A 72,089-nucleotide genomic window follows, 5' to 3' on the forward strand; every position below is an offset into this window, starting at 1 on the left:
CTTTGATTATAAAATGTCGTCGGAGACTCCGACTACCGTTTTGTCCAAAAAACGCAAGGACAAGGACCGACACGCGAGGTCCGCGGTCTCCACCGACACCACGCCAAAACCGGCTACACGTGGTCCGGTTCTCAGCGAGACGCCTATGCAGTTCCTGACTACCGATGACACTTCCTTGGCGGTGTCTTCTGTAACCGAGACCGCAGGTACCTCGGCCCATACCCAGACTACAACCACCGAAGCCACTGTGAGCGTTGAGCCTCCTAATGTGGACAGGTCCACTTCCACCCATGGTGTCTTTAGACCCTCATCTTCCTTTTCCATTATGGCCTTTACTAAGTCCAAATCAGCCAGGTATCCCAAGAGGCCTGTTGCACAGGGCCCATTTCCAGGCCCCATGCCTAAAAAGCAGATGCTAAAAATGGCTGAGGATTTAATTACTCTTATCAGGGGTTCCCAACCCCCTCCAGACAAGAGACCCAGAGTGGAGGAAGATTCTCCCTCTTCTGATCAGGGCTCCATTTTTTCAGAACATTCTGATGTAGAGGAACACTCTTACTCCCCTTTTGAAGATTCTGATGCAGAGCAGTCCATTCCTTTTGTATCTCCTCCAGAGGATTTTTCTTTTGGGGAAACCTTGCACACCTTGAGGGAACACTTCCATTGGGAAGGCCAAGACTTTTCTGATTCCAAGAAAAGACTTAGGGAATTTCTGTTACCTCAACACAGACCTCTGGTGATACCTCCTGTCTTGGACATACTTGATGATGTTTATTCGGAGGCTTGCCTTAATCCGGATTCCCTGCCTCCTGCCCCAGTCAAGCCTGATAGGTACTACAGAGTTCCTAACTCTCACCAATTTCTTTACAAAAGCCATAATGCTGACCCTGAAACCATTTCTCAAGGCCTCAAGGGAATGAAGGCCTCTACTGCTAAGAATCCACTACCTTCCGAAAGAGAGTCAAGATCCTTAGAAAGGTGGGGAAAAAAGGTATATACCTCGGCCACCCTAGCCATGAGGGCCTTAAATTGTCAGTTCCATATGCTTAAATATCAGCAGTTTCTGTTATCACAATTAAGAAATAAAATGTCTCAACCTGAACAACCAGATTTGAAGGAGTTGCAGGATATGATACATAGTGCAGAACAAGTGGGTAAACACACCTTACAATGTGGCTATGATGCCCTATAGGCCTCAAGTAGAGCTGCTGTTATAGGATCAGTCATTCGTAGACATGCCTGGCTTAGGGAACAAATCTTGCCTGATCATGTGAAAGCTAAACTACTAGATGCTCCTTTACAAAAGGATGTGCTATTTGGTACTAATGGATACTACGGAAAATGGAAGAAAAAGCCAAATCTATGCAAACTGTCAAAGCTTTTCTACAGGTTCAACCACCACGTTTTAGCAGAAATTGGCCTTCTAAAAACTGGTCCTTTCCAGCCACGGACAAGCCCCAAAGAGGTAGATACAGGCGCACAAGGGGCAGAGGACAATCACAAGGATCATATAGAGGCAGGCAATGGCAAACTCCAGCACCAAGAGGTGGCGAAGACAGTGCACAACAATACAGGAAACAAACCCAATGACTTCCTCCTTTCCATGCCAAGCAAGTCTCAGCTGGCAGCACCCTTGGGAGGAAAGCTGGCATTATTTACAAGAAATTGGCATATTGTCACAACAGACAAATGGATCCTGGACATTATAAACAGAGGCTACAGATTTCATTTTCACACTCTTCCAAAAATGAGTGGCATGCCAAACCTGCCACACAATCAAAGGGCAGAGGCACAACTACAAATTTCAAAGCTCATAGACATGAAAGCTATTCAAGAGGTACCTACTCACGAACAAGGCCAAGGTTTTTATTCCAGGCTATTTCTGGTACCAAGGAAAGGAACCGACTGGAGACCCATTTTGGACTTATCCATCCTAAACACATTTTTACTCATACCAAAATTCAAAATGCTCACATTACAGCAGCTTCTTCCCATGCTGGGCAAGGAGTTTTGGCTGGTAACATTGGACCTCAAGGAGGCATACCTGCATGTCCCAATCAGACAAAGCTGCAGAAGATACCTCAGATTTCTTGCAGGTTCAATCCACTATCAATTCTCTGCTTTGCCCTTTGGCTTATCTACTGCGCCCAGAGTATTCACGAAATGCCTGGCATCAGTAATTGCCTACTGCAGACATCAAGGGATACAAATTTACCCTTATTTGGATGACTGCCTGATCCAAGCGGACAGCAAGCACATACTTCTGGAACATCTGACTTGTGTAACACGGTTACTGAATTCTCTGGGATACACAGTCAACAAAGAGAAATCCAGGCTAACACCATCTCAGAAAATATCTTTTCTGGGTGTCAACTTGGACAAAAACACCCAGATGGCCTATCTTACGCCAGAAAAACAGGGGCAACTAACTCAGTACTTCAAAATACTAGCAAATTGTACCAGGCTTACTGCAAGGAAAATCCTGCAGGCTCTGGGCTTCACGGCATCTTGCATTCTTTTAATCCCATGTGCAAAGTTGCATATGAGGAAACTTCAGTGGTACCTAAAAAACCCATGGTCTCAACACAGCCACAGTTTGGAAACAATAATACCAATAATTCCATGTTTGCAAAAGGAATTTCTATGGTGGGCCCAAGCATGTCAAACAAACGCAGGTCTCCCATTCTACAAGCCTCAAGCAAATCAAGTCATCACAACAGACGCCTCAGATTATGCCTGGGGGGCGCACATGACAGACAGGTGCATTCAGGGCAAATGGTCCCAAAAGGAAAAGCACCTTCACATCAATCAAAAAGAAATGCTAGCAGTGATAAATGCAATTACAGCTTTCAAGGACCTCCTGCATCCAGGACAATTATTGATAAGAACAGACAGCACCACAGTAATGTGGTACATAAACAAACAAGGAGGAACACATTCATACCCCCTGTGCAGACTAGCCATGACACTTTGGAACTTGGCTCTGGAATGGCAAATCGAACTTCAAGCACAGTACTTGCCAAGTTTGAAAAACACGCTGGCAGACAATCTAAGCAGAAATATGACAGATCCACACGAATGGAAGTTGCATCCTCAAGTGTTTACAAAGATAATCCAAGCGTGGGGAAGGCCAGACATAGATCTCTTCGCCTCCCACAGGAATCATCAATTGGAAAAGTTCTGTTCAAGGACCATTCATCCAAAGGCCTGGAGAGTGGACGCCCTTTCATTCAGTTGGGCAGCATGGACAGTTTACGCTTTCCCACCTCTGCCTCTTCTGCCCAAGGTGCTCTTGAAAGCAAGAGCAGACAAGACCGAAGATGATACTGATTGCTCCAGACTAGCCAAGACAACACTGGTACCCACTCCTGAGGAGCCTAACGCATACTCCTCCCTGGTCCCTACCTCTAATGCCTCTTCTACTGACTCAGCACAGCTACAAAACTCTTCAGTCAGCTGAAAGCACTCATTCTCACTGCATGGAAAATTCCTTAACACCACAACAGATCCTACTCCCCAAAGAGGTGCAAGATGTCATTTTGGAGGCCAGAAGGCCATCTACTAGAAAGGCTTACTCCGCAAAATGGAAACGGTTTTGCTCTTGGAGTGAGAAAAAAGGCCAGGATCCTAGAAAACTGAGTTTGCCTCAGGTATTACAGTATCTAGTTGAGCTGCTGAACAGTGGACTTTCATTTTCCTCCATAAAAATCCATGCCTCAGCCATTTATGCAGAATTCAACACTGATCCACCCTTATTCTCTCACCCACTCTTAAGACAGTTCCTCAGAGGGGCTAAGAATATAAGACCACCAAGGAAACAACCAATGCCAGCCTGGGATCTTAATTGCATTCTAGAAAAATTAACATTGCCTCCCTTTGAACCAGCTGCCTCAACAGATTAGCAATATTTGTCCTGGAAAACAGCTTTCCTTCTGGCCATTACCTCAGCTCGTAGGGTTTCGGAACTACAAGCCCTCATGGCTGTGCAGCCCTTTCTCATCTTCCTTCAGGACAGGGTTTCCCTTCGAACCAACCCGTCATTTATGCCTAAAGTGGTATCCAGGGTATCTTTAAATCAAGCCATACACTTACCTACCTTTTACCCCAATCCTCAAAACAAAGGGGAAAGGCTGCTACACTCCTTAGACATCCATAGACAGCTACGTTATTATTTGGACAGAACAAAGCCTTTCAGGAAATCAGAACAACTTTTTGTGTCCTATGCTGTAGGAGCTCAAGGGAAGCCAGTTACCAAACAGACAATTTCAAAATGGATAGGCCACTGCATACGGTTTTGTTACTCCTATCATGGAAAATCTGTCCCTACAGGCATCAGATCCCACTCCACCAGGGCCACAGCTACCTCTACAGCCTTCCTCAGAGGAGTTCCTACCAAAGATATTTTGGAGGCAGCCACTTGGAGATCTGTGCATACCTTCACAAAACACTACCGCCTGCTTTTATATTCCAAAACTAGAGCAGGCTTTGCCACTGCTGTGTTGCAGGGCATTCTGGCTCATCCCAGTTCCACCTAGTGCCTACCACCCTGTGCGTAGCTTTGGGATTCTACCCATCTGTGATTACTGCAGCTATATGCACGATGAACATAGTACAGTTTTGTACCTACCATAAATGTAGATGTTCGAGTGCTAATACAGCTGCAGTACAGGTTTCCCTCCCTCCTTCCCCTCTTGGTAAAGGCCTAGCCCCTAACCCCTCTTCATACAACCTGATTGGGTTATCCTTCTATGGTATATTTGCTTGCAACTACTGATTTTTGATTGTATTGCATTGCATGTATATAAATATATTTTATTTATTTCCTTCCTTCTGAGGCACCTGACATCTGGGGCAAGAAAGACTGAAGAAAATGGCGTCGGCTGTGTCTTACATACCCCTGCCTCACTGACGTCAGGAAAGAAAGTTACAACAACCGACGCCGGGCCTAGACTTTGGAATTCGGCCGACCGAGGACCCGCCTGACGGCAGAAAACCCATCTGTGATTACTGCAGCTGTATTAGCACTCGAACATCTACGTTTGTGGTAGGTACAAAACTGTACTTTTTTGGCTTGTATGTGTGGCTCTGTGTGTATGTGGACTGGGTATGGCTGAGATGGTGTGAGCATGGACATATCATAGCATATATGTAAGCTATGAGGAACAAATTAAATTTTGCCTAATGCAAGGGCAACAAAGGTCCCAAGTTCAACCAAGTAAAGGCAGAGTATCAAATTCATGGTTGCATAATGAGAGATAAGTTCAGCAGTCATATTGGTTGGTGTAGAGAGATTTACTTTTGAATGAATGACTACATCCTACATATTGGCATATTTTCATAATTTTGTGTAACTGAGTCGCTAGAGTATTGTTGTCTTATAGGCAGCTCAGAGTGTAAAATTAGATAATTCAACATATAAAATAATCAGCTAACACAGCACTATATAAAATGCTTGTTTAATTTCACAAAAGTAAAAGCAATAAAAATATGTAACAGATGAGCGTTAATCTGTTATATATTTTTATTGCTTTTACCTTTGTGAAATTAAACTAGAGTTTTATATAGTGCTATGTCAGCTGTTCTTTATTCTGTTTGTTGCTTTTGATTTTGTTATTGAACCAGCTTTCACTTGCTCAGTTTGATTCTGTTTCCTCAAAATTAGATAATTACCTGCATGAAGCACAGATGCCCTGACTGATATCACTGTTGCAATATTCTAAACAAATGGATTTTCACCACTGAAGTCTGGCCGGGTTACTAAAGCTTTAACCTTCCCTGGAGCATGCATCCAACATATTACGTCAGCTTGCAAGCGTAAGGGTATATTAACAGATGTATGAGCAGAAATCCTTGGACTATCTCACCATCTCCCCAAATCACAGGTTTCACACCTGTTGGTCTGATTTTCATGTTTTTGTCTGTGCAGTTAAATTTCTCTGGTTCCCATTGTAAAACCTTCCTTTTTGCTTGAACTGTTTTGCTAGATGTCAGCTAGTAGGATAAGTGTTGGGCAGATTCCATACAAAGACCTTCATATCTAGTGTCTTTTCTGCCTAGGTGCTAAACAGTATTATAAAGCTTGTTAAATTTGCCATTCTTTTGTACCAAACACTTTGCTCTCTCGTTTGTCTTCATTAAAGACCTGTCTGCCCAGTCTGATTCCAGTGTATCCTCAGAGGTTGCAGAACTCCCAGTACATCTGACTCTACCCTAGATGCCATTTGTTGAGATCAGCTAGAGGCCGGTATGGCATCAGAGGATCACACATCTGAAGAGACTGTTCCTGCAATCATTTCAAAGGGATCAAAAGGTGTCCCACAAATTTTAGTTGGGGAAGAGATTCTTGGTAACATGAAGTATATTGGGGTCTCAGAACCCCCCGCTCTTGCTTTAAATGGACGTCTCCCCCACAAGCAAAGTGGCAGAACACCAACTATATTACCTTGTCTTCTCCTCCTAGGGGAGGCATGGATGTATTTATATCAGGGTTTGTTCAAGACCATTACAGCCTTTAAACTGTCTTCAGTTGCTGTTACTCCTCCCACTGGACTCAAGGTTACTGTGGAATCATCTTCTCTGAAGATGAGGAAGCCTCAGATTCTGATGACCATTCATTAGCATACTCCTCTTGAGTTCACTCCCTTGACTGTAAGTTCCCTCAGATGATGAGGGCTCCCTATCTCCTGACTTCCATATGAAAGGAGCATCCTTCAGATGGACCATTTTAAATATGACATATTTTGAGTGGAAGTCTAGGCAAATCTCTGATGTACAAAAGAGATTCTACAGCCTTTTAAGGGTGGGCACCCAGGCCCCCTCCCGTGTCCCTCCAGTCCTTGGGGGGCCTTTGTGGGATGTTTTTTGAATCAATGTCTTCAGCTCCTGACTAATAGATTCATAGGTAAGTACTGGGCTAGCTACCCTTGCTGGCCATTTTAAGCCTAGCTAATTTCCCTTTTTGTATTCCAATTACTCCATCCCATTTAGTTAAAGATTGGCCTACCCATCGCATGGTTGATTAATTATATATTACCCCTAATGTAAATCAACCCCTATATAAATCAGATTTGTAGGTCACATTTGGGTTACACGGCTAGGCTTATGTGGGCTATAGTGGTCATCAGCCTAGTGTACATCTATGAACCTATGAGAATAACTGGGATCATACCTTAGATGATTTGATGGGACCATGCATGGGATAAAGCATTTAGGAGCTGCCTCTGTCCATTAGTAGTATAGGGGGCAGTCTTGGGGTAAATTTTCTGATGTTCATCATGTTACCCTGCTGCAGTCCTCACACTTGGGTTATCCTGCCATCAGGCGGTCCCGCAGTCGGCACAAATTCCAAAGTCTTCGTCCGGCGTCGGTTGCTGTCGCTTCTTCCCTGACGTCAGAGCGCCAGGGGTATATCAGAGGCATCCGACGCCATTTTCTTCAGTCTTTATTGCCGTGCGGTGCCTGAAGCAGAAGCAATTCGCAAGTGCCGGTCGGCCGACACCTGAGATTTTCGAATCGAGTTTCAGTCCGAAGTCTTCAAAGCTAAGTACCCCATTGGGGAACCTTTTCTTGCCTCAGTCCGATGTCAGAAAAAGTTAACAATTGCATTTCTTGTGGGAAGCAAATACCTCATAAGGACTTTCATTCTTTTTGCATACCTTGGCTAGGCCCAGACCACGACGTCACTGGTTGTCGGTTTTGTGCTAGGTTCAATAAGCGAACTATAAAGCGTCGTTTTGATTTTGCACGACACTACTTCGGTAGAAAATTTAATTACACTATGCCGTCGGAGCAACCGACTACCGGCGTGCATAAAAAACACAAGGATAAGGACCGGCAGCCTAGATCCAAGCCAGACTCCGAGGCCTCGGCTGGCCCAGTCGCCGGTTCTCCGGTTTTCAGTGAGGCGCCTACGCAGCCCCTGGCTACTGCTGAATTGGATCCCCAGGCCGCATCGGGCCCCCCAGCAGAGATTTCTAGGCCGCCGCAGCCATTTTTCTTAGGCCCTTCCGACGACATTGCAGTAGGGGAAGCCGGTGCTGCAGAAACACCTTTGGTTTCTGAAGGTGTTTTCAGACCGACTACTCTCACCATTAAATCTTATGCAAAGCTTAAGACTCCTCTAAAACCAAAAAAGCCTACACTTCAGTCTCCAGGTCAAGGCCCTATGCCTAAGAAACAGATGCTTAAAATGGCTGAAGATTTGATTTCTTTGATCAGGGGTTCCCACCCCCCCCCCACAAACGGCCTAGACAAGAGGAGGATTATGCCTCCTCTGATCAGGTGTCTGTTTCCTCAGGCTCCTCTGAGGAACAGGATTACTCCTTTCCCCCTTATGAAGATTCTGATGCTGTGGACTCCATTCCCTCCGCTTCACCCCCTGAAGACTACTCCTTTGGGGAAACCTTACACACCATGAGGGAACATTTCCACTGGGAAGGTCAGGACTACTCTGACTCAAAGAAAAGGCTCCGAGAGTTTATTTTACTCCGCCAGCACAGACCACTTGCTATCCCCCCAGTTTTGGACATAGTGGATGATGTCTTCTTAGAATCTAGTCAAAATCCAGATTCTCTGCCTCCTGCTCCAGCCAAACCAGATAGATACTATAGAGTGCCTGACTCTCACAAATTCCTTTACAAAAGCCCTGCTGCTGATCCAGAAACAATCTCCCAGGGTCCCAAAGGGGCTAAGGCTTCTATGGCTAAAAATCCTGTACCCTCAGAAAGGGACTCCAGAGCACTAGATAGGTGGGGGAAGAAGGTTTACACCTCAACTACTCTACCTATGAGAGCACTAAATTGTCAATTTCACATGCTTAAATACCAGCAATTCCTAATGTCTCAAATAAAACAAAAGATGGGCACGCACCCTCAACAGTCTGAATTCAAGGAAATGCAAGATCTGCTGCATGCAGCTGAACAGGTGGGCAAACATACTTTACAATGTGGTTTTGATGCCTTGGAAGCTTCCTCTAGAGCAGCTGTTACTGGGTCTGTTATACGTAGGCATGCTTTGTTAAAGTAACAATCTCTGCCTGATCATGTTAAAGCAAAGTTACTGGATGCACCCTTACAGCAATATGTTTTATTTGGGGTTAAAGCAGAGGAGGTTTTAAAGAAAATGGAGGATAAGGCAAAATCTATGCAAACGGTCAAAGATTTCTTACAGGTACAGCCCCCACGCTTCAGCAGAAATTGGCCAACAAAAAATTGGTCCTTTCCAGCTTCTGACAGACCACAGAGGGGTAAATACAGGCACCCCCAAGGGGCAGAGGACAAGCACAAATCCCTTACGAACCTCGCCAATGGGGCACTACAACACAGAAGGGAGGAGAAGACGGGTCCCAAACCACTAGAAGGCAAACACAATGACTCAAACCTCAAACTGCCAAGCAAAACCCTCTTGGCAGCTCCCTTGGGAGGAAAATTAGCACTTTTTGCAGACAACTGGCGCATCATCACAAAGGACAAATGGGTCCTAGACATTATCTCTCACGGATACAGATTCCATTTCCACACCTTGCCAAGGATAAAAGGAATGCCAAACCTGCCACAAAATCAATGGGCAGATGCACAAAAACAAATTACAGCTCTCATGGACATGAGAGCCATTCAACTGGTACCTACACAGGAGCAAGGCCAAGGATTTTACTCGAGGCTCTTTCTAGTCCCCAGAAAGGACGATGCTTGGAGACCCATTCTGGACCTTTCAATCTTAAACACCTTCTTGCAAGTACCCAAATTCAAGATGCTAACACTACAGCAGCTTCTTCCCATGTTGAGCAAGAAAGCTTGGCTAGTAACGTTGGACCTCAAGGAGGCATACCTGCATGTCCCTATCAAACAAAATTGCAGAAGATACCTACGTTTCATTGCAGGTTCAACCCATTACCAATTCTCTGCACTGCCCTTTGGCTTATCTACTGCTCCCAGGGTCTTCACAAAATGCCTGGCACCAGTAATTGCATACTGCAGACAGAGAGGAATTCAAATATACCCATACCTGGGTGACTGTCTCATCCAAGCAGAAAGCAAGGACATTCTCTTACAACACCTGGCTTTTGTAAGACATCTTCTAAGTTGCCTAGGGTACACAGTAAACGAAAAGAAATCAAAACTAGTGCCCTCACAAATTATGACATTCCTGGGTTCCAGCTTGAATACAATGGCCCAGATGGCTTATCTGACGCCAGACAAACAACTACAATTAACTCAATACTACAGAACAATGGCAACAAAGACCCAATTTCCTGCAAGAAAAATTCTGCAGGCCTTGGGCTTCATGGCATCTTGCATACTACTAATACCATTTGCAAAACTGCATATGAGGAAATTACAATGGTACCTAAAAAGCGCATGGTCTCAACACAGCCACAGCTTGGAAACAATGCTAAATCTCATTCTCTGCTTTCAACAGGAGTTTCTATGGTGGTCACAGGCTTGTCACCTAAACAAGGGTCAGCCTTTCACCCTACCCCCAGCCAGGCAAACTATGACAACAGATGCATCGGACTATGTCTGGGGGGCACACATGGCAGGACGGTGCGTTCAAGGCTTATGGACAGCAGATCAAAGGAATCTGCACATCAATCAAAAAGAAATGCTAGCTGTACAAAATGCTCTGACAGGCTTCAAGGACTTCTTGCATCCAGGACAGCTTATCATAAGGACAGACAACACCACAGTAATGTGGTACATAAACAAACAAGGGGGTACACACTCCTACCCTCTATGCAGGCAAGCAATGACCTTGTGGAACACAACACTGGCTTACCAAGTTCAGTTACAAGCTCAAATCCTGCCAGGAAAAAAGAACACATTGGCAGACGACCTAAGCAGAAACATCATGGATCCCCACGAGTGGAAACTGGATCCACAAGTATTCGCAATGATAACTCAAAAATGGGGGCTCCCAGACATAGACCTGTTTGCCAGCCCTCAAAACTATCAGCTAACAAAGTTTTGCACAAGGACTTTTCACCAGCAAGCTTGGAAAGTGGACGCACTCTCATTCAGTTGGAAAATGCTAACAGTACATGCCTTTCCTCCACTACCCCTTCTCACAAAGGTGCTACTGAAAGTCAGGATGGAGAGACCCCGAATGATACTCATTGCTCCAGACTGGCCACACCAGCACTGGTACCTGCTATTAAGGAATATGGCCCAGGGCCCACCATGGGTCCTACCACAAATTACCCACCTGCTCACACAGCAAGAGAATCAGATTCTACACAGCCAGCTCAAAACCTTAAACTTGGCTGCATGGCAAATCACCTAAGCAACCAGCCAGCTCCTCTCTCACAAGCTGTTATGGAAGTTATTCTGGAGGCCAGGAGACCCAGCACCAGGAAAGCCTACTCAGACAAATGGAAAAGGTTTTGCGCCTGGAACCAAGCTATAGGCCAAAATACCCTTCAACCTGACATACCTCAGATTCTGCAATATCTAACTGAGATGTTACACAAAGGGCTTTCTTTTTCATCTATTAAAATCCACGCCTTAGCCATTATCTGCTCACTACAACACGGATCCTCCCTTATTTTCACATCCACTTTTAAGGCAGTTTCTCAGAGGGGCCAAGAACATTAGGCCTCCCAGGAGAGCACCAACACCTACTTGGGACCTCAACTTTGTTCTGGAAAAACTCATGCTACCTCCTTTTGAACCAGCTTTCTCAGCTGACTTAAAGTTTATGTCATGGAAGACTGCCGTGCTGCTAGCAATCACTTCAGCTAGAAGAGTTTCAGAACTTCAGGCACTAATGGCAGTAGAGCTTTTCCTCATTTTTCATCAAGACAGAGTTTCTCTACGAACTAACCCCTCCTTTATGCCTAAGGTGGTATCCAGTGTGGCCCTAAATCAAATCATCCATTTACCCACCTTCTTTCCAAATCCACAGAACAAAGGAGAAAGACTCCTGCATTCCTTGGACATTCACAGGCAGCTACGTTACTACTTGGATAAAACTAAGGTTTTCAGAAAATCTGACCAGCTTTTTGTATCATATGCTACCGCATCACAAGGAAAGGCTATCTCAAAACAAACCATTTCCAAATGGATAGGACATTGCATACGTTTTTGCTACACCCACCATGGAAAACCAGTTCCTGCTACCATAAGGCCCCACTCTACCAGGGCAGCAGCTACATCTACAGCCTTCCTCAGGGGGGTGCCAACCAAGGATATTCTGGAAGCTGCAACTTGGAGTTCAGTACACACCTTCACCAAACATTACCACTTACCACTTTACTCTAAGACTAGAGCTAGCTTCGCCACTGCAGTTTTGCAGGGCCTTTTAGCCTCCTCTAACCCTGTTTGACTCCACCGCCCATCCTTAGCTTTGGGATTCTACCCAAGTGTGATGACTGCAGCAGGGTAACACAGTACAGTTTTGTACCTACCACAAATGTAGATGTTCAAGTGTATACCCTGCTGCAGTCCAGGTTGCCCTCCCTCCATCCCCTCTAAACTAGCTGTACTTATCTCTACCACTCTATTCTATACTACCGCTGGGGTGTATTTGCTTGTGCCTAAGGGTTTTGTTTTATTTTTTCCCATATAGCTATATGCATAAGTATTTTATATATATATATATATATATATATATATATATATATATATATATATATCTTTTGCCTACCTATTATGGGCACCTGACATCTGGGGCAAGAAAAACTGAAGAAAATGGAGTTGGATGCCTCTGATAATACCCCTGGTGCTCTGACGTCAGGGAAGAAGTGACGGCAACTGACGCCGGACCAAGACTTTGGAATTCGTGCTGACTGCGGGACCGCCTGACGGCAGGATAACCCAAGTGTGATGACTGCAGCAGGGTATACACTCAAACATCTACATTTATGGTAGGTACAAAACTGTACTTTTCCCATCTGTATATCCAAGTTGCATGTGAATATGGATAGGGATGAACTTTGATTTATGTGGATGGGGAGTCTGTTCCAGATCAGCGATATCCTCTGCAAGACATACCTCTCCCTTCAAACAGTTCTGTTGATTTTTCAAAAGAGGTTTAGATCCTTAGACAGAGTATTTGATGCCATATGACTTGATGATGTGCAGTAAATTGGGACAAAGGAAGCCTTGTAAGCCGGACAAAGGTCACTTCTTAGCACTCTGTAGGATACCAAGTATAGTGACAAGGCTTTGAGTCAATCCATTTAGGACATGTTGTTTTGCCCTTGTATCCTTTTAGTAAGGTGTCTCTGTGGGTGTTTCAGTTGTTGCATGTGACTGGACAGATAATGCCAAAGGTGGCATTATATTCAATGATTGGCCTAATCGTTTTTATTTCAACTGTCCTTTGTAGACCAGGTTAGTCCCACTAGGCTAGTAGCCTATTTTCAGGGGAGACCTGAGGTGGTATTTATACCACTAGGGGAAATTTAGCTAGGGCACTGGGTAATTTCTACCTTTTTGTTTGATAGGTGCCTTGGCATCTTTTATATCCAACTGAGCTACCACTAACGCAAGCAGTTGAGGCCTCTGATTATTGTCTCATCTGAAAGACAGCACACTCAGGAGTGTAGCACCTCTCCTCCCCCCATGCTGAACTACACTGTCAGCAAAGGATCCACCTGGTGTTGGAATAGAACCCGCAGCCTTCTGCACCAGAGGTGTGTGTGCTACCTCTTTCACCACTGACACTGCTTAATGCTAATATTATCACTGCTAAAGAGGTAAACATTATAGGTTCATAGGTTTATACTAGGCTATCTGCCCTAAGGCATTTATAAGCCTAGCCCAAAGTTTTGTGGCTTACGCCACCTCTTATATGAAAAAGTACTGTGCCCATTAGTTTGTTGTGCCTCTGTCCAGCAGTGACACAGAGATGATTCCCAGGGTAAACCTACGATCTCCCATCCACAGGTCAAGATTTCTCTTGAACAGAGCCAGCGAGGTGCTCTGCCTCACATGGACCGGGATTTTATTCCACAGCATAGGGAGTCTCTGAGTGATAAATCTATCCCTCCAGCACGTCCTATTTATATCCGTGCTAAGGTTTAAGTCGCTTGCTCTAGTGGTTTTGGTGGATTTGGATTTTTTGAGGTGGAGCATGTCCATTAATTCCGGGTTGGACATGGCCTTGTATGTCAGGCACATGTCACCTCTGAGCAGACGGTATGCGACTGAATAGAGCTGGAGTTTCTTCAATCTGGCAGCATATGACAGATTTTGGAGTCCCTTTATCCTTTTGGTGAGGAACTTTTGGGGTCTCTCCAATTGCTGCAGATGTCAAGTGAGATACATCCCGAATGGGGCATTGTACTTGATCATTGGTCTGATAAGTGAAGAGTACAGGGGAACAATGACCTCACTAGATCTGGATGTGAATCCCTTCATGATCAGGTGGGCAATGTAGAAGGTCTTTCTAACCACTTTAGCTACGTGAGTGTCAAAAGAAAGGCCACTGTCAACCTGAGTCCCCAGGTCGCTGATAACCTCTTCTGTGCTTAGTGGATTGCCACCTATATGGTAGCTTGGGGTTACCTTGTTTTTCCCGAAGGGTATGACTATACATTTTTTGGCGTTTAACTTCAGGCCATGGCTCTGGCACCAGCTATCTGTTTCCATGAGTCCCTTCTGAAGGATATCCGTGTCCGATGCACTTTCCACTATGGCGCCCAGTTTGCAGTCGTCTGCAAACTTTGTCAGCCAAAGTCCTCCCACGTTGGCCTGTACTTCTGAGAAGTAGATGCCGAACAATAGGGGGCCAAGGACCGAGCCCTGTGGGACACCACTTGTGACCGGCTTGGAGTCTGACATAGCGCCAGCAACTCTAACCCTGTGGGTTCTGTCCTTAAGCCAGTTTGCAACCCATCTTGTGACATATGGGTTTACATTTAAGCTGGTAAGTTTTTCCACAATACCCGAGTCGGGTATTGGGGCGCAACCCTTTGAAAGGTCAAGGTAGGCTGTATGGACTGCCTTTCCCTCATCAATGGCCTTGGTGACTGTTTCGAAGAAGTCGACCAAGTTCAAAAGGCATGATCTGCCCTTTACGAAGCCAAACTGGGTTGGGTCCAATGTCTGCAAGTCCCCTATATCTTTGTTTATGAGCTCCATTATGATCCTCTCCATAGCTTTGCAGACTAGACTTGTTAAGCTTATGGGTCGGTAATTACCAGGGTCCGTAGGGGCACCGCCTTTGTGGAGTGGGACCACAGTTGCTGTACGCCACTCCTTGGGCACGTATCCTGTGGTAAGGCTGAGATTAAACAGCTGCCTTATGTGCGGGTTTAATTCCTCATTTAGCTCGTGTAGCACACAGCCGGGGACACCATCCGGTCCCATTGATGCTGTGTTTTTAGCTTTAGAGAGAGCAGCTTTCACCTGCGCATTTGAGATGTCTGGGAGGCTACACTCCGCTGGGATAGTTATCTCTCCTTTGGGGGGGGGGGGGGTGAAGTTTGCACTGAACCTGTCTGCCAGTATGTTGGCAATGTCTGTGGGTTCAGTGATTTTTGTATCATTTTGGACTAATTCTGAGCATATCTGGGAGTTTCCACCCAGGTTCCTAACATAGCTGAAAAAGGCCTTATGATTGTCCTTTGAATCCATGGGAATTTTTCTCTCAAAATTGGCCTTGGCTGATTTTATGAGTGCTCATATTTTTTTACTAATAATGATCAGGGGTGACTTCCCTTTTATGGATTTTGTTCTATCATGTAATAGCTTTCTCCTCTTATTGTAAAGTTTGTTAATGGCTGGGGTCCACCAGACTGGACGTTTGCCCTTTGTGGAAAGAGTCTTGGTTTTATTTGGGATTGCCTGATCCATGCAGTCCTGGAGGTGTTCATGGAAGGCATTTTTAAGGGTTTCCGCAGCTTGGGTTGTGGTTTCCACTGGCTCAGGGGCCTTGAAGGATACCACACCAGTCTTGAGTAGTGTGAAGTTTGCTTTAGAGAAGTTCTTCACTGTGGTCTTTTTTGTTTGGGGTGGGGGTGGGATGTGGATTTCCAGTGAGATTAGTTTATGATCAGATCTCACCAATGAGGGATATACTTCCGGTGTGGCGCATTTTGTCCCCATGTTTGTGATAATGAGATCTAGTATATTTTCTCCTCTCGTGGGAACAGTGACTAGCTGTTCCATGGCATTTGAATTTATCAACTCCAGGAACCGTTGGGCTAGAAAGTTAGGGCTTGAGTAATGTTCCCAGTCTATATTCGGGTAGTTGAAGTCACCCAATATGATGGTGTTTGGAGATACATTTATACCCTCCAGTGTCTTCAGGAAGGCTGTGTGGGGTTCCTGAGTTTGAGAGGGTGGCCTGTAGCATGCTACAATTTGTAGAGCAGTTTTGCCTGTGGTTAGTTGCACCTGGATGGTTTCCGAAGCTTCGTGCGTTGCCACCAACCTGGAGGTGTGGGTATCCTTTATGAATATGGATACACCCCCTCCTTTTGTGGTGTGGTCTGGGTTTTGGGGCCGGAACGCATGATATGAGGTAAAACCTAATAGTGCCGGGGTGCTCTCAGGAACCTTGAACCAGGTTTCAGTTACAGCACATACATCAATGTTCTCCATACTGAGAAGGGCCTCGAGTGTGTGCATTTTGAGATTTAGAAATTTATTATAATTATTATAATGAGACAAGCATTATAATTATAAAGAGAAGAGAGAGCGGCTTCTGCTCCCAAAAAGACCAGGCAGATTCTTCAAGGTCCCAGAGAACCTTAAGTTCTTTAAGAGTGCTGTAGCTTACCCTTCAGCTGTTTCCGACTTCTGACAAACTTGTGAAGCTACTACCAAATGCTTTACCTTCAGGCAAAGACAGCAGGGCTATGGATAGGTGGGGAAAATGTTTACTCTTCTACTCTGGCATTCATGGCATCTAATTGAAAGGCCAAAATTAGCCAAATACCTTTTATCCATCCTCAACAGTTTAAACAGGGCAATGGTGGACATGCAAAGCATAGAGCCTAAACAGTAAATTTTGTCTTCTGTAAGCCAGGCTATCCAGGTGGCTAGACATACTATTAAATGCAGCTATGATACTGTCATGGCCAACTCCAGAGCAACTACTACTGGTGCAGTCATGCACAGATATGCCTTGATTACACAGCTAACCCATGCCAGAAGATTTCAAGGCCAAGCTCTTTGATCTCTCCCTTAGAGGAAAAAAAATCTTTGTTTCAGATCATAGGCAGCTAGACTATTCAAAAACGTATAGGAACCAGTTAACACTATGAAAGTTTGTAGACAAATCTTTCTTATCTTGTTCCCAGATAACAAAGGAATTACCCAGCCAAGCCTACTTCATTTGTTAAAAGGGAACATAGGCCCCTCCAGAAATATAAGGCACCCAGAAAACGATTTCCAGAAAAACTTTAAATGGACACCAGATTGGGAAGGCCTTTGTACTCTGATAAGTCACTGTGATTATCTTGCTTACCTCCTCACCCTTACTACTACCCTACTCTTCTCAAAAAGGCTGTCTGTCCATCTCAGATTGGGAAAAGATCACCTCAGACAAGTGGGTACTTCCTGTCATAAAAAGGGCTACAGTATTTCCTGGAAAGGCATCCCACTACCTCCCCACTACCTCCCCACAATCCTTTAGATCTTCCTCCAATCCTTTGGCATGATTGAATAAGTGCCTCCTTAGTTTGTGGAATGAGGAGTTTACTCCAGACTGTTTTTGGTTCCAACATATTAAGGGAAGTGGAGAGCCATACTGGATATCTTCATGCTCAACACTTTCCTTGAAGTTCACATTTTCATGATTCTTTTTCTTCAGATCATACTCCCTTTCATCCTCCCACAAACATTCTGGTTTCCTTGGATCTGAAGGATGTCTATCTGCATATCCTCATATGCCTTTCCTGCAGGAAATTCCTGAGGGTCTCTACTGGTTCATCTCATTTTCGATTTACTCTTTTGCTTTTTGGGTCTTTCTACAGTCCCTCCAGAGTATTCACAAAGTTTCTAGCACCCGTTATAGCCTTATACAGCATTCCGGGTATTCAAATATTCCCCTTCCTAGATTATCTGCTTATCCAGGCCTCTTTGCCTCAGACCGTGCACCTTCAATTCACCTTCAACCTCTTGATGAAATTAGGTTCCAGAGTCAAATTCAAAAAATCCTCTCTCCAGCCCATTCAAGACTGTTTTTTCTGGGTTGCAGAGTGGACATCAAAAAGATGCAAGCCACCTTGCCTCAGGAAAAGGTGCAGAACCCCACTACATACTTCAGTCCCTAACCTCCTTCAAAACCTGTTCAGCAAGGGAGTTTCTAAGAGCAGCAACCAATAGCAGTGCTCCCTTTTGCCAAATTCAGTGGTACCCAAAAAACATATGGTCCCAACACTATCACCACCTGGCAACACATATCACCCTCATTGCCTTGTATCAAGAAGAAGATCCAGTGGTGTGTCACACAGGTGAACCTCAATGCTGGACTACCTTTCAAGGCACATATCCAATTCAAGAAATGTACATAGATGTCTTAGATGAGGCTTTTGGGGCTTGGATGGGCATCCACAAGGTAGAGGGCATTGACAGCCCACTTTTAACAAAGAACACATCAACCTAAAAGAGATGAGGGCTTTTATACAAGCTCTTCTAATCTTTGTTCACCTCTGGAAACCAGGATGCCTTTGAATTTTCACAGACAGCACTACAGTACGTAAGCATGGAGGGACCAAGACATACCAGCTGTGCCAGATGGCTCAGATTCCTTGGGACCTGGCTACCCAGGTGTAGATGTCCCTTCAGTTAGTGTACATTCCATCAGAGGACAATATCCTGGCAGGTCCATTGATGACCCACATGAATGAAACATCAGCATACGGGTCTTCCTAGACATAGTCCACGAATGAAGAACACCACAGTTAGACTTATTTGCCTTGGAGGGCAACAGTAGGCTTCCCCTCTTTTGCACAAGGACTCCTTGTCCCTTGACATGGAGTACCATTTCAATGGATGAGGATGTTTCTTGATGCCTTACCTCCATTTCCTCTTCCACCAAAAGTTTTAATAAAGATCCAGAAAGAAGAAAATCAAAGATTCTACTGGTGACTCCCTTTTGCGGCATTGGTTCCCCCTACTCTTTCACTTAGCCAGGCTATCACCACAAGTTACCCCACAAAATGGACTTAGCCACACAACAGAAGGGCTCATTGCTTTATCACAACCCATCATCCCTCAACCTAAGTCTTGGATGATATGATTTCAGTACCTTCCAATAACCAATTTTCTGAGGATATGCTTTTGGTCCTCAAGGAGAAAAGAAAGACCCATGGCACAAAAACCCTACTTAGCTAATTAGAAGGGGTTTTCTGTATGGTTTCATGCAAGCAATCAGGACCCCATTTGTGAGCTCTTAAAAAGCAATCTGGCATACTCCTTTGTTTAATTCTACCTTTCAGCCTGTCTTACCCTCAGTCTGCTGCTTATGTCCAGGCTGGAGATCAAGCAATTTCTGAAAGGGATTGTACACACACCCCTTGCCCCGAGGAAGCCTGTACTCCCACCAAAAGACCTCATCTTTGTGCAAGAAAAACTCTCTATGCCTTCCTTTTGAACCAGTTGCTTCTACTGTCAAATTCTGAACTTAGAATACTGTTCATCTGATGTCAGTTTTCATTCTCTCCTCAATTTATGGGTTCAGATCTGATCCCTCGGATCAGACTTGGCCTTTGCTAAAGCTGGTTGCAACCTAGAACTCTCGAGCTTCTCCCTTACCCACAGTGTACCAACCCCAATTACCTCAGATCTCATTTGCTGCTTCCAGTGACAGACATGGTTCTTGGTTCTCTCAAACGTGGGTTATAAGTGCTTAAAATTTTATTTATCTTCTAAAATTTTGTATTTTAATCTGTTATCTTGTTAGCCTTTTATCTTACTTGCCTTTTATCTTACTTTTCTGGTAGTTCGTTCTGTACTTAATACCATTTTTTTCTCTGTCCACTTTCTTACCTGTCTGGTAATTTTGGTTAGTAACTCTCTTCCTTCTACATTATTGTAGTCCTTTCATACCATTGTTGGTATGTCCTTCACTTTTCCTTTTTTTTCCAAAAAAAAAAACTTTTATACTTCTATTTTTAGACTTGCATTAGTTGTAGCTGTTTTTTGGCCTGTCATTATTACTGTTTTTGGACCCGTCATTGGCAGTTGTCTTTAAAGTTTTTGTCATGTCTGAGAAAGGGGCTGCTGGATTTAAGAAGAGTTCTAAATGCAGACACAGAATTCCTCTTTCAGATGCGCATAATTTATGCATTTGTTTAGGATCTCTGCATCTGCAAGAGGACAGTTCTATTTGCCATGCCTTTAACCCTAGGGCCCTTGTAGAACGTAAAAATAAATTGATACTAAAGGGTTTACTTCCTCCTGTTTTGGAAAGCCCATTTCTGGAGACAAGTTCCCCAAATCAAAAGAAAAAGTCTCAGCAGCATCTCCGAAGGCTTCTTCATGTTTATTGGCTTTGGTGTCATCAAGGAAATGGCAAAAGATGGATCCAACTTCAACCTCAGATCCGAGAAAATGAAAATTATCTGATCCAACCCCCTTTGATCCAAAGAAACAAAAAATAACTGATTTGACTTGATTGTAACAGGTTTGTGGATTTTTTTTCTCTCTCTTTGGATCAGATGCAGTCATCCTCTGATCCAAATTTAGCCAGTCCAGCTAAATCTGTCTCTCTGTTTAGGGCAAGGTATTTTTGGTCTCTGGATCTGGTACCCTCCCCTTTTTTGAAAAGAACAGTCTTCTTCAGTCCTGTTATATCGTTCCTCCAGAAGTCTTACTGAAGAAGATGCAGAATGAGTGGTAAGATAAATTCTCTTGGCGCAGGGACAGATAGGTGTCATTTCATCTTCTACCCCTCTAGGTCTGGAGGACCATTCCAGTACGACACCCCCTTTTGCAATTTCCTCTGCTGAATCCCTCAGTGGTTACGGAGTCCACAGATCTTAGCCATCTGGATGCATTTACTTTGGATCAGAGGGCCTTGGTACCCTCAGATCTGAAGCTCACTTTGAGCACTCCGACCTTGTTGGATCCAGAGAGCTGTCTTGAGCCGAAGCTTCCATTTTGGCTCCAAGGCTTTGCGGTCGAGTCAGAGATTTTCAGAGATGCCCCTGTGCCATCAGCATTGGATAGCTCTACTGTCCTCTAGCAGGGGGGTGGGGGGTGAGATCCAGAAGCTTGACTTCTCCTTCTCCAGGGCGATCTGCCTGCAAAGAGTGTTATCTGCTTTGACAGAACAGATGGATCTACCACCCTCAGATTCTAGATCAATAATCCTGATGTCTCAGCTTTCAGAGTCTCACCAGGTCTTTTCATGTGGACAGTCGGCACCAAGACCCCAGGCTTCACCAGTGGGAATTTTGATCTCTTCTTCTGATACCTCTCCAGAGCATCCCACTGAGGGAGATCCCTAAGAAGAAAACTTGCAGGAGGAAGCAGTTAGACTCTCCAGAGGAGTCCATCACTGAAGATACAGATTTCAATGTGGGTGAAGGGTCCCCATGGCCACCTCCTGAAGTTGTCTCCTTTGGAGACATCCTAGAAATCCTTAAACAGAGAGGTGGCTGGACGCCCAGCAGCCTAGCAGGCTACCCTCAGTCGGCCAGAATTCCAAAGTCTAGGTCCGGCATCTGTTACTGTTGCCTCTTTCCTGACGTCAGTGCGCCAGGGGTATAAAAGATGCAGCCAACGCCATTTTCTTCAGTCTTTCATGCAGCGTGGTGCCCGAAGCAAAAGCAGTTTGCAAGTGTCGGTCGGCCGACTCCTGAGATTTTCATATCCGAATTTCAGAACCGAAGTCTTCATTAAAGCTAAGTACCCCCTTGGGGAAACTTTTTTTCTTGCTCGAGACCTATGTCAGAAAAAGTTAACAGTTGTATTTCTTGCGGGAAGCAAATACCTCATAAGGATTTTCACAACTTACTGTATCCCTTGCCTAGGCCCTGATCACAACGTTGCTAGCTGTCGGTTTTGTGCTAGATTTAACTAATGCACTATTAAGTGTTGGTTTGATTTTGCTTTTCATTACTTTGACTGAAGATTTAATTATATAATGCCGTCGGACCTGCCGACAACTGGAGTTTACAAAAAACACAAGGACAAGGAAAAGGATAGGCATCTGAGGTCCAAAACCGACGAGGCCTCTGCTAGGCCAGTCGCCGGTTCTCAGTGAGGTGCTTTCGCAGCCCCTGGCGCCCGCTACCTCAGAGCCACAGGCCGCTTCCGACTCCCATGTGGAGCCGACTAGGCCTCTGGATACTCAAGGTATTGGACACTCGAAAATCATTCCCTCAGATGGGTCCGGAGCCGCTGAGCAGGTATCTGCTTCTGAGGGAGTCTTCACACCTACACAACTATATATTAAGCCATCTTTAGCTTCAAAGACTAAAGCAGCTCTAAAGACAAAGAAACAAGTACAGCATTCTCCTACTCAGTCTACCATGCCTAAAAAACAGATGCGCAAAATGACCGAAGACCTAATTACTTTGATCAGGGGCTCCCATCCCCCACCTGATAAGAGGCCTAGGCAAGAGACAGAGTGTTATTCTTCTGATCAGGTTTCTATTTCCTCTGATTCCTCTTCTGAACAGGATTATTCCATGCTTCCCTATGAGGATTCTGATGCTGAAGAATCCACTCCTTCAGCCTCTCCTCCTGAGGATTATTGTTTTGGGGAAACCTTGCATACCACGAGGGAGCATTTCCACTGGGAGAGTCAAGATTATTCTGAATCTAAGAAAAGGCTCAGAGACTTTCTGCTACTTCCTCAGCACAGACCCCTTGCTATTCCACCTGTTTTAGACATTGTAGATGATGTATTTTCAGAGTCCGGCCTGTCCCCTGACTCTTTACCCCCTGCACCTGCTAAGCCAGACCGATACTATAGGGTTCCGGATTCTCATAAATTCCTGTATAAAAACCCTGCTGCTGATCCAGAAACTATATCTCAGGGTCCCAAAGGGGTTAAAGCCTCCACTGCAAAAAACCCTGACCCTCTGATAGGGATTCTAGGGCTCAAGACAGATGGGGAGGGGGGGTATACACTTCTGCTACCTTGGCCGTAAGGGCTTTAAATTGTCAGTTTCATATGCTTAAATATCAGCAATATTTAATGTCACTGCTTAAACAGAAATTGTTGACAAATACTGAATGTTCAGAGAACAAGGAATTGCAGGATTTATTGCATGCAGCTGAACAAGTGGGAAAGCATACTTTGCAATGTGGTTATGATTCACTGGAGGCCTCGTGCAGGGCCGCTGTCACAGGTTCTGTTATTAGAAGGCATGCTTGGTTAAAGGAACAGAATCTGCCTGATCATGTTAAAGCAAAATTATTAGATGCGCCATTGCAGCATGATACTTTGTTTGGTACTGAAGCAGAACAGGTTTTGAAAAAAATGGAGGATAAAGCAAAATCTGTGTAGACAGTCAAGGATTTCTTACAGTTACAGCCACCAGGTTTAGCAGGAACTGGCCTTCTAAAAATTGGTCTTTTCCAGTGTCAGACAGACCACAAAGAGGCAGATACAGGCGTCCCAGAGGCAGAGCTCAGCCCCAAGACTCATACAGGCCTAAACAATGGGGTGCTCCTACCTCCAAAAGCGGAGAAGACAAATCACAACCTTACAGGAAACAGTCCCAATGACTTTTCTCTGCCAGATCCAAGCACTTTTCTTTTGGCAGCCCCCTTAGGGGGAAAACTAGCACTTTTTTCATCAAATTGGCAAATGATTACCCAAGGCAAATGGGTCCTGAACATAGTGTCCCAAGGCTACAGGTTCCATTTTCACACTCTACCAAGGTCAAAAGGTATGCCAGACCTGCCACACAATCAATGGGCAGAGGCGCAAAAACTAATTGCAGCCCTCATGGACATGAGGGCCATTCAGCAAATACCACAACAAGAGCAGGGGCAAAGATTTTACTCCAGACTTTTCCTATAGTACCCAGGAAGGACAGAACCTGGAGGCCAATACTGGACCTGTCTATACCAAATACGTTTCTGGAAGTTCCATAATTCAAGATGTTGACTCTACAGCAGCTACTGCCCATGCTGGGTGAGAAGGCTTGGCTCGTAACTTTGGACCTAAAAGAGGCATACCTGCATGTCCCAGACAATCTTGCAGAAGATACCTCAGATTCATAGCTGGCTCAATGCATTACCAATTCTCTGCACTGCCCTTTGGCTCATCTACTGCGCCCAGGGTCTTCACAAAGTGCTTGGCACCAGTAATTGCATTTTGCAGACAGAGGAATTCAAATATATCCCCTACTTGGACGATTGCCTAATTCAAGCAGAGAACAAAGACATTCTTCTAAAGCATCTGGCGTTTGTAAAAAGATTACTAACTGGCCTAGGGTACACAGTAAATGAAAAGAAATCAAAACTAGTGCCCTCTCAAGAGATAATATTTCTGGGTGCAAGCTTAAATACAACTGCCCAGATGGCTTATCTCACGCCAGACAAACAAAAGCAACTGACTTCTTACTTCAAGAAATTGGCAACAAAAACCCACTTATCTGCAAGGAAAATCCTGCAGGCCCTGGGTTTCATGGCATCCTCCATTCTACTAATTCCACATGCCAGACTGCATATGAGGAAACTACAATGGTATCTAAAAAGTGTTTGGACTCAGCATTGCCACAGCCTGGAGATAGTAATTGCACTCATTCCCTGCCTACAACAGGAGTTTCGATGGTGGGCAGAAGCCTGTCACCACAACAAGGGTCTGCCATTCAGTGTACCCACAGACAGACACTGACAACGGATGCATCAGATTATGCCTGGGGGGCCCATATGGCAGGAAAATGTATTCAGGGCACATGGCCTGCAAACCAGATGCATCTTAACATCAATCAAAAAGAGATGCTAGCTGTTCAAAATGCCCTGACAGCTTTCAAGGACCTGCTTCATCCAGGACAACTACTGATAAAGACAGACAATACTACGGTCATGTGTTACATAAACAAACAGGGAGGTACACATCCCTACCCTCTCTGCAGACAAGCAATGACCTTATGGGACACAGCATTGGCTTTTCAAATTCACCTGCAAGCACAATTCCTGCCAGGAAAAACAAATACGAACTAAGCAGAAACCTCATAGATCCCCACGAATGGAAACTGGATCCACAAGTCTTCAGAATAATAATAAGGAAATGGGGATGCCCAGACATAGATCTATTTGCCTCCCCTCACACCTGCCAATTGCAGAGATTTTGCACAAGGATTTATCACAAGCAAGCATGGAAAGTGGACGCCCTGTCCTTCAGCTGGAAAAATCTAACAGTATATGCCTTTCCTCCACTGCCTGTCCTTCCCAGGGTACTCCTAAAGGTCAGACAAGAGTAGCCAAAAATGATACTGATTGCACCAGACTGGCCACACCAGCACTGGTACCCAATCCTAAAGAGCTTGTCTCAAGGTCCAGCATGGATATTGCCTCAAACTTCTCACTTGCGGACCCATCAAAACAATCAGATCCTGCACAGCCAACTCAGGACCTTAAATCTGGCAGCATGGTGGATAATGTAATCATTCAGAACACTCCTCTTTCAAAAGCTGTTATGGATGACTTATTTCTGATGAAGTCAGGTATCAACGCTGACGAAAAAGCACTTTAAAATATTTGTCAATAAACTTGTCGGCTGCTTTTGCACTCGGTTTGTTGTTTTTTTCTTAGTTTATTTGCCTTTCCTAGTTTTCTGGTTTGTTCTGGATGTTATCTTGGAGGCCAGGAGACCCAGTACCAGAAAATCTTATGCAGAAAAATGGAAGAGATTCTGAGCTTGGAACCAGGGACAAGGCATTGACACGTGTGTACCAAATATACCTCAGATTTTACAATATCTAACTGAGATGCTAAACAAAGGCCTTTTTTTCTGATCAATTAAGATTCATGCCTCTGCCATTTCAGCCCATTACAATACGGAACCACCTATCTTTTCTCATCCGTTAATAAGGCAGTACCTCAGAGGGGCCAAAACATTAGGCCTCCAAGGAGAGCACCAATTCCGGCCTGGGACCTAAATTATGTTTTGGAAAAACTCACACTGCCTCCATGTCCTTCAAGGATGCATCTGCAGTCCTTACATATGGGTTGTCCTGCCTCAGGCAGCCCTTCAGTCGGCCGGATTCCAAAGTCTGGGTCCGGCATCGGCTGACATCGCCCTCTCCCCGACGTCAGAGCGCCTGGGGTATAAAAGCGTCAGCCGACGCCATCTTCCTCAGTCTTTCTTGCCGCGTGGTGCCTGAAGCAGAAGCAGTTCGCAAGTGCCAGTCGGCCAGCTCCTGTAACTTCAGCTACTGAAGACTTCAAAAGCTAAGTACCCCGTTGGGGACTCTTTCTTGCCTCAGCCGATGTCAGATCAAACGCTTAAAGTTAATAATTGCTTAACTTGTGGGAAACAAATATCTCATAAGGATTTCCATTCTTACTGCCTCTCCTGCTTAGGCCCAGACCACGACATCTCGGCCTGTTTAGCCTGTGCCTCCTTCAACCGACGCACTCTTAGGCGTCGGGCAGAGTTTGCAGAGGAATTTTTTGGGGCTAGTTACTGTTACAATATGCCGTCGGAGACTCCGACTTCTCATTTAACCAAAAAACAGAAGGACAAGGACCGACACGCGGACCGTGGTTTTGGCTGAAACCACACCTAGGCCTACCGCAAGTGACTCAGTCTCGGCTGAAACCGAGTCCTTGGTACTTCCGACCACCGATACTGCACAATCGACAACCTCGGCCCCGGAGGCCTCTTCTGAGTCGGTTATAGAATTTCCTTCAGAAACCGGTGTTCAGGAAACATCCGACACCATTTCCCTAGACAAAACTACACCAGCTCGTGGAGCAGCCAGGCCTCCTACATCCATGTCTATAAAGGCATTCACAAGGGCTAAAGCTGCAAAACAGCCAAAATCTCTGACTCCCAAGGCTATTCCTCAGGGATCCACTATAGGTTCACAGATTTTAAGTTTAGCTGAGGACCTTATTTCCTTAATTAGGGGCTCTCAGCCACATCCGGGCAGGGGCTCTCAACCTCCTCTAGACAAAAGGCCCAGGGTTGAGCCCACTGATCCCCAGTCCTCTGATGAGGCCTCAGATGGCTCTGTTCTTTCAGACTACCAGGAGGAGGCCTTTACGGCCTACGAGGATTCTGATGCAGAGGAATCTGTTCCCTCTGCCTCCCCACCTGAAGAGCTGTCCTTTGGGGAGACCCTTCACTCCATGAGAGAGCATTTCAAATGGCAGGGCCAGGATTTTTCTGATTCCAGGAAGAGATTAAGGACCTTTTTGCATTTACCTCAACATAGACCTTTGGCTAGTCCCCCTGTTTTGAATGTCATTGATGATGTGTACTCTGAGTCTAGCATTACCCCTGACTCCCTTCCTCCGGCTCCTGTCAAACCAGATAGGTACTACAGAGTCCCGGACTCGCATCATTTCCTTTACAAGGCCCACTCTGCTGACCCTGAAACTATTTCCCAGGGCCCTAAAGGGGTTGCAGCTGCCACTACTAAAAATCCACTCCCCTCCGAAAGGGAGTCCAGGGCTTTAGAGAGATGGGGTAAAAAAGTGTATACTTCTTCCACTCTTTCTATGAGGGCATTAAATTGTCAATTCCATATGATACAGTACCAAGAGTATTTGTTAGATGAATTGCATAAAAAACTGTCTTCACCTGAACTCCTAGATCGCAAGTCACTTCAGGATCTGGTACATAACTCCCAGCAGGTTAGCAACCATTTCTTGCAGTGTGGTTATGATGCATTGGAAGCTTCATGTAGGTCAGCAATGACAGGTGCAGTCATACGTAGGCATGCTTGGCTGAAGGAACAAACTCTGCCAGATCATGTTAAAGCAAAGCTTCTGGATGCACCATTGGAAAAGCAAAAGTTATTTGGTTCCACTGCTCAGGAGGTCTTAAAGAAATTTGAGGAAAAAGCTAAATCTGTGCAAACAGTCAAAGATTTTCTCCAGGTCCAACCACCAAGATTCAGCAGAAATTGGCCCTCTAAGAATTGGTCCTTTCCAGACACAGAGAGATTTCAAAGAGGAAGAACAGGCATGCCAGAGGTAGAGGGCAAGCTAGAGGCTCATACAGAGGACGGCAATGGCAGCCTCCTAACCAGAGAGGTAGTGCAGGACCTACAACTGCTGCACAGGGACAGACTCAATGACTTTACCTTGACCCCGCCAACCAGGGCTCAATTGAAAGCACCTTTGGGCGGAAAGCTATCTTTATTCTCAAAAAATTGGCATAGTATTACAAGGGACAAATGGACACTGCAAATAATAGACAAAGGATACAGGTTCCATTTTCATACATTACCAAAAAGAAAAGGCATGCCAAACCTGCCACCGAATCAAAGGGCAGAGGCTTTAAAACAAATTTCCAACCTATTGCAAATGAAAGCTATAGAAAAGGTTCCTCGCACAGAACAAGGCCAAGGATTTTATTCCAGACTATTCCTTGTCCCAAGAAAAGAAAAACAATGGAGGCCTATTCTTGACTTGTCCGCACTGAATACTTATCTCATTGTGCCAAAATTCAAAATGCTGACCCTCCAGCAACTCCTTCCCATGCTGGGTAAGGGGTCTTGGCTGGTAACTCTAGACCTCAAGGAGGCATACCTGCATGTCCCTATCAGACAAAGTTGCAGAAGACACCTCAGATTTCTTGCAGGTTCAGAGCATTATCAATTCTCAGCATTGCCCTTTGGCTTATCTACTGCGCCCAGAGTATTCACGAAATGCCTGGCATCAGTAATTGCAGACTTCAGGGGATTCAAATATACCCATATCTGGATGACTGCCTTATACAAGTGGACAGCCAACAAACTTTGGTAAAACACTTGAATTATGCCATCCACCTACTTCAGGCTCTGGGATATACAGTCAACATTCACAAATCGAGACTTGTTCCATCCCAAAGGATAACTTTTCTGGGTGCGAAACTAGATACAACCACCCAAATGGCTTTTCTCACGGAAGAAAAACATAGACAACCACTGGATTATTTAAAAAATCTGACAAGACAAACTCAGTTGACTGCAAGGAAAATCCTGCAGGCCCTGGGTTACATGGCATCTTGCATTCTTCTAATCCCACAAGCAAGGCTACATATGAGGAAACTACAATGGTACCTAAGGAGTTTATGGTGTCAGCACAGTCACAGCCTAGAAGCTTTGATACCACTCATCCCATGCCTTCAAAAGGAATTTCTGTGGTGGGCTCAAGCAAGCCAGTCAAACAAGGGTCTGCCCTTCAGCAAACCAATAATCAGCCAAACCATTACAACGGATGCTTCAGACCATGGATGGGGAGCACACATGGAGGGAAGATGCATTCAAGGACTATGGTCACAGAAAGAATTACGCATGCACATAAACCAAAAGGAAATGCTGGCGGCGATACATGCAATCGAGGCCTTCAAACATTTTCTGCATCAAGGACACCTGCTAATAAGGACAGACAATACCACAGTTATGTGGTACATAAACAAGCAAGGAGGTACCCATTCCTACCCTCTTTGCAGGCTGGCAATGAATCTTTGGGAACTTTCCCTAAAAATCAATATAGAGCTGCAATCCCAGTTTGTGCCAGGAAAAGACAATATACTGGCGGACAGCCTAAGCAGAAATATCATGGATCCACACGAATGGATGCTGCACCCAGACATCTTCCTGCAGATAACACAATCATGGGGAAGGCCGGACATAGAACTTTTTGCCTCCCACCACAACCATCAGCTGAAGAAATTCTGCTCAAGGACATACCACCCACAAGCATGGAAAGTGGACGCCCTCTCTTTCAGCTGGAATACTCTTAACAGTGTATGCATTCCCACCACTTCTATTAATGACCAAGGTCTTACTGAAGATCAGGACAGAGCAGCCCAAAGTGATTCTGATAGCTCCGGACTGGCCCAGACAGCACTGGTACCCACTGTTAAGGAGCATGACATGCACGAAACCGTGGCCTCTACCACAATGACCACTTCTTCTGACACAACACAATTACAAAACTCTGCACGCCCGCCTGAAAACCTTGCAGCTGACAGCCTGGAGAATACCTTAACTCCTCACCAGGATAAGCTATCCAAGACAGTGAAGGACATCATCATGAAAGCTCGCCGGCCTTCCACAAGAAAGGCATATGCAGCTAAATGGAAAAGATTTCGCACTTGGAGCACCACAAAGGGCCTAGATGCGACAGTGATGAACTTGGCACATATCCTAGAATACTTGGCAGAAATGCTACACAATGGCCTTTCTTACTCTTCCATAAAAATTCATGCTTCAGCAATTTCAGCAGAATACAATACTGATCCACCTGTCTTCTCTCATCCTCTCCTGAGGCAGTTCCTAAGGGGAATTAAAAACATCAATCCTCCAAGAAAACCACTAGTGCCTACATGGGACCTCAACTTCATGTTGGAAAAATTAACTCTACCTCCCTTTGAGCCAGCAGCATCTTCAGAACTACAGTTCCTGTCTTGGAAGACTGCCTTCCTTCTGGCCGTAACCTCAGCAAGAAGAGTATCTGAGTTGCAGGCCCTCATTGCAGTACAACCATTTCTTATTTTTCATCAGGACAGAGTCTCACTGAGAACAAATCCTTCATTCATGCCAAAGGTGGTATCCAGGGTCTCACTGAACCAAGCTATTCACCTCCCTACCTTCTTTCCAAATCCACAAAACAAAGGGGAGAAACTTCTGCATACTCTGGACATTCACAGACAGTTGCGCTACTACTTGGACAGAACTAAGACTTACAGAAAATCTGACCAGCTATTTGTAGCATATGCTGCTGGTGTACAAGGAAAAGCAATTTCCAAACAGACAATTTCAAAATGGATAGGGAATTGCATTCGATTCTGTTACTCTTTTCATGGCAAAACTGTGCCAGCTAACATTAGACCTCATTCCACCAGAGCCACAGCCACCTCCACAGCCTTCTTAAGAGGGGTGGCTACCCAAGGACATTTTAGAAGCTGCTACATGGAGCTCCGTGCATACATTTTCCAAGCATTATAACTTACCCTTATACTCCATATCCAGAGCAGGTTTTGCTACGGCAGTCCTGCAGGGCATTTTAGCTACACCATCCTTTTCTTAGATCCTACCTCCCCCAGTTTAGCTATGGTATTCTACCCATATGTAAGGACTGCAGATGCATCCTTGAAGGACATAGTACAGTTTTGTACCTACCATAAATGTAGATGTCCGATAGGTATGCATCTGCAGTCAGGTTTACCCTCCCTCCTTCCCCTCTGTGGTATTTCCTGGGTATTTATCCCTCTTACAGCTAGCTGGGGTTATCTATTATGGTGTATTTGTTTTATACTACTGTGCATGTTTGGAATTTTTTACATCTCTCCAAATTTAGCCTTCCTTAGAGGGCACCTGGCATCTGGGGCAAGAAAAACTGAGGAAGATGGCGTCGGCTGATGCTTTTATACCCCAGGCGCTCTGACGTCGGGGAGAGGGCGACGTCAGCCGACGCCGGACCCAGACTTTGGAATCCGGCCGACCGAAGGGCTGCCTGAGGCAGGACAACCCATATGTAAGGACTGCAGATGCATACCTATCGGACATCTACATTTATGGTAGGTACAAAACTGTACTTTTTGAGCCAGCTTAAACAGCAGATATAACATTTTTATCCTGGAAAACAGCTCTACTCCTAGCAATAACCTCTGCAAGGCGAGTCTCGGAGTTACAAGCACTCATGGCTGTGGAACCTTTTATCATTTTTCATCCAGACAGGGTTTCTCTGTGGACAAACCCTACATTCATGCCTAAGGTGGTATCCAGTGTGGCCCTCAACTAAACCATTCACTTGCCTACCTTTTATCCAAACCCACAGAACAAGGGTGAGAAAATTCTGCATTCTTTGGACATACACAGGCAGTTACGTTTCTACTCGGACAGAACTAAAGCTTTCAGAAAAACTGAGCAACTTTTAGTGTCATATGCTGCAGGATCACAAGGAAAGGCTATCTCAAAACAGACTATTTCTAAATGGATAGGCCATTGCATCCATTTCTGCTATTTTCAACATGGTAAATCAGTGCCTAAGGGCATTAGGCCTCTTTCCACCAGAGCAGCAGCCACTTCAGCAGCCTTCCTCAGCGGAGTACCAACCAAAGATATCTTAGAGGCTGCAACTTGGAGTTCAGTGCACACTTTCACAAAGCACTACCACTTACCTCTTTATTCTAAGTCCAGAGCAGGCTTTGCCACTGCAGTTCTGCAGGGCCTCATAGCCTTTCCTAATCCTATTTAGCCCAGCCACCCATCCTCAGCTTTGGGATTCAACCCAGGAGTAATGACTGCAACAGTGAAACATGATGAACATAGTACAGTTGTGTACCTACTATAAATGTAGATGTTCGAGTGTATTCACTGTTGCAGTCCAGGTTACCCACCCACCACCCCCTTCTCTTTGCTGGGACTTTTCTGCATTTCTCTATCCTATACAACCTATTTGGTGTATTTGCTTGTAGATAAAGGGAATGTTATTTTTGTGCATGTATTTTTATTGGCATATTTTTTCAGCCTACCATTTTGGGGGCACCTGACATCTGGGGCAAGAAAAACTGAAGAAAATGGCATCGGCTGCATCTTTTATACCCCTGGCGCACTGATGGGAGAGACAACAGCAACCGACGCCGGACCTAGACTTTGGAATTCTGGCCGACTGCCGGTAGCCTGCCAGCAGGATAACCCAAGAGTAATGACTGCGACAGTGAATACACTCGAACATCTACATTTTTGGTAGGTACACAACTGTACTTTCTCCTGGAAGCTTCTGGTACTGGACCCTGTACCTCCTGGGTGACTCCACCCACTGATGAGCTCATTGACTTGATCTCATGGCGAGTCTGGAAGGATCCAGACGTCTTAGAACCCATTCCTCAGAGATAGTACATGGTAATGGCACCACCCACGTACAGACAGTTCTGGAATAAAGGGGTTCCTGTTGTTGCAGCAGCCACCAAGAAGGAACTACCAAAGAAAGCTACAATGTCCATCCCCCCCAACAGGGAGTCACGAGCAATAGAAGACAGATTTGGGAAGTGTGTATATGCCTTATCTACGTTTGCAATGAGGTCTCTCAACTACTTCGCACATTTTACAAGATTACAGAGGGATTTGATTAAGAAGTTATCAAATACCCTCTCGGGTGCTGTTTCTGTGCAAGTTCAGGCCCCTTTAACCTCCCAGCTGACTACCCTTCAGTCCATATCCAATTCATCCATGAGGTTGATCTCAAACATAGCAGAGGAAACTTCAAGGACAGCAGGTTCAGGCATTTCCGTAAGGAGACGTGCTTGGATTTGCCTTTGTGACTTCACTGAGCTCTTCAAGTCCTCCTTTGTCAATGCTCCCTTTGATGGAACATCCTTATTTGCCCCCAAGGTAAAGGGCACAGTCTAGGTGTGAGAAGGATGGAAAGACCCTGTCTGCCATATGCATGTGTTTTTCGACCCATCAACGAACCTTTTCCAGAAATCAGCGTGGTGGTTGGAAAATGTGGTTTAAAAAAATCTCTGGGTCCTTTCCAGGACACATGGAGGAGGTTCCTCAAGAGGCAGAGGAGGGAACTTGAATGGATGTCACTGCCCACGTGGCAGAGGTGGCCTGCCGAATCAGGGTTTCAGAGATTCATTCTTTGACAAATCCTACCAACTCTCCTGAAAGGAAGCCCGATTGCCCACCTCTGGAGGCAGTGGGGGGAAAATTATCCCTGCACAAGACTGGCTAGATATAACAAAAGATACTTGGGTGTAGGGGATTATTTCCAGAGGATATATATACCCTTTTCCCTTCCACCTGCAATCTCAAGAAAAATCCACTGTGTTCCACCCAGTCAGAGGGAACAAGCAAAGATTCAAATACAAAAGCTGCTAGAAAAAAAAAAGTCATCCAAGAGGTCCGTCTAGACCTGATAGGATCTGGAACTTACTCGATGTTCTTTTTAGTGCCTTAGAAGACGGGATTGGAGACCAATTTGGGATCTCACCAAACTAAACAAGACTGTTCAAGGAGCCAAGTTTCAGATGGTCACTGTTTAGTCCAGTGACCTTCTATTCCTGTGTTGTAGGATTCATAAAGAATAGTTGTGTAAAATCTTACCTTAACCATAGATGTCCTTCTCTTCTATGTTACAGTATTCTTAACATGAGGGAGAATCCACCTAGGTGACTCAAGCATCCAGCCAGTATACCAAAGACTTCAGCTACTGCAAGGTACGTTCAATGCTGCACATAATGCAGCTGAGAATTGGCCATAAAAGTGACATCTGCACATACCATCCTCAGAACTGAATGCCCCATTCAGAACATCAGTCAAAGGACAAGAGGCAATAGAAAAATCCAAGGGAAAATCCAGGGACGAGCTTTTAACCAAGGGGGAAGGAGGGCGGGATTGAATACTGCAACATGGAAGAGAAGGACATCTAAGGTTATGGTAAGATTTTACACAACTGTTCTGCAGTGCAATGAAAAAGTATTTGCCCCCTTCCTGATTTCTTATTTTTTTGCATGTTTATCACACACACGTTTCAGATCATCAAACAAATTTAAATAGACAAAGATAACCCAAGTAAACACAAAATGCAGATGTTCTTCGTTTTCCATTGCTGCAGTCCTTACTATTGGGTATAGTCCGCGTCCAGTCGGCCCGAATATCAGAGTATAAGGCTGACGTCGGTCATGTCGCCTTAGACTGACGTCAGTACGTCAGGGTACTAATGCGCATGACCGACGTCATATCCTCAGTCTTTTTTGCCGCATGGTCCGATGCAGAAGCAGTTTTGCGAGTGCAGGTTGGCGTTCTGAGATATTTCCGAAACCGGAGTTTCAGACCGAATCAGAGTTGGCTAAGTACCCCGTTGGGGAACATTTTGGTTTTTTCTTGCCTCAGTATTTAACCGGATGTCAGAAAAAGTGAATAACTGTATTTCTTGTGGGAAACAGATACCGCATAAGGATTTCCATACTTTGTGTATACCTTGTTTAGGACCTGAGCACGACGTTGTTGGTTGCCGCTCTTGTGCTAGGTTTAACAAACGCACTATTAAGAGGAGGTTAGACTGTGCCAGGTTAGTGTTTGGGAAACGTTGCAATTATAAAATGCCGTCGGATGCTCCGACGCCCGCTTCGTCCAAGAAGCGCAAGGACAAAACAGCGAAGCCTAGGGTTGAAGAACCGGCAGTCCCAGACGTCGGTTCTTTAGGAGGCTCAGTGGAGCCAGAGGTTTTGCCAGGAGTTTCTATGGAGTCTCCGGCAGAAACTTTACTGTTACAGGATGTACCATCTCAGGAGGCAGGCCAGGCTGAAGGGGCTTCTCAGGTAACTATTCTTCCCTCTCTTCCCAAAGTAGTTAGAGCCTCTCCTTCTGTTGCTAAAACTTCTTTTAGAGGTAGGCCAAGTTCAGCTTCAGTGGGGGCTTCTCCTAGCTTTTCGGGTTCTGTACCTAAGAAACATATGCTTAATATGGCAGAAGATTTGATTACTATGATTAGAGGTTCTATGGGCCCTCCTGATAAGAGGCCTAGGGTGGAACCAGAGTTTGCCAGTTTTGAACAGGGTTCAGAGGCTTCTGAGTCTTCTGCGTAAGATTTGCAGGAGTATCCTCCTTATTCTGATTCTGATGTGGATGATGCCACTCCTTCGGCTTCTCCTCCTGAGGATTTTTCATTTTCAGAGACTCTGCATTCCATGAGGGAGCACTTTAAATGGGAAGGCCAGGATTACTCTGATTCCAGGAAGAGGCTTAGGGAATTCTTGTTTTTACCCCAGCATAGGCCCTTAGCTATACCTCCTGTGTTGACTGTGGTGGAAGATGTTTTTGCAGAAGCTTCCCTGAACCCTGATTCTTTGCCTCCTGCTCCTGTTAAACCTGATAGGTACTATAGGGTGCCCGAAGCTCATAAATATTTGTTTAAGAGTCCTAGGGCGGACCCAGAAACTGTTTCTCAGGGGCCTAAAGGTGTTAAAGCCTCTGTGGTTAAAAATCCTGTTCCCACTGACAAAGAGGCGAGGGCTTTGGATAGGTGGGGTAAGAAACTGTATACTTCTTCCACTCTAGCCATGAGGCGTTGAATTGTCAGTTTCACATGCTGAAATATCAAAATTATCTCCTTTCACAATTGAAATCTAAGGTGGATGCTTTGGCGGAAGGTATTGAGTGTAAAGAGTTGCTGGATTTGGTTTATGTGTCTGAACAAGTGGGCAAGCATTCTTTGCAATGTGGCTTTGATGCTGTGCAGGCCTCCTCGAGGGTGGCTGCCACTAGTTCTGTTCTTCGCAGGCATGCCTGGTTGAGGGATCAGAATTTAGCTGAGCATGTTAAGACACGGATTTTGGATGCACCTTTACAGTCTGATGTGTTGTTTGGTCCGCCTGTGGAAGCAGTTTTAAAGAAAATGGAGGACAAAGCTAAGTCTATGCAAACTGTTAAGGATTTTTTGCAGGTACAGCCACCGAAGTTTAGTAGAAATTGGCCTGCTAAGGGGTGGACATCTCCTGCTTATGACTCCCAGTCTAGGGGTAGGTCTAGATGTGGTAGGGGCAGGGCTCAAGGTTCTTTTAGGCCTAGAACAGGGAGTTCACCTGCTCAGACTTCTGGTGAGGGCAGGGGTCAGTCCTTTCGTAAACAGACCCAATGACCTGCCTTTTCAGCTGCCAGTAGATTCTCGTCTGGCAGCTCCTTTAGGAGGACGACTGTCTCTTTTCAAAGAAAATTGGGATTTAATTACTCAAGACAGATGGGTGTTGGACATCATTCACCACGGTTACAGGTTTTATTTCCATACAATGCCCCCTTTCAAAGGCATGCCAGACATTCCTCCTCCACAAAGAAAAGAGGCTCACAAGCAAGTTTCTCAGTTACTCCAAATGGGGCCATTCAGCCAGTCCCTGTATCAGAAAGGGGCCTAGGATTTTATTCCGCATGTTCCTAGTACCAAAGAAGGGGAACACGTGGAGACCAATTTTGGATTTATCTCTCCTCAACACTTATCTGGACATTCCCAAGTTCAAGATGTTGACGTTACAACAGCTTTTACCTCTGCTGGGCAAAGATCACTGGATGGTAACTTTAGATCTCAAGGAAGCTTACCTTCATGTGCCTATCAGGCTAAGTTGCAGGAAGTATCTGCGGTTTCGAGCTGGAGATTCTCATTATCAGTTCTCTGCATTGCCCTTTGGCTTATCTACTGCGCCCAGAGTATTCACAAAGGTTCTGGCTCCAGTGATAGCTTACTTCAGGCTACAAGGAATTCAAATCTATCCTTACTTAGACGACTGCCTGATTCTGGCTCAAGAAAAGGAAGACCTTCTACAGCATCTGGAATATGTTATAGCAGTGCTAAGATGCCTAGGGTATTCTGTGAACGAAATAAAGTCCAGTCTAGTACCCTCTCAAGACATGTGCTTTCTGGGTGTGAGACTGAATACAGCAGCCCAGATGGCCTTTTTAACCCCGGACAAACAAATGAGTCTATCACTTTACTTCCATCAACTATCTCATCAGTCCGTGCTGACTGCAGGGACAGTCCTTCAGGCATTAGGGTTCATGGCATCTTGTATTCTGGTGCTTCCCAATGCCAAACTGCATATGAGGAAGTTACAATGGTATCTCAAAAATGTATGGACACAGCACTGCCAGGATTTGGACACTGTCATTCACATAATACCTTGCCTTCAAAGAGAATTTTTGTGGTGGGCTCAGGAATGTCACCTAAACAAGGGACTCTCTGTGACCCGGCCAGAGGCGAGTCAGATTTTAACGACGGATGCCTCGGACATTGCTTGGGGAGCTCATCTAAATGGAAAGTGGATACAAGACAAGTGGCCTGCCAGACTACAGCATCTACATATCAACATGAAGGAGATGTTAGCAGTCCAGTTCGCATTACTGGCTTTCAAGGAGTTACTTCTTCCAGGACAGGTGTTGATTCTAACAGACAACACAACTGTCATGTGGTACATCAACAAGCAAGGGGGAACACATTCTTATCCTCTATGCAGGCAAGCAATGATTTTATGGGAGACTGCGCTAAGCTTGCAACTAACTCTTCAGGCAAGGTTTCTGCCAGGAGCACAGAACTCCTTAGCAGATGTGTTAAGCAGACAAATCATGGATCCCCACGAGTGGAAACTGGATCTTCATGTATTTCAGAAATTGACAGTGTCATGGGGAACTCCAGACATAGATCTGTTCGCTTCTCCACTAAACCACCAGCTGCCAAAGTATTGCACAAAGGGGTTTCATCACACAGCTTGGAAAGTGGATGCTCTGTCTTTCAGTTGGGAAAACCTTCATGTGTATGCCTTTCCACCTCTGCCTCTTCTTCCAAAGGTACTATTCAAGGTCAGACAAGACAGGCCAAGGATGATTTTGATAGCTCCAGGTTGGCCTCGGCAACACTGGTACCCACTACTACGGAGTCTGGTAAAGAAGCCTCCATGGCCTTTACCTCTGATTCCTCATCTGTTATCTCAGAAGGACGGTCATCTGCTCAATGTCAAGCTTCACTCTCTTCATCTAACAGCCTGGCATATTCTGTGTTGAAACGCAGCAGGTCTCAACTTCCTCAACAAGTTTTAAATGTGATTATGGAAGCAAGACGACCTAGTACAAGGAGAGTGTACGCAGCAAAATGGAAGAGATTTTTATTTTGGAGTACAGCAAAGAAGTTGGAGATTTCTGAGCCTAATTTGAGTGTGGCTCTTCAATATCTTACTGAGTTATTGGACAAAGGGTTGTCCTTCTCTTCTATTAAGATTCATGCTGCAGCAATTTCAGCTCACTATGATTGTGACCCACCTTTGTTTTCGCATCCTTTGTTCAAGCAGTTTCTTAGAGGGGCAAAGAATATAAGACCCCCACGTAGAGCTCCTACTCCTGCTTGGGATCTCAATTATGTGTTGGAAAAACTTACTCTACAACCTTTTGAGCCTGCAGCTACTGCTGAATTGAAATACTTGTCATGGAAGACTGCTTTTCTGTTGGCTATTACTTCTGCAAGGAGGGTGTCTGAGTTGCAGGCCCTTATGGCAGTAGAGCCCTTTTTGGTTTTCCATAAGGATAGGGTATCATTACGTACTAATCCTTCCTTTATGCCTAAGGTGGTTTCTAGTGTGGCTTTAAACCAAACTATTCATTTGCCTACGTTTTATGCAGACCCTCAAAATAAAGGGGAAAAGATTTTGCACACTTTAGATGTACACAGGCAATTGCGTTATTATTTAAGCAGGACTAAGGATTTTAGGCAGTCTCAGCAGTTGTTTGTTTCGTTTGCTTTGAATTCACAGGGCAAGCCTGTGTCAAAACAAACTATTTCTAGGTGGATTGGCTTTTGCATTGCATTTTGTTATTCCCATCATGGCAAGGAGATTCCAGCTGGGATTAGGCCTCATTCCACTAGGGCTACTGCCACTTCAACAGCATTTCTAAGGGGGGTGGCAACTAAGGATATTTTGGAAGCAGCTACTTGGAGTTCTGTGCATACTTTCTCTAAGCATTATCACCTTCCTATCTACTCTAAGTCTAGGGCTGGTTTTGCCACAGCTGTTTTGCAAGGCATGTTATCAGCTCCTCCTTCTTTATGATTTGCCAGCCTCCCTTACCTCTGCTTTGGGATTCTACCCAATAGTAAGGACTGCAGCAATGGAAAACGAAGAACATAGTACAGTTTTGTACCTACCATAAATGTAGATGTTCGAGGATTCCATTGCTGCAGTCCAATTTCCCCTCCTTCCTTCCCCTCTGTGTTTAGGGGTGGTTATGTAGGTGAGTTTACATGCTTCTATTTTTGTATATATTCTTGTATATATTGTACGTGTTTTTGGTGCAGGTATTTTGGGCCTTGTCTTTTTAGGGTCTTCTGACATCTGGGGCAAGAAAAGACTGAGGATATGACGTCGGTCATGCGCATTAGTACCCTGACGTACTGACGTCAGTCTAAGGCGACATGACCGACGTCAGCCTTATACTCTGGTATTCGGGCCGACTGACGGACTATACCCAATAGTAAGGACTGCAGCAATGGAATCCTCGAACATCTACATTTATGGTAGGTACAAAACTGTACTTTTTTCAGTGATGATTTTATTTGTTAAGGGGAAAAAAACTATTCAAACCTACATGGCCTTATGTGAAAAAGTAATTGCCCCCCTGTTAAATCATGAAGTAACTGTGGTTAATCACATTTTCTGGAAAGCTGAGTTCAGATGTTCATGTTGCACTGCTGCAGTCATCACACTTGGGTTATCCTGCCGTCAGGTGGTCCCGCAATTGGCCAGAGTTCCAAAGTCTTGGTCTGGCGTCGGTTGCTGTCGCTTCTTCCCTGATGTCAGTGCACCATGGGTATATAAGAGGCATTCGATGCCATTTTCTTAAGTCTTTCTTGCCGCGCGGTGCCCGAAGCAGAAGCAGTTCACAAGTGCCGGTCGGCCAAATCCTGAGATATTCAAATCGAATTTCAGACCGAAGTCTTCAGTAAAGCTAAGTACCCTGTTGGGGAACCTTTTCTTGCCTCAGTCCGATGGCAGAAAAAGTTAACAATTGCATTTCTTGTGGGAAGGAAATACCTCATAAGGACTTTCATTCTTATTGCATTCCTTGCCTAGGCCCAGTCCACGACGTCACAGGTTGTCTGTTTTGTGCTAGGTTTAACAAACGTACTATTAAACGTCAGTTTGATTTCGCCCAACATTATTTTGGTAGGAAATTTAATTATACCATGCTGTCAGAGCAACCGACGACCGGAATGCATAAAAAACGCAAAGATAAAGACAGGCAGCTGAGACACAAACCAGACTCCGAGGCATCTGCTAGGCCAGTCGCCGGTTCTCCGGTTTTCAGTGAGGTGCCTACGCAGCCCCTGACGACCACTGATTTAGAACGCCAGCCGGCATCCGATTCCCAAGCGGAGATTGCTAGGCCTCCACAACCTTTACCTTTAGGCCCTTCCGACTCCATGGCTGAAGGAGATTCCGGTACAGTTGAAATGCCTTCAGTTGCAGAAGGTGTCTTCAGACCGACTACACTCACTATTAAATCCTTTGCAAAGCTGAAAGCCCCTTTAAAAACAAAGAAGACTTACAGCAGTGTCCAGTACAAGGCCCTATGCCTAAGAAACAAATGCTTAAGATGGCTGAAGATTTAATTACCCTTATCAGGGATTCCCATCCCCCTCCTGATAAGAGGCCAAGACAGGAGGAGGACTATGCTTCCTCTGCCCAGGTTTCAATTTCTTCAGATTCTTCTGAGGAACAGGAATACTCTTTTCCCCCTTATGAAGACTCTGATGCAGAAGAGTCTATCCCTTCAGCATCTCCCCCAGAAGACTACTCTTTTGGGGAAACTTTACATACCATGAGGGAACATTTCCACTGGGAAAGCCAGGATTACTCTGATTCTAAGAAAAGGCTCCGAGCGTTCCTTTTACTACCCCAGCACAGACCACTTGCTATTCCACCCGTGTTAGACATTGTGGATGATGTTTATTCAGAATCTAGCCTTAACCCAGATTCACTACCTCCTGCACCAGCCAAACCAGACAGATACTACAGAGTCCCTGACTCTCACAAATTCCTTTATAAAAACCCTGTTGCTGACGCAGAAACCATTTCCCAGGGTCCCAAAGGGGTTAAGGCCTCTATTGCTAAAAGTCCTGTACCCTCTGAAGGGGATTCTAGAGCACTAGACAGATGGGGAAAGAAAGTATGTACCTCAGCTACTCTAGCTATGAGGACCTTAAATTGCCAGTTTCACATGCTGAAATATCAACAATATTTGATGTCTCAAAACAAAAAATGATCACACATACAGAACAGCCTGATTACAAGGAAATGCAAGATTTGTTGCATGCAGCTGAACAAGTGGGAAAACATACTTTGCAATGTGGATTTGATTCATTGGAAGCTTCTTGTAGAGCAGCAGTGACAGGGTCTGTCATACGTAGACATGCTTGGTTAAAAGAACAAACTTTACCTGATCATGTTAAAGCAAAGTTACTGGATGCACCTTTACAGCAGGATGTTTTATTTGGTGTAAAAGCAGAAGAGGTTTTAAAGAAAATGGAGGATAAGGCAAAAGCTATGCAGACTGTCAAGGATTTTTTTACAGGTTCAACCCCCTCGTTTCAGCAGAAATTGGCCAACCAAAAACTGGTCCTTTCCAGCTTCTGCCAGACCACAGAGGGGCAAATACAGATGCCCAAGGGGCAGAGGTCAGTCACAAGGCTCTTATCAGCCTCGACAATGGGGTGCTACAACCCAAAAAAGGAGGAGAAGACAGGTCTCAAACTTTCAGAAGACAAACAATGACTTGCCCCTCAGACTGCCAAGCAAATCCCTCTTGGCAGCTCTCTTGGGAGTAAAACTTGTACTTTTTGCAGACAACTGTCACAGCATCACAAAAGACAAATGGGTCCTAAATATTGTATCTCAAGGATACAGATTCCACTTCCACACTTTACCAAGGATAAAAGGAATGCCAAACCTGCCATCAAATCAGTGGGCAGAGGCTCAAAAGCGCTCTCATGGACATGAGAGCCATTCAAAAGGTCCCAACACAAGAGCAAGGACAAGGATTTTACTCAAGACTCTTTCTAGTTCCCCGAAAGGACAGAGACCCATTCTGGACCTCTCAATTTCAAACACATATCTGGAAGTACCCAAGTTCAAGATGCTAACACTACAGTAGCTTCTTCCCATGCTGGGCAAGTAACGTTGGACCTCAAGGAGGCATACCTGCATGTCCCTATCAGACAAAATTGCAGAAGATACCTCCGATTTATAGCAGGTTCAACCCATTACTAATTCTCTGCACTGCCCTTTGGCTTATCTACTGTGCCCAGGGTCTTCACAAAATGCCTGGCACCAGTAATTGCATGCTGCAGACAAAGAGGAATTCAAATATATCCATACCTGAACGACTGCCTTATTCAAGCAGAAAACAAGGACATTCTTTTAAAGCATCTGGCGTTTGTCAAAAACCTATTAAGTTACCTAGGGTACACAGTAAACGAAAAGAAGTCAAAACTAGTGCCCTCACAAGACATAATATTCCTGGGTGCCAAATACAATGGCCCAGATGGCTTCTCTCACGCCAGACAAGCAAGGACAACTGACTCAATACTTCAAACTGATGGCAACAAAGACCCAACTACCTGCAAGAAAAATTCTGCAGGCCTTGGGATTCATGGCGTCTTGCATACTACTAATACCATTTGCAAAACTGCATATGAGGAAATTACAATGGTACCTGAAAAGTGTATGGACTCAACACAGCCACAGCTTGGAAACAATAATTCCACTCATTCCCTGCCTTCAACAGGAGTTTCTATGGTGGGCTCAGGCATGTCACCTCAACAAGGGTCAGCCTTTTGCCTTACCCCCAGCCAGCCAAACTATAACAACAGATGCATCAGATTATGCCTGGGGAGCACACATGGCAGGACAATGTATTCAGGGCAAATGGTCTGCAGGTCAAAGGCATCTACATATCAATCAAAAAGAGATGCTAGCTGTACACAATGCCCTAACAGCTTTCAAGGACTTCCTACATCCAGGGCAACTCCTAATAAAGATGGACAACACCACAGTGATGTGGTACATAAACAAGCAAGGGAGCACACGTTCCTACCCCCTATGCAGGCAAGCAATGACCTTGTGGAACACAGCACTGACCTTCCAAGTTCCACTACAAGCACAATTCCTGCCAGGAAAGAAAAACACATTGGCAGACGATCTAAGCAGAAACATCATAGATCCTCACTAGTGGAAACTAGATCCACAAGTATTTGCAATGATAACTCAAAAATGTGGGAGCCCAGACATAGATCTGTTTGCTTCCCCCCAAAACTACCAACTATGGAAATTCTGCACAAGGACTACCACACACTAGCTTGGAAAGTGGACGCCCTCTCATTCAGTTGGAAAACATTGACAGTGTATGCCTTTTCCTCCACTGCCTCTTCTGGCAAAGGTGCTGCTGAAAGCCAGATTAGAGAGGCCACAAATGATACCCATTGCTCCAGACTGGCCACGCCAGCACTGGTATCCAATACTAAGGAACATGGCTCAAGGCCCACCATGGATTTTACCTCCAATTCCTCACCTGCTCACTCAGCAAAACAATCAGATTCTACACAGCCAGCTCAAGACTTTAAATCTGGCTGCATGGCAAATTACCTAAACAACCAGTCAACACCTCTCTAAAGCCTTGATGGATGTCATTCTGGAGGCCAGGAGGCCCAGCACCAGGAAAGCCTATTCAGACAAATGGAAAAAATCCCCTTGTCCCAAATATTCCGCAGATTCTTCAATATTTAACTGAGATGTTGCACAAAGGACTTTCTTTTTCATCTATTAAGATCCACGCCTCCGCTATTTCAGCTCAATACAACACAGATCCTCCATATATTTTCACATCCATTACTAAGACAGTTCCTCAGAGGGGCTAAGAACATAAGACCTCCCCAGAGAGCACCAACACCAACTTGGGATCTCAATTTTGTTTTGGAAAAACTTACACTACCGCCCTTTGAACCAGCTTTTACAGCTGATCTACAGTTTCTGTCATGGAAAACTGCCCTGCTGCTAGCAATAACTTCAGCACAAAGAGTCTCAGAGCTACAGACCCTAATGGCAGTGGAGCCTTTCATCATTTTTCATCAAGACAGAGTCGCTTTACGAACTAACCCTTCCTGTATGCCAAAGGTGGTATCCAGTGTGGCCCTAAACCAAACCATTAATTTGCCCACCTTTTATCCAAACCCCCAGAACAAAGGGGAAAGGCTCCTACACTCTTTGGACATTCACAGGCAATTACGTTACTACTTGGATAAAACTAAGGCTTTTAGAAAATCTGAGCAGCTCTTTGTATCCTATGCTGCAGGATCACAAGGAAAGGCGATCTCAAAACAGACCATTTCAAAATGTATAGGACATTGTATCTGTTTCTGCTACACACACCATGGGAAACCTGTACCTGGTAACATTAGGCCCCATTCCACCAGGGCTACAGCAACATTGACAGCCTTCCTCAGAGGGGTACCAACCAAGGATATTTTGGAGGCTGCAACTTGGAGTTCAGTGCACACCTTCACCAAGCACTATCACTTGCCTCTATACTCTAAAACCAGAGCTGGCTTTGTCACTGCAGTTCTGCAGGGTCTACTAGCCTCTCCAAACCCTGTTTAGTTCCACCACCCATCCTTAGCTTTGGGATTCAACCCAAGTGTGATGACTGCAGCAGTGTAACACGAACATAGTACAGTTTTGTACCTACCATAAATGTAGATGTTTGAGTGTTCACACTGCTGCAGTCCAGGTTGCCCTCCCTCCATCCCCTCTGACCTAGCTGAACTTTTCTATACCTTTTCTATCCTGTACAATCTTTGTGGTGTATTTGTTTGTAACCAAAGGTATTTCTTTTATTCCTTTTACATGTTTTATTAGCAATATGTATTGCCTACCTACTTAGGGGCACCTGACATCTGGGGCAAGAAAAACTGAAGAAAATGGCTTGAGATGCCTCTTATATACCCCTGGCGCACTGACATCAGGGAAGAAGCGACAACAACTGACGCCAGATCAAGACTTTGGAACTCTGGCCAACTGCGGGACCGCCTGACGGCAGGATAACCCAAGTGTGATGACTGCAGCAGTGTTAACACTTGAACATCTACATTTATGGTAGGTACAAAACTGTACTTTTCACTAGGTACACCCAGGCCTGATTACTGCCAGACCAGTTGGATCAAGAGATCACTTAAATAGAACCTGTCAGACAAAGTGAAGTAGGCCAAAAGATCCCAAAAAGGAAGACGACATGCTGCGATCTAAAGAAATTCTGGAACAGATGAGAAACAAAGTAATTGACATCTATCAGTCTGGAAAAGATTATAAAGCCATTTTTAAAGCTTTTGGAATCCAGTGAAACATGGTGAGGGCCATTATCCACAAATGGAGAAAACACTGAACAGTGGTGAACCTTCCCAGAAGTGGCCGGCCTACAAAAATTACCCCAAGATTGCAGCAACAACTCATCCAAGAGGTCACAAAAGAACCCAGAACAACATCTAAAGAACTGCAGGCCTCACTTGCCTCAGTTAAGGTCAGTGTTCATGACTCAACCATAAGAAAGAGACTGGGCAAAAATGGCATGCATGGCAGACTTCCAAGGCGAAAACCATTGCTGACCAAAAAGAACATAAAGGCTTGTCTCACTTTGCCAAAAAACATCTTGATGATCTCCAAGACCTTTGGAAAAATATTCTGCGGACTGACTAAACAAAAGTTGAACTTTTTGGGAGGTGTGTGTCCCATTACATCTGGCGTAAAAGTAACGCAGCATTTCAGAAAAAGAACATTATGCCAACAGTCAAACATGGTGGTAGTGTGATGGTCTGGCGTAAAAGTAACACAGCATTTCAGAAAAAGAACATTATACCAACAGTCAAACATGGTGGTAGTGTGATGGTCTGGGGCTGCTTCTGGACCTGGATGACTTGCTGTGATTGGTGGAACAATAAATTCTGCTCTCTACCAAAAAAATCCTGGAGAATGTCCGGCCGTCAGTTCTTGACCTCAGGCTGAAGCGCACTTGGGTTCTGCAGCAGGATAATGATCCAAAACACGCCAGCAAGTCCACCTCTGAATGGCTTAAAAAAACAAAATTAAGGTTTTGGAGTGGCCGAGTCCAAGTCCGGACTTCCATTTGAGATGCTGTGGCGTGACCAAAAGCGGGTCATCCTCTGAAACCCTCCAATATTGCTGAATTAAACAATTCTGCAAAGAAGAGTGGGCAAAATTCCTCAACAGCAATATGAAAGACTCATTGCCAGTTATCTTAAACACTTGATTGCAGTTGTTGCTGCTAAGGGTGGCACAACCAATTATTAGGTGTAGGGGCAATTACATTTTCAGATAGGGCCACGTAGGTTTGTATAGATTTTTTTCCTTAATAAATAAAATAATCACTTAAAAACTGCATTTTGTGTTTACTTGGGTTATCTTTATCTAATATTTACATTTGTTTGATAATCTTAAACATTTAAATGTGGCAAACATGCAAAAAAAAAAAAAAAAAAGAAATCAGGAAGGGGGCAAATACTTTCATTGCACTGGTTGTCCTCCTATTCCTATGTTGCAGTTTTCCTAACTTGAGGGAGAATACCAAAGCTCATGCATGAGAAGGCTGGGGTGGGGTAGGTGCACAAGACGTTTCCACAAAGCCATGCAGGATTGCTCTAGCAAACCCTGCTCTAGATCTGGAAATAGAATCCAGTTTGTAGTGTTTTGTAAAAGTATGGACATAGGACTAAGTAGCTGCTTCTAGGATAGAAGCAGTGTCCAGTCCTTTAAAGAAGGCTCCAGAAAAATCCACAGCTCTGGTCAAATGGGCCTTAACAGAGAAAGGCAGAGATGTTATGTAGTCCAATCTCGCCTACATTCTTACCCGTGGGTTCGGAGCCGAATGTCGGCTCCGACTCGGCCAAAACTTTTCTAGCTCAAAGTCTTTCTATTGGCTGGGCTAAGATGGTATCCCATGCTGCACTGCTGTATATCCCCAGATCTCGTTTACTGCTCGTGTAGCTCGGATGTGGTCTCGCTCTTGGCTGTGGCTATGTACTCTTTTTCTTCATTATTAGAGAATTGGTTGCAAACAAAAAGCTATTTTAATAGCTATTGTCTGTTCTGGTCTTGTTTGGTGAAAAGGTTTGTGTTTGATCGTTTTTTCTGTGGTATCCCACTAGCTGTTCCAATGGGCTAGGCCCGTTTCAGTTAGAGGACCTAGTCTGTCCCTTGCTTCCTTGTGTTATTTCTTTTTACAGGTCTAAAACCATTTAAATTAGAGGTTTTAGTCTTCCCCTCCTGTGTTGTGCCAAAGGATCATTTGTTAGACATCTTGAGGATGTTCATTGTGTTTCACTGTTGCAGTCATTACTCTTGAGTTATCCTGCTGGCAGGCTACCCACAGTTGCCCTGAATTCCAAAGTCCTGGTCCAGCGTTGGTCGCTGTCGCCTCTTCCCTGACGTCAGTGTGCCAGGGGTATAAAAGATGCAACCGACACCATTTTCTTCAGTCTTTCTTGCCGTGCGGTGCCTGAAGCAAAAGCAGTTAGCAAGTGCTGGTTGGCCAACTCCTGAGATTTTCAAATCTGAATTTCAGAACCGAAGTCTTCATTAAAGCTAAGTACTGCATTGGGGAAACTTTTTTTCTTGCTCCAGACCGATGTCAGAAAAAGTTAACAATTGTATTTCTTGTGGGAAGTAAATACCTCATAAGGATTTTCACTCTTACTGTATTCCTTGCCTAGGCCCCAACCACAACGTTGCTAGCTGTTGGTTTTGTGTTAGATTTAACCAACTCACTATTTAGCGTCGGTTCGATTTTGCATTTCATTATTTTGGCCGAAGGTTTAATTATATAATGCCGTCGGAACAGCCGACGACCGGAGTTTACAAAAAATGCAAGGAAAAGGATAGGCATCCGAGGTCCAAAACCGACGAGGCCTCCGCTAGGCCAGTCGCCGGTTCTCTGGTTCTCAGTGAGACACTTTCGCAGCCCCTGGCGTCCGTTACCTGAGAGCCACAGGCCACTTCCGACTCCCACGTGAAGCCGACTCGGCCTGTGGATACTCAAGGTATTGGACACTTGGAAATCATTCCCTCAGATGGGTCCGGAGCCGCTGAGCAGGCATCGGCTTCTGAGGGTGTCTTCAGACCTACACAGTTAAATATTAAACCATCTTCAGCTTCAAAGACTAAAGCGGCTCTAAAGACAAAGAAACAGGTACAGCATTCTCCTACTAAGACTACAATGCCTAAAAAACAGATGCTTAAAATGGCTGAAGACCTAATTACTTTGATCAGGGGTTCCCATCCCCCTCCTGATAAGAGGCCTAGGCAAGAGACAGAATATGATTCTTCTGATCAGGTTTCTATTTCCTCTGATTCCTCATCTGAACAGGATTATTTTATTCCTCCTTATGAGGATTCTAATGCTGAAGAATCCATTCCTTCAGCCTCTCCTCCTGAGGATTATTCTTTTGGGGAAACACTGCATACCATGAGGGAGCATTTCCACTGGGAAAGCCAAGATTACTCAGAATCTAAGAAAAGGCTCAGTGACTTTCTGCTATTACCTCAGCACAGACCCCTTGCTATTCCACCTGTTCTAGACATTGTAGGTGATGTATTTTCAGAGTCCGGCCTATCCCCTGACTCTCTACCTCCTGCACCTGCTAAGCTTGACAGATACTACAGGGTCCCAGACTATCATAAATTCCTATATAAAAACCCCGCTGCTGACCCAGAAACTATATCTCAGGGTCGCAAAGGGGTCAAAGCTTCCACTGCAAAAAACCCTGTCCCCTCTGATAGGGACTCTAGGGCACTGGACAGATGGGGAAAAAAAGTTTACACTTCTGCTACCTTGGCTGTAAGGGCTTTAAATTGTCAGTTTCATATGCTTAAATATCAGCAATACTTAATGTCACTGCTTAAACAGAAAATGTTGACAAATTCTGAATGTTCAGAGAACAAGGAAATGCAGGATTTATTGCATGCGACTGAACAAGTGGGAAAGCATACTTTGCAGTGTGGTTATGATTCACTGGAGGCCTCTTGCAGGGCCGCTGTTACAGGTTCTGTTATTAGAAGGCATGCTTGGTTAAAGGAACAGAATCTGCCTGGTCATGTTAAAGCAAAATTATTAGATGCTCCACTACAGCATGATACTTTGTTTGGTGCTAAAGCAGAAGAGGTGTTGAAGAAAATGGAGGATAAAGTGAAATCCATGCAGACAGTTAAGGATTTTTTTACAAGTACAGCCACCCAGATTTAGCAGGAATTGGCCTTCCAAAAATTGGTCCTTTCCAGTGTCAGACAGGCCAGGAAGAGGCAGATACAGACGTCCCAAAGGCAGATCTTAGCCCCAAGGCTCATACAGGCCTAAACAATGGGGTGCTCCTACCTCCAAAAGCGAAGAAGACAAATCACAACCTTACAGGAAACAGTCCCAATGACTTTCCTCTGCCAGATCCAAGCACTTATCTTTTGGCAGCCCCCTTAGGGGGAAACTAGCACTTTTTTCACCAAATTGGCAAATGATTACCCAAGACAAATGGGTCTTGAACATAGTGTCCCAGGGCGACAGATTCCATTTTCACAACCTACCAAGGGCAAAAGGTATGCCAGACCTGCCACACAATCAATGGGCAGAGGCACAAAAGCAAATTACAGCCCTCATGGACATGAGGGCCATTCATCAAGTACCACAACAAGAGCAGGGGCAAGGATTTTACTTGAGACATTTCTTGGTGCCCAGAAAGGACAAAACCTGGAGACCAATACTGGACCAGTCTATACTAAACACGTTTCTGGAGTCCCAAAATTCAAGATGTTGACTCTACAGCAGCTACTGCCCATGCTGGGCAAGAAGGCTTGGCTCATAACTTTGGACCTAAAAGAGGCATACCTGCATATTCCAATCAATCTTGCAGAAGCTACCTCAGATTCATAGCTGGCTCAATGCACTACCAATTCTCTGCACTGCCCTTTGGCTTATCTACTGCACCCAGGGTCTTCACAAAATGCCTGGCACCAGTAATTGCATTTTTCAGACAGAGGAATTCAAATATATCCCTACTTGGATGACTGTCTTATTCAAGAAGAGAACAAAGACATTCTTCTAAAGCGTCTGGCGTTTGTAAAAAGATTACTAGTTTGCCTAGGGTACACAGTAAATGAAAAGAAATCAAAACTAGTACCCTCTCAAGAGAATATTCCTGGGTGCAAGCTTAAATACAACTGCCCAGATGGCTTCTCTCACGCCAGACAAACAAAGGCAACTGACTTCTTACTTCAAAAAGTTGGCAACAAAGACCCAGTTATCTGCAAGGAAAATCCTGCAGGCCATGGGCTTCATGGCATCCTACATTCTACTAATTCCATATGCCAGACTGCATATGAGGAAACTACAGTGGTATCTAGAAAGTGTTTGGACTCCGCATTTCCACAGCCTGGAGACAGTAATTACCTTTATTCCCTGCCTGCAGCAGGAGTTTCGATGGTGGGCACAAACCTGTCACTACAACAAGTGTCTGCCATTCACTTTACCCACATCCAGACAGACATTGACAACGGATGCATCAGATTATGCCTGGGGGGCCCATATGGCAGGAAAATGTATTCAGGGCACATGGCCTGCAAGCCAGATGCATCTTCATATCAATCAAAAAGAGATGCTAGCTGTTCAGAATGCCCTGACAGCTTTCAAGGACCTACTTCATCCAGGACACCTACTGATAAAGATGGACAATACTACGGTCATGTGGTACATAAACAAGCAGGGAGGCACACATTCCTACCCCCTCTGCAGACAAACAATGACAAGCAATGGAAATGCCCAGACATTGATCTAATTGCCTCCCCTCACAGCTGCCAATTGCAGAGATTTTGCACAAGGATTTATCACAAACAAGCATGGAGAGTGGACGCCCTATCCTTCAGCTGGAAAAACCTAACAGTATATGCCTTTCCTCCACTACCTCTCCTTCCCAAGGTACTCCTAAAGGTCAGACAAGAGAAGCCAAAAATTATACTGATTGCACCAGACTGGCCACGCCAGCACTGGTACCCAATCCTAAAGAGCTTGTCTCAAGGTCCAGCATGGATATTGCCTCAAACTTCCCACTTGCTGACCCAACAAAACAATCGGATCCTGCACAGTCAACTCAGGACCCTAAATCTGGCAGCTTGGTGGATAATGTAGCCATTCAGAACACTCCTCTTTCAAAAGCTGTTATGGATGTTATCTTGGAGGCCAGGAGGCCCAGTACCAGAAAATCTTATGCAGAAAAATGGAAGAGATTCTGTGTTTGGAACCAGGAACAAGGCATTGACACATATGTACCAAATATTCCTCAGATTTTACAATACCTAACTGAGATGCTGGACAAAGGCCTTTCTTTTTCATCTATTAAGATTCATGCCTCTGCCATTTCAGCCCATTACAATACGGAACCACCTATCTTTTCTCATCCTTTAATAAGGCAGTACCGAGGGGCCAAAAACATCAGGCCTCCAAGGAGAGCACCAATTCCGACATAGCAGCTCAATTATGTCTTGGAAAAACTCACACTGCCTCCCTTTGAGCCAGCTTCAACAGCTGATATAAAATTCTTATCCTGGAAAACAGCTCTGCTTCTAGCAATAACATCTGCAAGACGATTCTCGGAGTTACAAGCACTCATGGCTGTGGAACCTTTTTATCATTTTTCATCCAGACAGGGTTTCTCTTAGGACAAACCCAACATTTATGCCTAAGGTGGTGTCCAGTGTGGCCCTCAACAAAACCATTCACTTGCGTACCTTTTATCCAAACCCACAGAACAAGGGTGAGAAAATTCTGCATTCTTTGGGCATACACAGCCAGCTACGCTTCTACTTGGACAGAACTAAAGCTTTCAGAAAGACTGAGCAACTTTTAGTGTCATATGCTGCAGGATCATAAGGAAAGGCCATCTCAAAACAGTCTATTTCTAAATGGATAGGTCATTGCATCCGTTTCTGCTATTCTCAGCATGGCAAATCAGTGCCTAAGGGCATTAGGCCTCATTCTACCAGAGCAGCAGCCACTTCAGCAGCCTTCCTCAGAGGAGTACCAACCAAAGACATCTTAGAGGCTGCAACTTGGAGTTCAGTGCACAATTTTACAAAGCACTACCACTTACCTCTTTACTCTAAATCCAGAGCAGGCTTTGCCAGTGCAGTGCTGCAGGGCCTCATAGCCTCTCCTAATCCTATGTAGCTCAGCCACCCATTCTCAGCTTTGGGATTCAACCCAAGAGTAATGACTGCAACAGTGAAACACGATGAACATAGTACAGTTGTGTACCTACCATAAATGTAGATGTTCGAGTGTATTCACTGTTGCAGTCCAGGTTACCCTCCCTCCGTCCCTCTTTCTTTTGCTGGGGTTTATCTATACTTCTCTATTCTATTCTATACAACCTATGTGGTATATTTGCTTTTAGATGAAGGAAATGTTTCTTTTCTGCATGTATGTTTATTGGCATAATGTATTTAGCCTACCCTTTTGGGGGTACCTGACATCTGGGGCAAGAAAAACTGAAGAAAATGGCGTCTGCTGCATCTTTTATACCCCTGGCGCACTGACATCAGGGAAGAGGCGACAGCGACCGACCCCGGACCAGGACTTTGGAATTCAGGCCGACTGCGGGTAGCCTGCCAGCAGGATAACCCAAGAGTAATGACTGCAACAGTGAATACACTCGAACATCTACATTTATGGTAGGTACACAACTGTACTTTCTCGTTTGTGGTAGTGTTTTTCCCACCTTGTGACTGTTGCTGTTGATACTGTTGTCAGTTATTGTTGTCTTTGGTGCTTTGTTGTAGCTAACTATGTCCAAAGATTCTAAGGAGCACAAGCCCTCAGGCTTCAAGAAATGCTCTAGGTGCAGCTATAAGATGTCCATTGCCGACGGACATTCTATCTGTGTGTATTGTCTGGGAGCAATCCATCTCCAGGAGTCGTGCAGTTTCTGTCATGCATTTAGTCCGAGAGTGCTTCAGGAAAGGAAGAATAAGTTGAGTTTGAAGGGACTTCTGAAACCCTCCTTCGAGGAGGGTGTGGAAACTGCTTGCAGCTCCAAGACAAACTCTTTGAATTCTAAAAAGAGATCTCCGGCTCCATCAGTCTCCTTGGAGCCACCGGAGAAAATAGCAAAGTCTGCTTCGACATCCTCGGCTCCATTGTCCTCAGGACCGCAGGAAGTGTCTGTGGTTATGGAGCCGGAATTGGCTCCAATCATTTTGGAACCTATTCGGAGCCGATCGCCTAGCATTAGGCCAAGCATCACCTCCTCGCAGGTCCCCTTCAGAGAGGAGATCTCGATCTCGATCTCCCTCTCTATCCTCTAAATCCTCCAGGACCTTATCAGATGTGGACATCGATAGAGTGGTGCAGAGACTCCTTCAGTCACCGGTTTTGGCAAAATTGTTCTCGGCTCCGACCCAGTCGGCTCTGGAGCCCATCCTTCAACCTGCTTCGATACTTCCTCCTCCGAGCGTATCTCAGCTTTCGGAGCTGGAGTACTCGGCTCCGTGTGATGTCCCTAGGTCGGTTCCGACAGCCCTTCCTGGCTTATCTGTGCAGACGTTAGCTCCGACCCCGTCGGTGCCATCCACGGGATTAAGGACTCAGGATTCTTTAGTCGGACCCGAGGGAGAGGCTTCGGGACACCTATCGGTTCCTAGTCTCTCTCTCGGTGCTTTGGCATGGGGAAGTCTGACTCCTGTCGTGGTTTCGTAGGCTGGTCGCTCCTCGGACTCAGGGGGACCGGCCTTCGAGGCCATGTAGAGTGCGTTGGCCATGTCGTCAGCGGCATCATGCGGGTCATTCACTCTGTCCCCTACTACACCGGTGCAGGTTTCTGATCGCCATCTATCTCTAGACAGTGGAGCCCCAAGGCCTCCAGGTACCCCATGAGTGGTCCCCACATTTCTGAGGGCCCCTCAGAGTCCTTGCCTGAGGAGCCACCCAGAAAGAAGATGTGCAAGAGGAAGCACATAGATTCCCAGGATGAGTCTCTCACATCAGACACCGACCTCGAGGAATCGGAGGGGGTCCCCAAGTCATCCTCTGAGGATGTTTCTTTCTCTGACATCCTAGAGGTTTTGAAGCAAAGAGGTGACTGGCCATCCAAAGCCCCCTCCGAGGAGGAGTCTGTCTTCCTGAAGGCCTTTGGTGCTCAGCCCTCCGCCTCCTTGGGTATCTCCACCCTTCGACGAGCTTCTGGATTTGGTCTGTCAAAGGTTGTGGGAGACCCCTGACTCTGTGGAACCAGTCCTCAGGAGACCCAATAATTTTTTTGTCTGCTCCTCCTGGTAAGGAACTTCTGTCCAAGGGAGTCCCTGTGGATGCCATGGTGGTGGCAGTGACCACTCAGAAGGAATTAGCCGAGACTTCTTCCACCATCCATAGTCCTAACAAGGAATCTAGGACCATGGACCTGTACGGAAAATGTACCCCTTCTTCAGTGACCTTTACCTTACGGTCACGGAATTATTTATCTCACTTTACATGGCTCCAGAGAGATCTCCTCAAGGAGCTTGGAGATACTCATGGGTAACATTTCTGAGGCGGTGACCCAGACAGTTAACGCTCAGATGTCTACCCTTAATTCCATCGTTAACTCCTCCATGAGGCTGATCTCATATACAACCGATGGAGCGAGTAGGGCAGCGAGTTCAGGAGTTGCTCTTAGGAGACAGGCCTGGATGCGCCTTTGTCATTTTGCAGAGGCTTTCAAGTCTTCATTCACCGACGCCCCTTTCGATGGTTCCTCTTTGTTCGGAACCAAGGTGAAAGACACCCTCACCAGGTGCGAGCAGGAGGGAAAAACTCTGTCTGCTGTAGGAGTCAAAGCCATGGCCTGAAGCTCAATGCCAAAAAGTGTATTGTCATCCCCTTTGGTAAAACTCTGTACCCATGAACTTAGCACATAGCTGGTAGTCTACTTAATGCCGAAAATGTGATGAGACCTTGGGACACAGGTGGACAGTAGTCTCTCCTTTGATAATCACATCGCCACAGTGGTCAGGAAATCCTTCTATGTGGCTCATCTCATCACAAAAGGATTCTCATCCAGAAAAAAAGAGGTCATTGTTCCTCTCTACTCATCACTCATTAGACCCATTATAGAGTACAACGCCCCCTTTTGGTATATACCTCACAAGACATCTACAACAACTGGAAAGACCACAGAAATACCTCACAAAGAGGATTACATGCCTCAAACAGATGCCCTATGCAGACCGTCTCAAAAAACTACAGCTTTACTCCATCGCATATCGCCTACTCAGGGGCGATCTCTGCCTAACATACAAAGCTATGTCAAACCCAGAGCTGTTGGACATGCTCCGCTTAAAGAAATCCCAATCCCTCCGAGCTACACGCTCTAGGGACCTAAACCTTGTCACCACAATAAACAGAACATGCTGGAGGGATAGATTCCTGTCCCAGAGACTTCCCATATTCTGGAACAGACTACCTATCTATGTCAAACAGAGCTCCTCATTAGCACTCTTCAAGAAAAATCTTGATGATTGGATGGGAAATGGGAAATTCACCCCGGGGATCACTTCTGTGGCTCTGCTTGACTGGGGCACAGGAAAATAATTTTCTTGGGTGGCAAAAGCCAGGGTACAGTTTTTGGCTAGGCTTGTATTGGCCCTAGGGCCGATAGCCTAGTTCCTACCTATGAGTCAGTTTTTCCCTTCCCTCTAGGCCTGATCCCAAGGCCCAGAGGGGTGGCAAAATGTGGTTCAAGAAATCACAGAGGTTTTTTCCTCATGTGAGCCCCTGTCCAGAGGCAGAGGAGGGGGTGGTTATTCAGGGAGATGCCGCCCTAGAGGCAGAGGAGGCCCCCGCAACTCGGGAGACTGCGATTCCTTTTGTGGTTCTTCCTACCACCGCTCCTGATGGGAGGCCCGACTGTGCATTTCCGGAGCTAGTCAGGGGTCGAATCTCGTTATACCCGGAAGCCTGGCAACACATCACCCAGGACCAATGGGGTCTACGAATAATTTCCGGAGGATATGTCATCCCCTTCTCGTCAGATCCCCCTCCAATCAAGAAAATCCCAGATGTTCCACCCAGTCAGAGGGATTACGCAGCTTCAGAAGTTTCAAAGCTGCTAGTAAAAGGAGCCATCCAAAATGTCCCCTCAGACCAGATCGGATTAGGGACTTACTCAAGATTCATTTTGTTGCCGAAAAGGACAGGGGACCTGAAACCCATATTAGATCTCAGCCAACTGAACACCCACATGCAAAAGTCCAAGTTCCGAATGGTCAGATTGCAGTCTATTCTCCCATTGTTGGGAAAAGAAGTGTGGATGTGCTCCATCGACCTCAAGGATGCTTACTGCCACATCAAGATGGACAGGGCATCTAGAAGTCACCTATGCTTCTGGTTGGGGCCAGTCATTTTCAGTTTCGAGCCCTGCCCTTTGGTCTCACCACAGCCCCCAGGGTGTTTACCAAATGCATGGCAGTGGTGACTGCTCACTTGAGATGTCAGGGATTCTGAGTGTTTCCATATCTGGACAACTGGCTCCTTACTGCCACCACCAGGCATCTACTAATTCAGACCAGGAATGCTACTATAAACCTATGTCAACAGCTGGGCATCACATTAAACTGGGAAAAATCTGCCTTGTTGCCCTCACAGCGTGTCAGTTTTATAGGCGCAGAACTAAACACCACCCTCATGCGGGCGTTTCTACCACAGGAAAGAATCAGATTCCTACAACAAGTTCATGCCTTGCTTCCTTTGAGAAGAGCAAAGGCAAGATGGGTCCTCCAACTATTAGGGACAATGGCTGCGATGATAATGTTAGTCCCTCTGGCAAGGTTACATATGAGACTCCTTCAGTGGCTATTTTTTGCCCAGTGGTCTCTCCAACGTCTTCCACTTTCTTACCCTATTCTACTCACGGACAGGTGCAAACAGGATTTCAGTTGGTGGCTTCACACTGACAACCTGAATGCAGGAAAGCCCTTTGTTCCTGCATCCCTGATTGCCACGGATGCCTCCCAGATGGGGTGGGGGGGCATTATCTAGGCAGGACAGTCCAAGGCACGTGGCAAGAGCACGAGATGCATCTGCATATCAATGTCCTGGAGATGAGAGCTGTGTTACTAGCATTGCAAACACAGAGCTTTCTTCCTCTTGGGACTATTGCAATCCACTCAAAAAATATGTCAGTGGTGTGGTATCTGAACAAGCATGGAGGAACCAAGTCCTATCCCCTTGGAAGAGAGGCCATGCAAGTGTGGCAGTGGGCAGCGTCTTCCCAACATTTACTGGTGGCAACGCACATTCCAGGCAAGTCCAATGTGATCGCAAACAGGCTAAGCAGAGCTATTCTGATGCCTTACGAATGGTCCCTGAACTGTCAAGTTGCGGAACAGATGATCTGCAGGTGAGGTCAGCCTTGCTGCGACCTCTTTGCCAGCCCCCTCAATGCCAAATGCAGCAGCTACTTCACGTTGATCCCCCCTCAGGGGGAGTCATCCAGGGACGCTCTAGTCCACGATTGGCCCTCCGGTCTACTGTATGCCTTCCCTCCGGTTCCCTTGCTGTCAAAGGTTATTCAGAAAGCACAAGCCTTGGGAAGCAGAATGATTCTGATTGCTCCACACTGACCTTGTCAAATTTGGTTCCCCCTTCTCCATCCCTGTCTCATGGACGCTCCTTGGATTCTGGACCCACAACCAGACTTACTGACACACATGTCAGGGCAGCTCCATCCCTCTCTTTGGACCCTCCGGTTGACAGCCTGGCTACTCCACTTCCATCATTAGTTAGGCTTCATCATTTTTCACCTGAGGTGGTTCATATTATATCTTCCTCTCATAAGCCCTCCACCAGGAAGATTTACTACAGTAAATGGAAGAGGTTTTCAATTTAGGCTCATACCCAAAATATTGACCCTTACACGGCTCCAATTTCGTCTGTACTGGAGTTCTTGTTGATGCTCTTTAACCAGGGTTCAGCGGCCGCAACCATTAAAGTCCAGTTGACGGCGATTTCTACCTTTCATGTCACAAACGAACCTAGTCTGATGGCTCTTAGACTCTGTAAGGCTTTTCTGAAGGGCACTCTTTTACTTCGTCCTCTGGTATCGGAACTTGTCATGCCTTGCGATTTAAACTTTTTTCTACAGGCTCTTACTTCATCCCCCCTTGAGCCTGCAGCCACTTGTGATTTAAAATTCTTAACTTGGAAGACTGTCTTTTTAGTAGCCATCACGTCAGCCAGACGCATTTCAGAGCTTCAAGCCTTATCATTCAAACCCCCTTATTTGATTTTTCATAAGGACAGGGTTTCTCTCAGACCCAACCCTTCCTTTCTTCCCAAAGTGGCGTCAATCAGTAACCTTAATCAATCTATTGAATTGCCAGTGTTATTTCCCCAGTTCTCAAACAAGGCAGAATTTAAATTTCATCAGTTGGATGTACACAGACAATTACGTTTTTATCTGCACAGAACCAAAGACCTCAGAAAATCTGATCAGTTGTTTGTTTCCTTTTCGGAAAACAGAATTGTGTCTCCTGTCTCCAAAGTCACTCTGTCCAGGTGGATCTCCAGTTGCATTTCTTTCATTTATTCCTCAGGGGGTAAAGATTTACCATTCCCTGTGAAGGCTCACTCTACTCAGTCTGTATCTACATCTACAGCGTATCAGGCCAGATTGTCTATGGATGATATTTGTGCTGCATCTACTTGGGCATCTCCTCACACCTTTGTTACTCATTACAAGTTCGATGTGGTATCTAGGGGCAGGTCTTCCTTTGGTTCCACAGTGCTCAGGAGTACTTTCCACTGAGCCTCCCAGGATTTCAGTGCTAGGGACGCTGTCCCATGGGTAAGAATGTAGGCGAGATTGGACTACATAACATTAAAAAGTTATGTACTCACCATAATGTTCGATGTATGTAGTCCATCTTGCCTCACATTCTTACTTACCCCCCCCCCTCCTTCCCCCTTCCTGGAGGATCTGGAGGTTAGGTCTGGTTTCAGAGCTCCCTTCATTCTTGAGTTGTTCTTCCTTTCCTTGGGTGGTGTTTATGCTTGGAGAATGAGTGCTGGTGTTCGCAGCAAACTAGATCTGGGGATATAGAGCAGTGCAGCATGGGATACCATCTTAGCTCAGCCAATAGAAAGACTTTGAGCTAGAAAAGTTTTGGCCGAGTCGGAGCCGACATTCTGCTCCGAACCCACGGGTAAGAATGTGAGGCGAGATGGACTACATACATCGAACGTTATGGTGAGTACATAACTTCTTGTTTTCCCCTAAGAGATAGCAGAAGGTAATAGCCTTAGAGATCCAAGTAGAAAAAGTCTGTTTAGAGGCAGGTTTTCACAGTGCCCTAGGATGAAAAGAAATAAACAGTTGCATAGATTTTTTTAATGGATTTGGTCTTGTGTACATAAAATCTGAGTTGGTCTGTGTACATCTAAGGTGTGCCGCACCATGTCACTGGAGTTTTGAGATGAGGGGAAAAAGGTGGGGGGGGGTACATGAATAGATTGATAAAGGGGCAAGTCATTGACCATTTGAGGCATGAAGGAAGGATTGGTATGAAGGGATAACCCTATCTTTATGAAAAATCAGAAAAGGCTGGGAAGCCATTAATGCTTGGATTGCTGAAACCTGCTTAGCAGAAGTAATGGCTACCAATAAGACCATCTTCAGTGTGCAAAAGTTTAGGAAAGAAGCAGCAGATTTGAAGGGGGCTTGGGTCAGTTTTTCCAAAATAGAATTCCCAAGGAGGTGGAACAGGTTTCCTGGGAGGCCTGATATGTAGGACACTTTTTAAGAAAAGTTTGACCTCTAATCTAGAAGCTAAGGGGGAGACAAAGGCAGACATGCAGAAATGGCGAACGTATTAGCTTTAACCAAAGAATAAGCCAGTCCAGCCTTGAGCAGTTCACACAAGTAAGAAAGTGCTAGTGGAACATCCACTGAAAATGGATCTAGTCTCTTACTAAGACACCGGATGGAGAACCTCTTCCATTTGGACAAGTAGGGTCTTCTTGTAGTAGGTTTTCTGGCCTCCTGCAGGACAAGATGCACGTCCTCAGAAAAAAAGTGTCTGAAAGGAATCAGAAGCCTATTACCCATAAGGTCGGGTTCACTGTTGACAGATGTAGGTGAATGAGAGATCACTTGTCTTGTGCGAGTAGATCCACCCTGTGAGGTAACTTGTAATGAGTGGCCTTGACTAACTGCAGAATAAGAGGGAACTAATGCTGTCTTGGCCAAAAGGGGGTCACCAACAAGATTTTTGGTTTATCCTTCTGTATTTGACACAGTACCCCACTCAGCATTGTTGATGAATGCAAGAGGTGTTAGGTACAAACCCATATGTTACCCGGTGGTTAGCCAACTGGCTCACAGACAGGACCCAAGAAGTTAGAATTGTGGGAGTCCACCTCTACAAAGAGGGACAGTCACAAGTGGAGTCTCTCCGGGATCAGTCCTTGGTCTGATCCTTTTTGACATTTACTTCTCAGAAGTCAAAGCCAATGTTAGTGGTCTCTCGCTGACTAAATTTGCACATCGCAAATTAGGAGCTATCGTTGAATCTCACACTGACACAAATGTTTTCTGGGAGGGGCTGTCAAAGACAAACAGCTGGTATCAGAGCCATGGACTAAAACTAAATACCAAGTAATGTATAATAGTATCCTTTGGGAAGTCCTACATCCGTGGTAAATATATTGACAACACACCTCTTAGAGCTGACCCAGTAGTCAGGGACTTAGGGACACACACAGCTAGTAATCTAGACTTTGACCATCACATGTCTACAGTGGTGAGGAAATCATTCCATGTTGTGCAACTTGTAAACAAAGGTATGACATCTAAGTCCTAAGAAGTCATTGTTCCAATGTATTCAACATTCATCAGGCCTATCATTGAGTGTAATTCCTGCTTTGGTATGTAGGCATATCCAACAACTGTAATGTCCACAGAAGTACCTCACTAAAAGAAGGAATAAGTAAAATGTCCTATCCAAACTGCCTCAAGGCCCTATTCCTGTATTCTGTCTCCTACAGGCTTTTAAGGGGAGATCTATTCCTGGTATATAGGGCATTGTCAGACTCCACTCTGATGGAACTCCTGCATATCCACAAAACAAACAGCACCAGAATTACCTGTTCTAAAGACTTGAACCTTGTCTGTGATATGAATAGGACCTGTTAGAGAAATAGCTATGTATTCCAGTGACTACCCTGTCTATGGAACAGGCTCCCCATTCATGTGAAGCAGAGTTCCTCCGTAACCCAATTGGATGTGAAACTGGAAATTCATCCCTGGTTTGGCACCTATGTCTCTAATGGACACAAGTAACCTGTAAATGGTTCATCTCCCAGACCCATGCTTATAGCTATCAATGGTATTAGAACTTGTCAAGATTTGGGATGCATGGCTAGGCTTAAAAGGCCCTTGTGGTCGTTAGACTAGTAAACACCTATGTATCTTCAGAAGGACCTTCTGAATTGGGGCAAAGGGGGTGTGTGTAGAGAAACATCACCTCCCATGAAAATGATAGGGCATCCACCTTCCAAACCAGTGGATGTGGGACCATGGCAGAGAAGATTGGAAGTTGTCTGTTCATAAGATAGGCAGGGAGATGTATTTGAGGAGTATCCCACTGGTGAAGAATGTCCAGAAACGCATCCTTGTGGGTCATCCATTCACGGGCCTGTGGTATGGATCTGCTCGGTGCTTCTGTCTGAACATTTAGAACTGATGGAATGTAAACAGCTGTCAAAGTTACCTTTGCTTGAAGAACAGTCTCCCAGGCTTGGATTGCTAATCTGCAAAGTAGATAAGATTTTGATCACCCCCCCCCCCACACACCGCTTATTCACATACCAGAGAGCAGTGGTGTCTGTGAACAGCTTCAAAGGACCTGGAAGAAGCGATATTTTGAAGACTTGAAGGGCCAGAATCAGAGCCCTCATCTCTTTGATATTGATGTTTCTCCCTTATGCAGGGAGACCAAAGACCTTGTACTTTTAGGTTTCCCAGATCTGAAGCATCTGTGAACATTTCCTAAACTGGGAAGAGTGGCTGCAGAGGAAGTCATAGGTGTAGGGAAATTTGTTAAATCCATCAAAGCAATTCTTTCTTGAGTCAAGGTAGAAGAGGAAGGACAAACTCTAGAAGATGAGTATGCTGTGACCAGAGTGTTTTCAAGTTCCACTGAAATTTTTGCATGTGAAGTCTGGCTAGGGATGGCATTGGTATAACCAAAGCAATGAACCCTAACATCCTGAGAAATTCCCTGGCAGTCAGAGAGAGCAGCGGAAGCAACTGTAGGAAGTAAGTTTGCAGAGATTGCATCTTTAGTGAGGGTCGGAAGGCCATTATAAGGTCCGTCTTTATCCTGCAACCTAGGAAAACCTGGTTCTGAGATGGGATCAGGGAAGACTTGCTGTAGTTGAGGGTGAATCTCAAACTGAGGAGCAAGGAGATGGTGGTTTGAAGGTTGTTTTTCAAGGTGCTGGATGTTCTGCTTGAATTAGCGGGTCATCCAGGTAGGGGTAAATGAGAATTCCTTGATCAAGCTATTCATCTACCCACCTTTTTCCCCCTCACCTCAGAACTCCAGTGAGAGGGTGCTGCACACCTTAGACGTACACAGACCAGCTCAGGTTTTATCTGGACAAGAACAAATCCTTTAGAAAATCTGAGCAATTGTTTATTTTCATCCAATAGCACTGAGAAAACCTCTCTCTAAACAGAGTATTTCTACTTGGATCTGTAAGGCTATCACCTTCTGCTGTCTCTCTCATGGGAAAACTCTGTGTTCCTCTGTTCAGGCCCATTCAACCAGAGTTGTGGCTTCCTCTGGAGCCTTCTTTAAAGGACTGGACACTGCTTCTATCCTAGAAGCAGCTACTTGGTCCTCTGCCCATACCTTTACAAAACGCTACAAACTGGATTCTATTTCCAGATCTGGAGCAGGGTTTGCTAGAGCAATCCTGCATGACTTTGTAGAGAATTCTTGTGCTTCTACCCCCCTTTTCACTCATAAGCTTTAGTATTCTCCCTTCATGTTATGATTACTGCAATATAGGAATAGAAGGACATAGAATAGTTGTGTAAAGTCTTACCATAACCATAGATGCCATTCTCTTCCATGTTGCAGTATTCATTCCCACCCTCCTCCTCATTGGTTCATGCTCTTCCTTGGATTTTCCCTTGGATTTTTCTTTTGCCGCTTATCCTTGGGCTGATGTTCTGACTGGAGCATTCAGTTCTGAGGATGATGCACGCAGACTTCACATCATGTGCAACATCACACATACCTCACAGTAGCTTAAGTCTTTGGTATACTGGCCAGATGTTCGGGTCACCTAGGCGAATCTCCCTCATGTTATAAATACTGCAACATGAAAGAGAAGGACATCTATGGTTATTCTAAGACTTTTACACAACTATTCATCTGATGTCAGTTTTAATCTATACTTGACTGATGGGTTATGGTTCTGATCCTCAGAACCGATCCGGACGTTACATAGCTTGCAACAACCAAAACACTCTCCCACTAATAGTCTATCTAGAATGCCCCTGTCTGCATTACCCCAGATCTTGTTTGCCACTCTTATAGAAAGATGCATCAGCCGACACTCTCACAGCTAAGTTGTTGTTCTTTTGACTTTTCCTGGTTAGGGGTCGCCACAATGGAACTCCGGTCCGCTAATGATTGGCAGTAGATTTTTACGGTGCCGAGGTGCCAGCCAGACGCCCAACCTTCAACGAAGGCACACCCATTCATGCATGTCTTTCAAATGCCACTCAACCACAGGGAGGACATGCAGACTCCACACAGAAGGCGCTCCAGCCGAGAATCGAACAGGAGAACCTCTTGCTGTGAGGCGACAACACTACTGCTGCACCAACTCTCACAGCTAAGTATGTTTTTGAAATTGTATAGTTTTCTCCAGCTTCCTGTCTTATTTCTAGCTATTGCAAGTATTTTGTATACCTTTTGTCTACCCTTTCTTATTGTGAGTGTTTCATTCCCATCACCAAGTACCACTTGGTATTTCTTGTCTACCATAGTTGGTAGTTCCCCTTTCTCTTACTTTACCGATAGGTAATATTTCCTACCATCATTGGTAGGATCCTTTCTTCTGTCTGTGAGTGATTGTGCTTTTTCTTTTTTCTCTGAACTTCTGCCCTTTTTTTTTTTTTTTTACTATAATGGCAGATAAGTCAAAAATCTACCACTGGCTTTAAGTATTGCCAAGAGTGTCCTGCCAAACTCTGATGGCCATGATAAATGTGTACACTGTTTGGATGCTGTGCATGTAGATATAGAATGTTCTGGCTGCCAGGGCGTTGGTACTAGAGCCCTGGTAGAATGTAGAAATAAACTTATTCTTAAAGAGCTCCTTTAGGCACCCTTTGAAGAAGCGTTGTCTGAGGCCAACCAGTCTCCAAAGGCCTCTGGCTCAAAATCTAGTCATTTGGTGCCATCTCCATTGGTACGGACATCTAAAAAACATAAATGCCCGTCTGCTGGTTCCTCTTTGGAACTGAAATCAAAGGTTCTGAAAATCTTGGAACTGACCGAGCCCTCAGCTCCAGTCACTACTTTGGTGCCATCGACACCAGCCATGACACCAGCACCAGTAATGACTCCGGTGTCAGCACTGGCATCTATAGTTACAACGTCAATACCAACATCTCTTGCTGCTTCGCAGCTCCAATCTTCTGCCATGGTGCCAAAGACTTGGACTTTTTATGCATGCAGGATATTTCCCATCGATCAACCCCTTTGTGAGTCAACTCCCTAACCCATTTATAGAGAGGCCAGAATCTCCCTCTGGATTGTCCATTCTCTCCACCAGGAGTCTTTCTCAACTTGACATAGTGAGGTTGGTGGATCAGCTTCTGATGGCTAGGGGTCTTCCCCTTCTACTAAGTCCCCTCTCCCTCCCTGGAAAAGGGGAGTTCTCCCACAATACTCCTATGTATATTCCTCCCCATACCTCCTTGGAGGCTTTAGAGCTGTCATCTCCAACCACACAGACTCTAATGGTCTCTGTGCCAACATATTTGTCTTCAGTTCCGGGAACGGCTCTGACTCCCTTGGTGCCATCGGAACCAATGGGCCTCAAAGATCAGGCCTCTGCCATCAGGTCCGGAGGGTTTGAGTCGACTCCTGTCTTTTATTTGGAGCCAACCTTACCACTTTGTTCTGCACCGGCTGGGGGCCTTTCCTTGGCTCCGGCTTTGGAGGTGCATCTGTCAGGGTGGGGAGCGACCCCATTTCAGAGTTTCTGTCTCGGTTCCAGGCTCCCATCCCTCCTCAGAGGGGCCTACTTTTCAAGCTATGAAGAAGACTTTGGCCAGTGCTATTTCCCAGGAAGCTCCTTTGTTACCGGAGTGTCACCTCTTGACCCCTGCTTTCCTGGAGCTTACTCCAACTTCAGTACCCGGACAGTGAGCTCCAAGGATGCAAGAGATACCATCAAAAGACCACCTGTCTTCCAAGCCCTCTTCAGATATTTTCACTGAAGAGCCCCCTCAGAAGAAATTGTGTAAGAGGAAACACCTAGACTCCCCGAAGAGTCTGTTACTGAGGAGATAGATTTCGATGGGGGGGATTACCCATGGTCACCCCTGGAAGATGTTTCCTTTAGCGACATCCTGGAGATCTTCAAACAGAGGGGTAACGAAGTCCAAAGACCCTTCCTCTGAGGAGTCTGTATACTTGCAAGTCTTTAGAGCTTGCCCATCTACTTCCTGGGTGACTCCTCCTGCTGACTATCTTAAGCTGATCGCTCAGCAGGCTTAAAAGCTTCCTGAATTGATAGAACCAATTCCTCAGAGACCCAATAAAATATACTCTGCTCCTGAGGATCATCAGCACTGGGTGAAAGGATTAGCAGTAGATGCCATGGTGGTGGTGGCTGCCACTAAATGGGAAATAGCCGAGGAAAGTTCCACTGTTCATCCCCCTAATCGAGAGTCAAGGGCGATGCACAGATTTGGGAAGCAGGTTTATGCATCATCAACCTTTACCATTTGGTCCTTGAATTGCATGGCACATTTTACTAGACTCCAGAGGGATCTGATCAAAGAGCTGTTGGATACCCTAGCAGGAGATGTAGCTGAAGGGGTCCAGGAAAATGTGGCCTCCCAGTTAGCTACCTTGGAGTCTAATTTGTCCATGAGGCTCATTGCACATGTAGCTGAAGGGTGACCAGGTCAGCTGGTTCAGGTGTTGCTCTTCGACGACATGCATGGATGTGCCATTGTCAGTTACCGGAGCCTTTCAAGTTTGTCTTCCTCAATGCTCCTTTTGACAGATCCTTTTTGTTCAGCCCCAAAGTTAAAGGAACTCTATCCAGGTGTGAGAAAGATAAAAATACCGTCTGCTGTGAGCATACTCCTCTCTGGGCAGAGTGGGGAGTTCGAATGGAAGATACCATCCTAGAGTCAGAGGTGGCCCACAGAACCAGGGTTCCAGGGAGTTCTCCTTTAGCCAACTTTATCAGCATTCCTGAAAGGAGGCCCAATTGCTTACCTCTGGAGGCGGTCGGGGGAAGATTTTCTTTGCACTCAACAGTCTGGCAACAAATAATCACAGACGCCTGGGTGCTAAGAATTATTTCCAGAGGTCACCTTATTCCTTTCACTGTTTACCCAAGAACTCGAACAACATTCCCCGATGTTCCATCCAGTCAGATGGACCAAGCAGCCTTGGAAATACAAAATCTGCTAGAAAAAGTTATCCAGGAAGTCTCACCAGACCAGATAGGATCTGGATTTTACTCAAGGTTCGTTTTAGTGCCAAAAAAGACAGGGGACTGGGGACCGATTCTGTATCTCAGCACTCTAAACAAATTTGTTCATCAGTCCAAATTCCAGATGGTCACAGTTCAGTACTTCCCTTTCTGGAGGAAAATGATTGGATGTGCTCTATAGACCTTCAAGACATGTATTACCACAGAAAAATGGACATACGCTCAAGAAGGTTTCTCCACTTTACTGTCAGTTTAGGGTGCTGCCCTTTGGTCTCACCACAACCCCCAGGGTGTTCAAATGTGTGGCACCAGTAACAGGTCACTTGAAACTGCACTGATAATGGGTGTTTCCATATCTTGATGACTGGTTCATCACCACTTCCACCAGACATCTGCTGCTACAGGTGACAGAATTCACCCTGCAATTGTTCCTGCATGTAGGCATTACGGTCAGTCTTACAAAGTCTCAACTGACACTCTGCCAGGATGTGAAATTTATCTAAGCTTGCCTCAACACTCTTGTATGGCTTTCCTACCTGCCCACAGGTTTCAGAAAATAAAATCTCAAATTCATTCTCTCCTGTGCTTGAAAAAAGTACCAGCCCCTACTGGTGCTTCAAACATTTGGGTCCATGGCAGTGGCAATCACTCAGGTCCCACTAGGGATATTTCACATGAGATTGGATATTTCACATGAGATTACTGCAATAGCTTCCACCAAATTAGTGGTCCATTCTAACCCACCCAGTGAATCACCCCATACTTCTCACCAGTCGCTGCAAAAAGGACCTATCCTGGTGGATGGAATCTGAACAAATTCTTCTGGGGCACCTCTTCATCCCTCCTCAACCCAAAGCCATAGTGACCATGGATGCCTCCCAGGTGGGGGGGGGGGGCATTATCTGGGAAAGACAGTTCAAGGCACTTAGTCCCGAATAGCGGCCAATCTGCATATCAACATTCTGGAGCTGAGGATGGTGCTACTACAGTTGCAAGCATTTCACTCTGCCTCTCCTCAAGAAATGATTGCAATTCAATCAGACATGTCCGTAGTCTGTTACATCAGTAAACAAGGGGGGAACCAAATCCTGTCCCCTGTACCAAGAAGCCTTCTGAGTGTGGCAGTGGGCCATTGCCTCCAATCACTTTCTGATGGCAATGCACATCATGGGGTGTTCAAACATGATAGCAGCAAGTTAATCAGACTCTTGGAAAATGCTACTACTAATAGCTATAATCTCTGCAAGAAGAGATTCTGAATTGCAAGCATTATGTTCAAAGCACCCTTACTTAATTTTCCATAATGACAGTATTATGCTCACGACCAGCCCATCGTTTATACCAAAGGTGGTCTCAGAGTCCAACATTAATCAGGCCATAGACTTACCTGAATTCTTTCCAAATTTTTCCAGCAAAGGTAAATATTACACCTGTTAGATGTTCACAGATAATTACGTTTCTATCTTAACAGAATTCAGGAGATCAGAGCAATTATTTCTCCCCTTTTCTGGCACAACCTTAGGAAAAATCTGTCTCTAAGGTTACCTTATCAAAGTGGTTAAGAGACTGCATTGCTTTCATTTAAAACAAAGAATCTGAAGCTTCCAATAGCAGTGAAGGCATATTCCACCCGATCTATGGCTGCTTCTGCTGTTTTCCATTCTAAAGCTTCCATGAGTGAAACATGCGCAACAGCAACCTGGACTACTCTGCATACTTTTATTACTCGTTACAAATTGGATTTGGTCTCCAGGGGAAGAACCGCTATTAGTTCTATGGTTCTCAGGAATATCCTTCCATAGGGCCACCCAGGATCTAAATTAGCTGGGGGCTGTCTCCCATCAGTCAAGAATAGATGAAGATTGACATCATCAGATAAAAAAGTTATGTCTTACCATAACATTCCATCTGTGTTGTCAATCTTCATCTATTCTTGACATCCCACCCTCCTTCCCCCTCCTGTGGATTCCTGGCAGTGATCTTTTGTCCTGGGTTTTCTGTTAGGATACTTCTTGGGCATGGCTTCTTCATTTTGGATTAGTTTCCATCTGTTGTTCTAAAAGTCTGCAAACTCAATCTGAGGTAATGTAGAAAGGTGCATTCTGGGTAGACTATTAGCTCAAGAGTTTTTTGGGTGGTGCGAGCTATATAACGGCCGGATCAGTTCCGAGGATCGGAACCATAACCATCAGCCAAAAATAGATGAAGATCAACAACAGAGATGGAACGTTATGGTAAGACAACTTTTTTCTTTCATCCTTTTTGGGGCAAGGATGACTAGATGTGCTCAGTAGACCTTCAGGTCGCGTACTGTCATATAAAGATGAACAGAAGCTCCAGAAGGTATTTACACTTCTGGCTGGGAGCCAATCATTACAAATTCAGAGTACTGCCCTTTGAACTCACCACAACCCCCAGGGTGTTTACCAAATGCATGGCAGTTGTAGCAGCTCATCACAGACTGCAGAGGGATTCTGAGTGTTTCCATACTTAGATGACTGAGTCATATCTCCTCCGACCAGGCATCAACTCATTGGCAAAGGACCAGGTTCTCTAGACTTGTTTTGTTTTGGAGATGACCATAAACTGCAGTAAGTGTCATCTACAGCCTACCCAAAGATTAGAGTTTATAGAAGCAGTTCTCAAGACGAAAACTTATGCATCCCTGCCAATGTCAAGAGTCCAACAATAAATTCACAAGTCAAAAAGATAATCTGCAGTGCCAAGATTTTCGGCCTGTCTGGTCCTTCAAGCCCTAGGATTTGTGGCGGCAGTGATAACATTAGTGCCACTAGCCAAGTTTTACGTGAGTATCTTACCCATTGTGTTGAGGAACTCTCAGGGTGTAGCAGTCCCTTCCAACCTCTTTCACTTAGCAATTCACATTCTGGGGAAATCCAGTGTGATAGCAGGCAAATTGAGTAGATGCATTCTTCTACCCCATGAATGGTCCCTCAACAAGAAAATTGTGGACAAGATCTTCTATCAGTGGGGCCAGCCTGACTGTGATCTTTTTGCTCCCCCTCCTGAACAGCAAGTGCAGCAGCTACTTTGCCCTATTCCCCCCAGAGACGAATCTCCTGAGGGATGCTGTACTTCATGATTGGCCCCGGGTCTCCTATGTGTGTATTCACCCATTTCTTTAATTCCCAAAGTCCTTCAGAAAGCTTCCAGGTTGAAGAGCAAGGTCATTCTCATTGCTCCATATTGGCCTCAAAAGATTTGGTTTACCTTTCTTTGCATAATCTGATTCAACTAACTTGGTTTCTGGATCCAACACTGGACCTTCTGTTTCACCCAAAAGATGTGATACACCCAGTTTTGGCAAACTTCAGGCTGACTGCCTGGCTTCTCCAGTTCCATTGATAACCAGACAACCAATGCTCTCTTCTCCTATCTGTTATATTTTGATGTCTTCCTATAAAGCTTCCACCAGGAAACAATACTCCAGCAAATGGAAAAGATTTGTATTTTGGGCTCAGAAACATAACATTGAACATTTTACAGTTCCAGTACATAATGTATTGGATTTTTTTTTTTTATCACGTGTCTTCATTGAAGGAGCTAGTCCTTCCCCAGTTAAGTGTCCAGTTAGCAGTAATATAAAATTTTCATGTTGGGATAAATGGCTCTTCCATAGCATCTCATAAGTTAAATGAAGCATTTATCTGAAGTTGTTAATCTCCTTCCTATTCATCACTGATGGGGTTCGGTTCCGAACCCTCGGAAATGAGTTGGCCTTATACCAAGCTTGCATGCACCAAAAACTCTCAAGCTAACCTGCTACCTACAATGCCCTTTGCTCAGTTACCTCAGATCTTGTTTGCCGCACAGCCATATAGCAGCATTTCACAGAGCTCTCCAGCTAAGTGTTTTTTTCTTAAAAGTTTTAATAGTTTGTAAAAGTTTTTTCTTCCTCATAAGTGGTTTTAGTTGTTCTATATTGCTACTGCTCTACCCACAGGTATTTCTCTCTTACCATTGTTGGTAATTTCTTGGTGTATCTAAGTTTCTACCTTTATGGTACCTTGTTACCATTTCTGGTATTCACTTTTTCTTTCCTCTCTCTGTCGCTTGTGTGCGAGAGTGTTTTTGGAATGTTTGAAAAGAAGAGAACTACGGGATTTAAAACTGCTCTTCTTGCAGTGGTAAACTGCCGAATAGTGACCTTCATGAAGAATGTGTTTACTGTTTGGGGGTTCCGCATTTGTCGGCGAAACCCCCCTTGTGATATCTCTGCTAGTTTCGGTCAGTGCACACTGAATGAACATCGTAACAAACTTATTTTAAAGGGCCTGCTTGCTTCGACTTTCTCGGAGGCCATTTCTGCGATGGAGGTCTCACCCCCTCCAGCTTCGGATAAGAAATGCCCTCGATCGGACCCCTTTTCACCGACAGGTGACAGAGGTAAGGGTCATAAGCACAAGGCCCATAAGTCATAGTCTGAACACCGTTCTGCCTCCTCGGTGCCGACTAATACATTGGCTCCGAGCTCGGCTCCAATAAAGTTTACCGAGGTAGCCTCACCGGCACTGATAATTATGGCACCGCCTAAGTCTATAATACTGACCAATATTACTTCTTTGATTTCGACTGGTATTTCCATTTCTTTGTCGGCACCGACTTCGCCCATTTCAATCCCATTATCGGTTCCGACAACGACTTTGGAACCATTCCTATTGTCCACTCCTATAGTGACTTT

Source organism: Protopterus annectens, chromosome 6.part0, assembly GCF_019279795.1.
Source record: "Protopterus annectens isolate FY-2018-M chromosome 6.part0, PAN1.0, whole genome shotgun sequence".
Lineage (NCBI taxonomy): Eukaryota > Metazoa > Chordata > Ceratodontiformes > Protopteridae > Protopterus > Protopterus annectens.